The 72,089-nt window shown below is 38.8% G+C and overlaps 1 protein-coding gene and 1 long non-coding RNA gene across 2 annotated transcripts; both read right to left on the reverse strand.

Moving 5' to 3' along the window:
* Positions 1–27,549: 27,549 nt before the first annotated feature.
* LOC138872654 (uncharacterized) lies at positions 27,550–35,145 on the reverse strand. The gene is made up of 3 exons (XR_011401130.1): positions 34,665–35,145; positions 28,714–28,783; positions 27,550–27,829 (listed from the first exon to the last, which is right to left on the reverse strand). It is a non-coding gene; the product is annotated as an uncharacterized lncRNA (long non-coding RNA).
* Positions 35,146–56,833: 21,688 nt separating this feature from the next.
* On the reverse strand, positions 56,834–57,553 carry LOC138872877 (uncharacterized). Its single transcript, XM_070151295.1, has one exon. The coding sequence runs from the start codon at positions 57,551–57,553 to the stop codon at positions 56,834–56,836; it is 720 nt and encodes a 239-aa protein (XP_070007396.1).
* Between the last annotated feature and the right edge of the window lie 14,536 nt (positions 57,554–72,089).

A 72,089-nucleotide genomic window follows, 5' to 3' on the forward strand; every position in this document is an offset into this window, starting at 1 on the left:
AAGCATAAGGATCTAAATTTGAGGTAGAGGAGGTGGTTAGAGTTGTTGAAAGACTATGATATCACCATATTGTATCATCCTGGGAAGGCCAATGTGGTGGCCGATGCTTTGAGCAGGAAGTCAGTCAGTATAGGCATCCTTGCATATATTCTAGTCAGTGAGAGACCGCTTACTTTAGATGTTCAGGATTTATCCAATCAGTTCGTGAGGTTGGATATTTCTGAGCCCAACCGTGTTCTAGCTTGCACAGTCGCTCGTTCTTCATTATTTGAGTGTATCAGATATCGGCAGTGTGATGATCCTTATTTGCTTGTCCTTAAAGACACAGTGCAGCACGGAGGTGCCAAGCAGGTTACAGCTGGAGATGATGGAGTTTTGAGGATGCAAGGTCGAGTTTGTATGCCTAATGTGGATGGACTTCGTGAGTTGATTCTAGAGGAGGCCCATAGTTTTTTATATTCTATTCATTCGGGTGTCGCTAAGATGTATCAGGATTTGCGGCAGCATTAATGGTAGATGAGGATGAAGAAGTATATTGCTGCGTATGTAGCTCGGTGTTTGAATTGTCAGTAGGTAAAGTACGAGCATCAGAGACCTGGTGGTTTGCTTCAGAAGATTGAAATTCCCAAGTGGAAGTGAGAGCGTATCGCTATGGACTTTGTTGTTAGACTCTCACGGACTTAGAGGAAGTTCGATGTAGTTTGGGTTATTATGGATAGGCTGACTAAGTCATTTTCATTCCTGTGGCGGTTTCCTATTCTTCTGAGCAGTTGGCAGAGATTTATATCTGTGAGATCGTTTGTCTTTATGATGTGCCTGTGTCTATCATTTCTGATCGAGGGACATAGTTTACCTCGCATTTCTAGAGGGTAGTGCAGTGTGAGTCGGGTACGTGGGTCGAGTTGAGCACAACTTTTCATCCTCAGACGGACGGACAGTCCGAGCGTACTATTCATATTTTAGAGGATATGCTCCGAGCATGTGTTATTGACTTTGGAGGTACTTGGGATCAGTTCTTGCTTTTAGCAGATTTTTCCTACAACAACAGTTATCAGTCGAGCATTCAGATGGCTCCCTATGAGGCATTACATGGTAGGAAGTGTTGGTCACCGGTTGGGTGTTTTGAGCCAGTAGTGGCTCGATTGTTGGGTACAGATTTAGTTCAGGATGCCTTATAGAAGGTTAAGATCATCCAGGATAGGCTTCGTGAAGATCAGTCTAGGCAGAAGAGTTATGGCGACCGTAAGGTACGTGATGTGGCCTTTATGGTTGGAGTGCGAGTGTTGCTTCGGGTGTTTCCTATGAAGGGCGTGATGAGATTTGGGAAGAAGGGCAAGTTAAGCCCTAGGTTCATCGGGCCTTTTAAGATCCTTGATAGAGTGGGAGAGGTGGCTTACAGACTTGCGCTGCCGCCAGGTTTATCAGTTGTGCATCCATTGTTTCATGTGTCCATGCTTTGGAAGTTCAGGCGATCCATCCCACTTGTTAGATTTTAGCATTGTCTAGCTGGACAAGGACTTGACCTATGAGGAGAACCCGGTAGCTATTCTAGACCGGCAGGTTCGTCAGTTGAGATTGAAGGATTACCCTTTGGTACGTGTTCAGTAGAGTGGTCAGCCTGTCGAGGTAGACACCTAGGAGTCTGAGTCCGATATGCGGAGCCAATATCCCCGACTTTTCACCGATTCAGGTATTTTTCTATGTCCGTTCGAGGACGAATGGTTGTTTTAGAGGTGGAGAATGTGATGAAACAAAAGGTCTTCTCTTGATTTAGAAGTCCAATATGTATTCCAAGGCCTTAAAAAACCTCCTTTTGTCTCACCTCAATTTGTGTGCGCAGTTCGGGCGTATATCCGGAAAACATTCATGTGAAAATTTGATAAAATGATAATTTTGCCTTTAAAATTAAATTAATATGACTTCGGTCAACAATTTGGGTAAACGGACCTGTACCCAAGATTTGACAGTCTCAGAGGGTCTATAAAAAAATATGGGACTTGGGCGTATGTCCTAAATTTAATTCCGATGTCTCTAGCCCGAGAAATGAATTTTTGAAGAAAGTTGTTTAAATGAAAAATATAAGGAGTTTAGAAATTGAATAATACTTGAATATAATGGTATCGGACCCGAATTTTTATTCTGGAACCTAGTACATGTTTAATATGGTATTTAAATTATGTTTGTAAAATTTGGTAAGAAACGGAGTTTATATGACGTTATTCGGATCCTCGGTTGTGAAAATGGAAAATTTAAGAGTTCTTGATATTTTTCCTTGATTTTAATGCTAAATTCGTAGTTCTAGGTGTTATTTTGGCAATTTAATTGCACGAGCAAGTCCGTATGATGTTTTAAGACTTGTGTGCATGTTTGATTTGGAGCCCAGAGGGCTCGGGTGAGTTTCGGATAGGCTATGGGGTGATTTACACTTAGAAAATCTTGTATAAGTTGTTGCTTCTGGTGTGCAGGCATTTTGTGCTTCGCGGGCGCGAAGTATACTCAGGGCTGGGGTTGGATTTGTTCATCGCGAACGCATAGCCATGGCCGCGAATGCGGAGCATTGGGGGACTGCTCTTTGCGAACGTGACCGGTGTGACATGAACACATATAGTAAAATGGAGGGGGGCTAGGAATCAGTCATTTCTTCTACGCGAACGCGTACAATGGTCTGCGAACACAAAGGCCAGGGGGCAAACCCTTCGCGAACGCGTGTAAGAACTCACGATCGCATAAGTTTGAGCAATGTAGCTCTTCTCGAATGCGGCAGACCCTTTGCAAACGCGAAGAAGCCCTGCCCAGTCATTTAAAAATAGAACTAAAAACGGGATTAGACCAAAATTTCATATTTTCTTCCATAGAACTCGACCTTGGGTGATTTTTGAAGAGGGATTTCCTCACCAAATCATAGGTTTGTGTTCTTAAACTCATTTCTTTCATTTTCCATCAACACCCATTAGATTTCTAGGCCTAAATCTTGTTCTTTAAGGGTAGAAATTAGGGATTTTAGAAGAATTGGGGATTTTACAAATTCGGGGATTTAGACCTCGATTTGGGGTCGGATTCCTAAACTATTTGCATATTCGGGCTCGTGGGTGAATGGGTAATCAGCTTTTGGTCCGAACCTCGAATTTTGACCAAGCGAGCTCGGTGTCGATTTTTGACTTTTTTGAGAAAACGATAGAAAACCTATGATTAAGCATTGGAGTTGAATTCTTTAACACTTATTGATATTGTTATGTTAATTATGGCTAGATACAAGTGAATTGGAGGCGAAATCTAAAGGGAAAGCGGTATTTGAGGCTTCAGTTTGGCCATGGAATCCGAGGTAAGTATTGGCCTAACCTTAGATTGAGGGAATAGGTGTTGTATCTTATTTTCTACGTGTTAGTGTTGTGTACGACGTATAGGTGTGATGACGAGTATCTATACGTTGATGTCGAGCATGCCTGTGAATTTTATACTGTGACTGTTGTGACTCTTATTATGTATTGTCCATGCTTAAATTAATGATTATTCATATTGAACAAGACTTATGGTAATTTCAAGGTAATTGACCATTATTGACTATTGGCTCAAGTTGAGATTTATTTTGTGAAGTTAACTGTTGGAACGAGATTGGTTATAGATGATTTCCTTGACGGGATGTATTTGTTTCTATTACTGATTCCCTTGTTGGGATATTATTGTTTCTGTTGTTTGGGTGAGAAAGAGTGATAAAGCATGAAGAGTGATGTCATGCACATTTCTATTATTGATTACATGGTGAGGATTGAGAGTAAAAGCACGAAGGGTGATGTCGTGCATTTTCTGTTTGTTGTGTTCGTTTGCTATTATCAGTTCAAGTGTTTTAACTGTTTAAATTCCTTTACTACTGTAATTCTTTATGTTGAAACCCCATAGCATGTTGCCCCTCCCCGTACATTTCTGTTTAGTTTTTATTATGGTTACTCTGTTATTATACTGATTAATTGCACATGTTTATGATGTTTGTTGTGTCCTAGCCTCATCACTACTTCGCCGAGGTTAGGCTCGGCACTTACCAGTATATATGGTTGGTTGTATTGATACTTCACTCTACATTTTTTATACAGATCCCGGTACTGAAAAATACGGTCGTAGTTCGAGGTTGCTCCCTTCTGTGCAGTGGAGACCCGAGGTAGTCCTGCATGTGTTCGAAGGCCTTGGCGTCCCCTTCTATCATATTTATTTTTTGTTTATCTACTTTCGAACATATGTATATTTCCTTATTTAGACCGCTTTTTGTAGTATTCGTAGACCATTCATGAGATTGTGACACCAGTTCTGGGTAGAGTTTTATTACGGATTCGTATTTGTATTAAGATAATTTTTTAAATTTTGTTCTTCCGCATTTATTCTGCTGATTTTCTTATGTTAACTTGTTAATTGTTAAAAGATAAAGGAAAAGGGTAAAAAAATTGTAACGTTGGCTTACCTAGCGGGTATATTGTTAGGTGCCATCACGGTCCCGATGGTGAGAGATTCATGTCGTGACAAGTTGGTATCAGAGCTCTAGGTTGCTTAGTCTCACAATTCATGAACAAGCTTAGTAGAGTTTGAGAGATTGGTACAGAGATGTCTGTGCTTATCCACAGAGGCTACAGAGTTAGGAACAGTTTCACTTCTATTCTTCTCTGTTGTGCGGATTGATTTCTCAATGCAAATTGAACTTCTACTCTATTCTTTCATAGATGGAGAGAACACGTACCGCTTCCTCAGCTGATCAACAGCCCCAGCCCCAGCCCCCAGCGACAGCTCCTACGAGGGGCAGAAGACAAGGCCAAGGTTGTGCTAGAGGCAGAGGCAGGGGCAGAGCTCAGCCTAGAGCAGCAGCACCAGCGGCGGAGCCTCAGGTAGAGTTTGATGATGAGGTCCAGCCCAGACAGTCACAGCGGGCCCAGCTTAGGTCCCAGAGGGGTTCATCGCATCCCTGGTACTCCAGGATGCTCTAGTCTGTCTAGTGGGCCTTATGGAGAGTGTCACTCAGGTAGGTATACTTCTTGTAGCACCAACCATCTCTCAGGCTGGTGAAGGAGCAAAGACTCCCTCTTTTCGCACTCCAGAGCAGATGGCTCCCCATATTTAGACTCCACCAGCTTAGCCAGTTGGGGCAGTCCCACCGAGTGTTGCAGCTCAGACCGGTGATGGATCAGCTATGTCTTCAGACGCTTTATAGATATTGGATAGGTTCACTATGCTTTTCACTACTTGGACAGCTGTCATGAGGTTCTACGAAACAAGGGGATAATGGAGACCAATGAGGTCGACTTTGCTGCTTTTCATTTGTCAGGTTCCGCCTAAAAGTGGTGGACAAATTATTGTTTGGCAAGACCAGCTGGGTCACCAGCTCTCACTTGGGACTAATTCTCACTACTATTTCTCGAGAAGTTCCTTCTCGTCACTCAGAGAGAGGAGTATCGCAGGCGGTTCGAGCGTCTTCAGCAGGGTTCTATGACTGTCACCTAGTACGAGACAAAGTTTATTAATTTGGCTCGTCATGCTCTTCTAATACTCCACACTGAGAGAGAGGGTAAAGAGGTTTATTAAGGGACTCGCTCAGTGCCAATGTGTCCAAGCGGGTTGAGATGGTTCTAACTCAGGGGAGCAGTCAGGGGTCTGACAAGAGGCCTCGTCATTCTAGGAGATCCAGTGGAGCCTCATATGGAGGCAGGGATTCTTTCTGTAGAGGCCATCCTCCCATGCCATTTCACTCAGCACTTTAGGCTTCTTACGGTGCTCTAGGTGGTCGTGGTTCTCATATGCAATATTCTGATCAGCTACCTTACAGTACACCACCAGCTCCTATTAGTGTACCTCCACTCCAGAGTTTTTAGGGTGGCTACTCAGGCCGTCAGGGTCAGTTTCAGGGTCAGCAGTCTCAGCAGCCGAAGTCTTGTTATACTTGTGGCGATATGAGGCACATTGATAGATTTTGCCCTCAAGCCTCGAGCAGCTCTTAGCATCAGGGTTCTCGTGCCTTAGTTCCGGCACCGGGTGTTCCACCACCCGCTCAGCCCGCTAGAGGTAGGGGTCGAGATGTTAGAGGTGTAGGTCAGGCCGTTAGAGGTGGAGGTCAGGCCGCTAGAGGTGGAGGCCAGCTAGTAGGAGGACGTCCTAGGGATGTAGTTCAAGGTGATGGGGCCCAACCCCAATGTTATGTTTTTCCAGCTAGGCCTGAGGCTAAGTCCTCTGATGTAGTTATTACAGGTACTGTTTTGATTTGTAGTAGAGATGCTTCAGTTCTGTTTGATCCAGCGTCTACATACTCGTATGTGTCTTCTTATTTTGTTTCATATTTGGTTGTGCCTCGTGATTCTTTGATTGCGTCTACATCCAGCGTATCTATCATTTATGCATAGTTGTTATTAGGGGTCTTGAGACCCATATAGATCTGTTACTTCTCGATATCGTAGATTTCGATGTCATTTTGGGGATGGATTAGTAGTCACCTTATCATTCTATATTGGATTGTCATGCCAAGATTGTGACCTTAGCATTGTCGGGGTTGCCTCATTTGGAGTAGAGAGGGACTCCTGGTCATTCTAACAGCAGAGTTATCTAATATATGAAGGCTCGGTCTATGGTCGATAAGGGGTGTCTGGCCTATTTGGAGTATGTTCGTGATTCTAGTATTGAGGTTCCTTCTATGGATTATGTGCCAGTAGTTCATGAGTTTCCAAAAGTATTTGCTACAGACCTACTAGGGATGCCACCCGACAAGGATATTGACTTTTGCATTGATTTAGCTCTGGGTACTCACCCTATTTCTATTCTGCCATATCGTATGGACCCACCAGAGTTGAAAGAATTGGAAGAACAGTTGCAAGACCTGCTTTATAAGGGCTTTATTAGACCTAGAGCCTCGTCTTGGGGTGTGCCGGTGTTGTTTGTTAAAAAGAAGGATGGATCGATGAGGATGTGCATAGATTATCGGCAATTGAACAAAGTCACTATCAAGAATAAGTATCCATTATCGAGGATTGATGATTTATTTGATCAGCTTCAGGGTGCCAAGGTATTTTTGAAGGTTAATTTGAGATCTGGCTACCATCAGTTGAGGATTGGGGCATCCGATATCCCTAAGATAGCTTTTCGCACTCGGTACAGGCATTATGACTTCTTAGCGATGTTATTTTTATGTTGACAAATGCCCCAGAAGCATTCCTAGATTTGATGAATCGAGTGTTCAAGCCTTATTTGGATTCCTTCATGATTGTATTCATTGATGATATTTTGCTCTACTCCCGCAGCCGAGAAGGGCACGAGCAACATCTTCAAGTCGTTCTTCAGACTCTGAGAGACAGTCAGATGTATACAATGTTTTTGAAATGTGAGTTTTGGTTGAGTTTAGTTGCATTCTTGGGTCACGTTATATCAGCAGAGGGTATTCAGGTGGATCCTAAGAAGATTGAAGCCGTCAAGGACTAGCCTAGACCCACATCAGCTATTGAGATCCGGTGTTTCTTGAGTTTGATGGGCTATTACTATTATTTATGGAGGGGGTTTTATTTATTGCAGCCCCGATCACTAGGTTGACCCAGAAGGGTGCCCAGTTCAGGTGGTCAGACGAGTGTAAGGCGAGCTTTCAGAAGCTCACGTCAGCTTTGACTATGGCACCGGTGTTGTACTGCCCACAAATTTAGGGCCATATACAGTATATTATGATGCATCTTGTATTGGACTTGGTGTAATGTTGATGCAGAATGGAAAGTTATTGCATATGCTTCACGGCAGTTGAAGATTCTCGAGAAGAATTATCCAGTTTACGATTTGGAGCTAGTAGCCATTGTTCACGCGCTAAAGATTTGGAGACATTATTTATATGGCGTGTCATGTGAGTTGTTCACGGATCATAAGAGTTTGCAATACTTAGTCAAGCAGAAGGAGCTAAATTTGAGGTAAAGGAGGTGGTTATAGCTATTGAAAGACTATGATATCACCATATTGTATCATCCTGGGAAGGCCAATGTGGTGGCCGATGCTTTAAGCAGGAAGTCAGCCAGTATAGGCATCCTTGCATATATTCTAGTCAGTGAGAGACCGCTTTCTTTGGATGTTCAGGCTTTAGCCAATCAGTTCGTGAGGTTGGATATTTCTGAGCCCAGTCGTGTTCTAACTTGCACAGTCGCTCGTTCTTCCTTATTTGAGTGTATCAGATATCGGCAGTGCGATGATTCTTGTTTGCTTGTCCTTAAAGACATAGTGTGGCACGGAGGTGCCAAGAAGGTTACAGTTGGAGATGATGGAGTTTTGAAGATGCAAGGTCGAGTTTGTATGCCTAATGTGGATGGACTTCGTGAGTTGATTCTAGAGGAGGACCATAGTTTTTGATATTCTATTCATTCGGGTGCCGCTAAAATGTATCAGGATTTGCGGCAACATTAATGGTAGAGAAGGATGAAGAAGGATATTGTTGCGTATGTAGCTCGGTGTTTGAATTGTCAGGAGGTAAAGTACGAGCATCAGAGACCTGGTGGTTTGCTTCAGAAGATTGAAATTCCCAAGTGGAAGTGAGAGCGTATCGCTATGAACTTTGTTGTTGGACTCTCACAGACTTAGAGGAAGTTCGATGCAGTTTGGGTTATTATGGATAGGCTAACTAAGTTATTTTCATTCCTGTGGCAGTTTCCTATTCTTATGAGCAGTTGGCAGAGATTTATATCTGTGAGATCGTTCATATTTATGGTGTGCCTGTGTCTATTATTTCTGATTGAGGGACGCAGTTTACCTCGCATTTTTGGAGGGCAGTGCAGTGTAAGTCGGGTACGCGGGTCGAGTTGAGCACAGCTCTTCATCCTCAGACATACAGACAGTCCGAGCGTACTATTCAGATTTTGGAGGATATGCTCTGAGCATGTGTTATTGACTTTGGAGGTACTTGGGATTAGTTCTTGCCTTTAGCAGATTTTGCCTACAACAACAGTTATCAGTCGAGCATTCAGATGGCTCCCTATGATGCATTATATGGTAGGCAGTGTCGGTCACCAGTTGGGTGGTTTGAGCCGGGAGTGGCTCGGTTGTTTGGTACAGATTTAGTTCAGGATGCCTTAGAGAAGGTTAAGATTTTCTAGGATAGGCTTCGTGAAGATCAGTCTAGGCAGAAGAGTTATGGAGACCGTAAGGTACGTGATGTGGCATTCATGGTCGGAGTGCGAGTGTTGCTTCTGGTGTTGCCTATGAAGGGCTTGATAAGATTTGGGAAGAAGGACAAGTTAAGCCCTAGGTTCATCGGGCCTTTTGAGATCCTTGATAGAGTAGGGGAGGTGGCTTACAGACTTGTGTTGCCGCCAGGTTTATCATTTGTGCATCCATTGTTTCATGTGTCCATGCTTCGGAAGTTCAGGGCGATCCATCCCACATGTTAGATTTCAGCACTGTCTAGTTGGACAAGGACTTGACCTATGAGGAGAACCCGATAGCTATTCTATACCGGCAGGTTCGTCAGTTGAGATCGAAGGATTACCCTTCGGTTCGTGTTCAGTAGAGTGGTCAGCCTATCGAGGTAGCTACCTAGGAGTCCGAGTCTGATATGCGGAGCTGATATCCCCGACTTTTCACCGACTCGGGTATTTTTTTATGTCCGTTCAAGGATGAACGGTTGTTTTAGAGGTGGAGAATGTGATGACACAAAAGGTCATCTCTTTCTTTAGAAGTCAAATCTGTATTCCAAGGCCTTAAAAACCTCCTCTTGTCTCACCTCAATTTGTGTGCGCAGTTCGGGCGTATATCCGGAAAACCTTCATGTAAAAATTTGATAAAAATGATAATTTTGCCTTTAAAATTGAATTAATATGACTTCGGTCAACAGTTTGGGTAAACGGACCCGGACCCAAGATTTGACAGTCTCAGAGGGTCCATAGAAAAATATGGGACTTGGGCGTATGCCCTAAATTTAATTTCGATGTCTCTAGCCCGAGAAATGAATTTTTGATGAAAATTGTTTAAATGAAAAATATAAGGAGATTAGAAATTGAATATTACTTGAATATAATGGTATCAGACCCGTATTTTTATTCTGGAGCCTGGTACAGGTTTAATATGGTATTTAAATTATGTCTGTAAAATTTGGTAAGAAACGGAGTTTATATGACGTCATTCGGACCCTCGGTTGTGAAAATGGAAAATTTAAGAGTTCTTGAGATTTTTCCTTGATTTTAATGCTAAATTTGTAGTTCTAGGTGTTATTTTGGCGATTTAATAGCACGATCAAGTCTGTATGATGTTTTAAGACTTGTGTGCATGTTTGGTTTGGAGCCCAGAGGGCTCGGGTGAGTTTCGGATAGGCTACGGGGTGATTTACACTTAGAAAATCTTGTATAAGTTGTTGCTTATGGTGTGCAGGCATTTTGTGCTTCGCGGGCGTGAAGTATACTCAGGGCTGGGGTTGGATTTGTTCATCGCGAACACATAGCCATGGCCGCGAACGCGGAGCATTGGGGGCCTGCTCTTTGCGAACATGACCGGTGTCACACGAACACATATAGTAAAATGGAGGTGGGCTGGGAATCAGTCATTTCTTCTACGCGAACACGTACAATGGTCTGCGAACACAAAGGCCAGGGGGCAAACCCTTCGCAAACGCGTGGAAGAACTCGCGATCGCATATGTTTGACCAATGTAGCTCTTCGCAAATGCGGCAGACCCTTTGCGAACGCGAAGAAGGCATGCCCAGTCATTTAAAAATAGAACTAAAAACGGGATTAGACCAAAATTTCATATTTTCTTCCATAGAAATCGACCTTGGGCAATTTTTGAAGAGGGATTTCATCACCAAATCATAGGTTTGTGTTCTTAAACTCATTTCTTTCATTTTCCATCAACACCCATTAGATTTCTAGGCCTAAATCCTGTTCTTTAAGGGTAGAAATTAGGGATTTTAGAAGAATTGCGGATTTTACAAATTCGGGGATTTAGACATCGAATTGGGGTCGGGTTCCTAAACTAATTGCATATTCGGGCTCGTGGGTGAATGGGTAATCAGCTTTTGGTCCGAACCTCGAGTTTTGACCAAGCGGGCTCGGGGTAGATTTTTGACTTTTTGCAGAAAATGAGAAAATCTATGATTAAGCATTGGAGTTGAATTCTTTAGCACTTATTGATATTGTTATGTTAATTATGGCTAGATACAAGTGAATTGGAGGCAAAATCTAAAGGGAAAGCGGTATTTGAGGCTTCAGTTTGGCCATGGAATCCGAGGTAAGTATTGGCCTAACCTTATATTGAGGGAATAGGTGTTGTATCTTATTTTCTACGTGTTAGTGTTGTATACGACGTATAGGTGTGGTGACGAGTATCTATACGTTGATGTCGAGCATGCCCGTGACTCTTATATTGTGACTGTTGGGACTCTTATTATGTATTGTCCATGCTTAAATTAATGATTATTCATGTTGAATAAGACTTATGGTAATTTCAAGGTAATTGACCATTATTGAGTATTGGCTCAAGTTGAGATTTATTTTGTGAAGTTAACTGTTGGAACGAGATTGGTTATAGATGATTTCCTTGTCGGGATGTATTTTTTTCTATTACTGATTCCCTTGTTGGGATGTTATTGTTTCTGTTGTTTGGGTGAGGAAAGAGTGATAAAGCACAAAAAGTTATGCCGTGCACATTCATAATTATGCATATGGTGAGGAAGAGTGATAAAGCACGAAGGGTGATGTCGTGCACATTTACATTTATATTGATACATATGGTGAGGAAGAGAGATAAAGCACGAAGGGTGATGCCGTGCACATTTATACTATTCATATGGTGAGAAAGAGTGATAAAGCACGAAGAGTGATGCCATGCACATTTCTATTATTGATTACATGGTGAGGATTAAGAGTAAAAGCATGAATGGTGATGTCGTGCATTTTCTGTTTGTTGTGTTCATTTGCTATTATCAGTTCAAGTGTTTTAACTGTTTAAATTCCTTTACCACTGTAATTCTTTATGATGAAACCCCATAGCATGCTGCCCCTCTCCGTACATTTCTGTTTAGTTTTTATTACTTGTTACTCTGTTATTATACTGATTAATTGCACATGTTTATGATGTTTGTTGTGTCCTAGCATCATCACTACTTCGCCGAGGTTAGGCTCGGCACTTACCAGTACATATGGTTGGTTGTATTGATACTTCACTTTGCATTTTTTGTACAGATCCTGGTACTGGACAATACGGCCGAAGTTCGAGGTTGATGCCTTCTGTGCAGTGGAGACCCGAGGTAGTCCTGCAAGTGTTCGCAGGCCTTGGCGTCCCCTTCTATCATATTTTTTTTGTTTATCTACTTTTGAACATATGTATATTTCCTTATTTAGACTGCTATTTGTAGTATTTGTAGACCATTCATGAGATTGTCACACCAGTTCTGGGTAGAGTTTTATTACGGATTCGTATTTGTATTAAGATAATCTTTTAAATTTTGTTCTTCCCCATTTATTCTGCTGATTTTCTTATGTTAACTTGTTAATTGTTAAAAGATAAAGAAAAGGGGTAAAAAATTTGTAATGTTGGCTTGCCTAGCGGGTACAATGTTAGGTGCCATCACAGTCCGGACGGTGGGAGATTCATGTCGTGACAAGTTGGTATCAGAGCTCTAGGTTTCTTGGGTCTCACAATTCATGAACAAGCTTAGTAGAGTTTGAGAGATCGGTATGGAGATGTATGTGCTTATCCACAGAGGCTACAGAGTTTGGAACAGTTTCACTTATATTCTTCTCTGTCGTGCGGATTGATTTCTCAATGCAAATTGAACTTCTACTCTATTCTTTCACAGATGGCGAGAACACATATCGCTTCGTCAGCTGATCAACAGCCCCAGCCCCCAACGGCAGCTCCTACGAGGGGCAGAAGACAAGGCCAATGTTGTGCTAGAGGCAGAGGCAAGGGCAGAGCTCAGCCTAGAGCAGCAGCACCATCGGCGGAACCTCAAGTAGAGTTTGATGATGAGGTCCAGCCCATACAGTCCCAACGGGCCCAGCTTAGGTCCCAGAGGAGTTCATCGCATCTCCGGTACTCCAGGATGTTCTGGTCTGTCTAGTGGGCCTTATGGAGAGTGTCACTCAGGTAGGTATACTTCCTGTAGCACCAACCGTCTCTCAGGCTGGTGGAGGAGTACAGACTCCCACTTTTCGCACTCCAGAGCAGATGGCTCCCCATATTTAGACTTCACCATCTCAGCCAGTTGGGGCAGTCCCACCAAGTGTTGCAGCTCAGATCGATGATGGATCAGCTATGTCTTCATATGCTTTTTGTATATTGGATAGGTTCACCAAGCTTTTCACTACTTGGACAGTTGTCATGAGATTCTACGGAACATGGGGATAGTGGAGACCAATGGGGTCGACTTTGCTACTTTTTGTTTGTCAGGTTCCGCCAAGAAATGGTGGAGAAATTATTGTTTGGCCAGACTAGCTGGGTCACCAGCTCTCACTTTGGACCAGTTCTCACTACTATTTCTCGAGAAGTTCCTTCCCGTCACTCAGAGAGAGGAGTATCGCAGGCGGTTCGAGCGTCCTCAACAGGGTTCTATGACTGTCACCTAGTACGAGACGAAGTTTATTAATTTGGCTCGTCATGCTCTTCTAATACTCCCCACCGAGAGAGAGGGTAAGGAGGTTTATTGAAGGACTCGCTCAGTGCCAATGTGGCCAAGCGAGTTGAGATGGTTCTAACTCAGGGGAGCAGTCAGGGGTCTGACAAGAGGACTCGTCATTCTAGAAGATCCAGTGGAGCCTAATATAGAGGCAGGGATTCTTTTGGTAGAGGTCATCCTCCCATGCCATTTCATTCAGCACTTTAGGCTTCTCACTGTGCTCAAGGTGGTCGTGGTTCTCATATGCAATATTCTGATCAGCAACCTTACAGTGCACCACCAGCTCCTATTAGTCATGTCCACTCTAGAGTTTTCAGGGTGGCTACTCAGGCCGTCAGGGTCAGTTTCAGGGTCAAAGTCTTGTTATACTTGTGGCAATACGAGGTACATTGCTAGATTTTTCCCTTGAGCAGCTCTTAGCATCAGGGTTCTCGTGCCTTAGTTCCGGCACCGAGTGTTCCACCACCCGCTCAGCCATCTAGAGGTAGAGGTCGAGATGTTAGAGGTGTAGGTCAGGCCGTTAGAGGTGGAGGTCAGGCCACTAGAGGTGGAAGCCAGCCAGTAGGAGGTCATCCTAGGGATGTAGTTCAAGGTGATGGGGCCCAACCCCGATGTTATGTTTTTCCAGCTAAGCCTGAGGCTAAGTCCTCTGATGTAGTTATTACAGGTATTGTTTTCATTTGTAGTAGAGATGCTTCAGTTCTGTTTGATCCAGCGTCTACATACTCTTATGTGTCTTCTTATTTTGTTTCATATTTGGTTATGCCTCGTGATCCTTTGATTGTGTCTACATCCAGCGTATCTATCATTCATGCGTGGTTGTTATTGGGGGTCTTGAGACCCGTGTAGATCTCCTACTTCTCGATATCGTAGACTTCGATGTCATTTTGGGGATGGATTAGTAGTCACCTTATCATTCTATATTTGATTGTCATGCCAAGATTATGACCTTAGCATTGTCGGGGTTGCCTCGTTTAGAGTAGAGAGGGACTCCTGGTCATTTTACCAACAGGGTTATCTCATATATGAAGGCTCAGTGTATGGTCGATAAGGGGTGTCTGGCCTATTTGGAGTATGTTCATGATTCTAGTGTTGAGGTTCCTTCTATGGATTATGTGCCAGTAGTTCATGAGTTTCCAAAAGTATTTCCTGCAGACCTACTAGGGATATCGTATAGACCCTCCACAGTCTTGGAGGGTCTGTAGAAAAAAATAGGACTTGGGCGTATGCCCGGAATTTAAGACTTGTGTGCATGTTTGGTTTGGAGCCCAGAGGGCTCGGGTGAGTTTCGGATAGGCTACGGGGTGATTTACACTTAGAAAATCTTGTATAACTTGTTGTTTCTGGTGTGCAGGCATTTTGTGCTTCGCGGGCGCGAAGTATACTCAGGGCTGGGGTTGGATTTGTTCATCGCAAACGCATAGCCATGGTCGAGAAGCGGAGCACTGGGGGGCTGCTCTTCGCGAACGCGACCAGTGTCACGCGAACACGTATAGTAAAATGGAGGTGGGCTGGGAATCAGTCATTTCTTATATGCAAACACGTACAATGGTCCGCGAACGCGAAGGTCGGGGGGCATACCCATTGCGAATGCGTGGAAGAACTCACGATCGCATAAGCTTGAGCAAGACAGCTCTTCACAAACGCGGCAGGCCCTTCGCGAACGCAAAAAAGGCCTGCCCAGTCTTTTAATAACAAAACTCAAAACGGGATTAAACCAAAATTTCATATTTTTTTCCATAGAACTCGACCTTGGGCGATTTTTGAAGAGGGATTTCATCACCAAATCATAGGTTTGTGTTCTTAAACTCATTTCTTACATTTTCCATAACACCCATTAGATTTCTAGGCCTAAATCTTGTTCTTTAAGGGTAGAAATTAGGGATTTCAGGAGAATTGGGGATTTTACAAATTCAGGGATTTAGACCTCTATTTGGGGTCAGATTCCGAAACTAATTGCATATTTGGGCTCGTGGGTGAATGAGTAATTGGATTTTGGTTCGAATCTCGAGTTTTGACCAAGCGGGCCCGTGGTCAATTTTTGACTTTTTGGAGAAAATGATAAAAAACCTATAATTAAGCAATGGAGTTGAATTCTTTAGAACTTATTGATTTTGTTAAGTTAATTATAGCTAGATACAAGAGAATTGGAGGCGAAATCTAAAGGGAAAGCGGTATTTGAGGCTTGAGTTTGGTCGTGGAATCTGAGGTAAGTGTTTGGCCTAACCTTAGCTTGAGAGAATAGGTGTTATATCCTATTTTCTACGTGTTAGTGTTGTGTACGACGTATAAGTGTGGCGATGAGTATCTATATGTTGGTGTTGAGCATGCCCGTGAGTCTTATACTGTGATTGTTATGACTCTTATTATGTACTGTCAATGCTTAAATTGATGATTACCCATGTTGAAAAAGAGTTATGATAATTTCTTGGTAATTGACCATTGTTGAGTATTGGCTCGAGTTGAGATTTATTTTGTGAAGTTAACTGTTGGAATGAGATTGGTTATAGTTGATTCCCTTGTCGGGATGTATTTGTTTCTATTGTTGATTCCCTTTCCAAGATTTTATTGTTTCTTCTGTTTGGGTGAGGAAAGAGTGATAAAGCATGAAGGGTGATATCGTGCACATTCATACTTATGCATATGGTGAGGAAGAATGATAAAGCACGAAGGATGATGCCGTGCACGTTTACATTTATATTGATACATATGGTGAGGAAGAGAGATAAAGCATGAAGGGTGATGTCGTGCCCGTTTATACAATTTATATGGTGAGAAAGGGTGATAAAGCACAAAGGGTGAAGCCGTGCATATTTCTATTTTTGATTTCATGGTGAGGATTGAGAGTAAAAGCACAAAGGGTGATGTCGTGCATTTTCTATTTGTTGTGTTCGTTTTCTTTTATCGGTTCAAGTGTTTTAACTGTTTAAATTCCTTTATTGTTGTAATTCTTTATGTTGAAACCCTATAGCATGTTGCCCCTTCCCGTACATTTCTGCTTAGTTCTTATTACTTATTAATCTGTTATTATACTAATTAACTGCATAGGTTTATGATATTTGTCGTGTCCTAGCCTCGTCACTAATTTGCCAAGGTTAGGTTCGACACTTACCAGTACATGGGGTCGGTTGTATTGATACTGCACTCTGCATTTTTTGTGCAAATCCCGGTACTGGACCATACGGACCGTAGTTCAAGGTTGCTGCCTTCAGTCCATTGGAGAACCGAGGTAGTCCTGCAGGCGTCCGCGGAACTTGGCGTCCCCTTCTATAATATTTATTTTTTGTTTATCTATTTTCGAACAGATGTATATTTCCTTGTTTAGACCACTGTTTGTAGTGTTCGTAGACCGTCCATGAGATTGTGACACCAGTTCTGGGTGGAGTTTTATTACGGATACGTATTTGTATTAAGATAATCTTTTAAATTCTGTTCTTCCGCATTTATTCTGTTGATTTTCTTATGTTAACTTGTAAATTGTTAAAAGATAAAGGAAAAAGGTAAAAAAACATTTGTAATGTTGGCTTGCCTAGCGGGTACAATGTTAGGCGCCATCATAGTCCCGACGGTGGGAGATTTGGGTCGTGACGGGATAAAACAAGGAATGATAGCCAAGGAAACAAAGCAACCCAAACAAAAGTGATGTAATAGAAAAGTATCAACAAGAATCACTACTGAGGTACCGCCTCGTAGTCTCATATCACAAAACAATTCACAATATTTCCTTATATCACACGGAAGCCTTGCATTTAGTTTTGAAAATCATTTTTCTCGATATAGCTTTCCGCGGTTTAGCCCACCTTATCGCACCTCGTTGCTTCAAGTAGTTCCCCTACTAACAATACGCGTATCAAGCCCACCTTATTTCACCGCATGCGTTTCAACCTCAATTCTTATACTACCGTATTCATATCAATATCACAACGTATCACAAACTGCACCTCAGTATCCACAATCACAACTTGCCAAAGAAGTCAAATAATAATAGTGTTTGTACAATAAATAGCCCAAGTCTCAATACCACAATATACACAAGAGTCTCAACAATAGCAACCGAAAGTGAATAACTCAACAAGAATGGTATTTCACAACTTTAAAACTTTGCCTCAATGTGAATCAAGACCTTTATAACTCAATACCAATTTCAACAACAAGATATTCCAAGAAATAACAAATTCTAGTAAGGAACTAAACGGTTAAATAATGAATAAGGAGCAGAGAAAACAATAACTTCATCTAAACATGTAAAAATAGTTAACAAGTAAGAGGTAAGACAAGTATTAATGATGACAAGTAAGGCAAATAAAGTAAGACTAATGATGATGAATAATATATTATGGTAACTCAAGAAAAGGCATGAAAGGAATCCAAATAGCTAGCATTGGTTGATTACTACATTTATCTCGTGCACACACTCCTCACCTTGCGTGCACGGCTTCCACATATCACAATTAACACAAACAACACCAATCCTAAGGGTATAGTTAGGCAAAACACTTACCTCAAAACATGCTAATTCAATCCACTAGTAAGCCTTACCCTCGATTATCCAACTTCCAACAGCTCGAATCTAGCAAAACAACTTCATACCATAAATATAAATTATAGGAAGTTGTTCCAAACAATAAAATTGCAATCTTTAAAGAGAAACAAAAAGTCAACTCAAAAAGTCAACCTGAACCCGCGTCTCGAAACTCGACCAAAATTATAAAATTTGAACATCCGTTCGATACTGAGTCCAACCATATAAGAATTGCTCAAATTGCCTTTCAAATACCCAAAATTTAGTCTAAGAAGTTTTCACAATTTTTTACAAAATTTTCAACTCAAATCACTAAATAAATGATGAAAATAATAATTGATTCACGTAATCTAGTCAAATCCAGGTTAGAATCACTTACCCCGATGATTTCCGTGAAAATACCTCAAAAAATCACCACAAACCGAGCTCTCCAGGTCCAAAAGATTAAAATGAAAATAAACCCTCGAAGATCCCTTTTTCTGCCCAGCGATTCCGCATTTGCGGGCATAGGGTCGCACCTACAATAACACACCTGTGGAAAAATCCCTCGCAGGTGCGGTTCCAACTAAAGCTTTGAACACTCGCATCGGCGGACCCCTAAGATCATCTGAAGAAGGCCAGTCACTACTACGCATCCGCTTTTGCGCGCCACTGACCGTAGTTGCAATCCCAGCTGGCCATTCTCACCTTCGTTTCTATGGCTCGAGGGCCTCTTTTGCGGTGCCGCACATGCGGCCCAAAGTGCGCAGGTGTTATTGCACAAGATACAGCAGGTTCAGCATTCCCTTAAGTCCCAAAATCATTCTGATTTCAATTCGATTCACACCCGGGGCCCCCGAGAGCCGTTCTGAATATACCAACAAGTTCCAAAATACATAACGGACCTACTCAAGGTGGAAAATCACATCAAATAACATCTATTCAACGAATCGTAACCCAATTCAAGCCTATTGAACTATGAACATCTCACTTCAAAAACTAATGTCGAATCATACCAAAACAACTCCAATTGACCTTACAATTTTACACACAATTCATAAATGACATGGCGGACCTATTCCAACTTCCGGAATTGAAATTTGACCCTAATATCAATAAAGTTAACTCCCGGTCAAACTTCTCAACCTTCCAAAACTTCAACTTTCTAACTGTCACACCTCTTTTTTACCCGATAGGGATATAAGGAGTTTCTCCAATTAAAGTGACATAATAGAAATGGGATTATTTATTTATTCAGAGTCCCAAATCGAGGAAGTTTAATTCTGTTCAAAAGTTTGCGAAACCAGAAAATCGGGTAAGGAATTTTGTTAACCCGGAAGAAGGTGTTAGGCATTCCCGGGTTCCGTGAATTTAGCACGATTGCTTTAATCATATCTGGCTTAATGTCACAACCCCAGTTCACCCTCCGTGAACTATCATGATGGCATCTAGTCTCTATGACTAGGTAAGCCTAACAGATGCGGAAAAAGAAACAATTGCGGAAAGAAAATAATTAATAACCGAAATAACAAAATAAAACAGTGTTTAAGATGCCACCTGACATATAACAGTACAAGAATCTCAACCTAACACTCCCAAAATCCGGAACCCCATGAATCACAATCTAAGAGATACATAAAAAGCTCTAACTCCAGGAATGTCTATCAAAAGGAAAATATAGAAGGGCTATACTAGTACAGAAAATAGAAAGGGACTCCTCAGTCTGTGGACGCGGCAGATATACCTCGAAGTCTCTACAAAGCGCCTCGCCTCAAGGATGATAAGACTAAGTGGAAGTACCTGGATCTGTACATGAAAAACATGCGCAGAAAGGGAATGAGTACACCACAACGGTACTCAGTAAGGGCCAAGCCTAACCTCCGTCGGGTAGTGACGAAAAACGTCAGGGCCGTACTGAGATTAAATGAAATATAAGGTATAATAGTATATAATAAGACAGTAATAATTAAGAGCAACAGTAAGAAATAACACATAATAGAAAGAACAACAGCAACGATAACAAAGATAAAATAATCACGGAAAGGAGTACAACTCAACACGAAGATAACAACCGGGGATCTCCTAGAATATCGTCCTGAAGTCCCCAAATATAAATATCCAGTGGATCTCTCGGGTGCAGTCCCGTAGTCCAACTCATAATGCGCGGGGATCTACCGAAAGTCCAATCCGTAGTCCCAAATGTAAATATCCAGTACATGGGGAATCTACCGGGTGCAGTTCCATAGTTCCAATGTAAATATGCAGGGGGATCTACCGGAATACAAATTCGTAGTCCCAAAGTAAAAATGCATGGGGATCTACCGGGATACCGTCCTGTAGTCCCAAAGTAAACACATAACAACAACACGAAGAATACACAATTCAATTCAAATCCATACTAAGGTAAAATAGGTACTTCTAGCCTACCATGCTGCACATGATCCAGATAAGGTAGTTTGAGCAAGTAAAGAATTAAGTCAATTAGGCATGCTTCCCTAAGCTAACAACAGGCATAAATTGCAAGTAGTATAAACAGGAAAGAGAAACACAATTATAACTACTTAATGAAAATCGGATTTTCAATAATTAGCACAAGTACGCACTCGTCACCTCACGTACAAGTCATTTCAAATATCAATAATACCAAATCCTAAGGGGAGTTTCCCCCACATAAGGTTAGGCAAGCCACTTACCTCGAACCGACTCAAAATCAACTCGAGCCCACGTTCTTGCCACGAGTACTCGACTCCAAATGGCCCAAATCTATTCAATTCAATTGCATAATATAAATATAACTTCAAGTAACTGATTCCACAAATAAATTCTAAGCTAATACACGAAATTAGGTAAAATGACCAAAATTCCCCCGGGGCCCACATCTCATAAACGGGTAAAAGTTACGTATTTTGAACCCTCATTCACTCACAAGTCCAACCATACCAAAATTATCCAAATCTAATGTCATATCCCTAATCAAAACTCAAAAATTGGGTCTATGAACTTTTCCAAATCTTTCCCCAATTTCTCACCCCAAATCCAAAATTAAATGATGAATTCATTTTTAAATTAATGGGTTATAAGCAAAAAGGAGTTAAGAATCATTACTCGCAAACTCACTCCAAAAATCTCTCCAAAATTCGTCTCCTACCGAGCTCCCAATTCAATTTTGTGATATGAACTCAAAACCCTCGATTTTGAAATTTAAGTTCTGCCCAGACGCATTCTTTTTCGTGAACGCGAGACCATTGTCGCGAACGCAATGCACAAAATACCACTGGCCAGCCTTCCTCTTTTGCAAACGTGATGTCCAAGTCGCGAACGCGATGACCATCTTCCCTCTTCCTATGCGAACGCGGGACCATTTCGCGAATGCGTAGGTATAAGACCCACAGCTTCGCGAACGCAAAAATACCTTCACAAACGCGAAGCATTAAACCTCCACCAACCCTAACTCCTCTTCGCGAATGCGAGATCCACTCGCGAACGCGAAGAAGGAAAGCAGAACTGACTGCTGCAATTTTTTTCTGCAATTCTCTAAGTTCCAAAAATGACTTGTTGAGCATCCGAAACATACCCAAGGCCCCCGGGACCTCAACCAAACATGCCAACCAATCCTAAAACATCATTCAAACTTGTTTCAATCCTCGGAACGCTCAAAACAATATCAAAACACCAATTTAACATCGGATTCAAGCCTAAGAACTCCAAAAACTCTCAAATTATGCTTTCGATCAAAAAGTCTATCAAATTTCGCCCGAATGACCTGAAATTTTGCAAGCACGTCACATTCAACACTACGGAGCTACTCCAACTTTCGGAATTCCATTTCGACCACGATATCAAAATCCCACTATTGAACCGAAAACATCGAAAATTTAACTTTTGGCATTTCAAGCCTAAATAAGCTACGAACCTCCAAAACACAATCCGAACACGCCCCTAAATCCAAAATCACCCAACGGATCTAACGAAACTAACATAATTCTATTCTGAGGCTGTCTTCACACTGCTCAGACTACGGTTTAAATTCTAAAGCTTATGCTCTTATTTAGGGACTAAGTGTCCCAAAACACTCCGAAACTCAAAACCAAACATCCCGACGAATCAAAATAGCATAAACAAATACGGGGTAAGCAGTTAATAGGGGATCGGGGCATTAATTCTTAAAATGACTGGCTGGGTCGTTACATCCTCCTACACTTAAACATTCGTTCGTCCTCGAACGAGCATAGAGACATACCTGAAGTAGTGAAAAGATGAGGGTAACGGTTGTGCATATCCTGCTCGGTCTCCCAGGTCGCCTCCTCGACCGGATAACCCCGCCACTGAACCTTTACTGATGCAATGTTCTTTGACCTCAGCTTTCGAACCTATATGTCCAATATTTCCACTGGCTTCTCAACATAAGATAGATCCTTGTCCAACTGAACCGAACAGAAATCCAACACGTGCGACGAATCACCATAATACCTCCGGAGCATTGAAACATAAAATACCGGATGAACTTCTGCCAAGCTGGGAGGTAGGCAAGCTCATAATCAACCCCCCCCCCCAACATGCCGCAATATCTCAAAAGGACCAATAAACCTCGGACTCAACTTCCCTTTCTTCCCGAATCTCATAACGCCCTTCATAGGCGAAACCCAAAGCAAAACCCGCTCTCCAACCATATAGGAAACATCACGAACCTTCCGTTTCGTGTAACACTTCTGTCTAGACTGGGCTATACGGAGTCTATCCTAAATCACCTTAACCTTCTCCAAAGCATCCTGAACCAAGTATGTGCCCAATAATCTAGCCTTACCCAGCTTAAACCAACCCATCGGGGATCTACACCGCCTACCATATAAAGCCTCATATGGTGCCATCTGAATGCTGGACTTATAGTTGTTGTTGTAGGAAAACTCTGCCAATGGAAAAAACTGATCCCAAGAACCTCCAAACTCAATCACACACACACAGAGCATATCCTCAAGAATCTAAATAGTGCACTCACATTGTCCGTCCGTCTGAGGGTGAAATGTTGTACTCAACTCCACCCGAGTACCCAACTCATGTTGTACAGCCCTCCAGAACCGTGATGTGAACTGAGTACCTCTATCTAAAATGATGGAAAATGGAATACCATGCAGACGAACAATCTCCCAATATAAATCTACGCCAAACTCTTCGAAGAATATGTAGTACATACAGGAATAAAATGCGCGGACTTGGTTAGCCGATCCACAATCACCCAAATGGCATCGAACTTCCTCAAAGTACATGGGAGCCCAACTATAAAGTCTATGGTGATCCGCTCCCACTACCACTCCGGAATCTCTATCTGCTGAAGCAACCACCTCGTCTCTAGTGCTCATACTTCACCTGCTGACAATTGAGGCACCGAGCTACAAACTCAACTATATATTTCTTCATCCGCATCCACCAATAGTGCTACCTCAAATCCTGGTACATCTTCACGGCACCCGGATGAATGGAATACCGCGAACTGTGGGCCTCCTCTAAAATCAACTCCTGAAACCCATCAATATTGGGTACACATATCCGATCCAGCATCCTCAATACTCCGTCATTACCAATAGTCACATCTCTGGCATCACCGTGCTGAACCTTGTCCTTAAGGATGAGCAAATGAGGGTCATCAAACTGATGCTCCTTGATACGATCAAATAAGGAAGACCGAGAAACCACGAAAGCTAGAACCCGACTGAGCTCCAAAAGATCCAATCTCACAAACTGGTTGGCTAAGGCCTGAACATCCAGCCCCATGGGCCTCTTCTCTGCTGGTAAATAAGTCAAACTCCCCAAACTCTCTACCCGGCGACTCAAAGCATCGGCCACCATATTGAACTTGCCTGGGTGATACAAAATTGTGATATCATAGTCCTTCAGCAGCTCTAACCACCTCCTCTAGCGCAAATTAAGATCCTTTTGCTTGAACAGATGTTGCAAACTCCCGTGATCAGTATAAATCTCACAAGGCACACCGTACAAATAATGACGCCAGATCTTCAAGGCGTGAACAATAGCAGCTAACTCGAGATCATAGATAGGATAATTCTTCTCATGTACCTTCAAATATCTGGACGCGTAGGAAATCACCCTACCGTCCTGCATCAATATCGCTCCAAGGTCAATCCTCGAGGCATCACAATAGATAGTATAAGACCCCAAACCTATAGGCAATATCAAAACTGGGGTTGTAGTCAAAGCTCTCTTGAACTTCTAAAAGCTCGCCTAACACTCTTCCGTCCACTGGAATGGAGTACCCTTCTGGGTCAGCCTAGTCATAGGGGCTACAATCGATAAAAAACCCTCAACAAAACGACGGTAGTAACCCGTCAAGCCAAGAAAATTGCGGATCTCTGTAGCTGAGAATGGTCTAGGCCAACTTTGCACTGGCTCCACTTTATTCAGATCCACCTAAATACCTTCACTCGATACCACGTGGCCTAATAATGCCACAGAATCCAACCAAAATTCACATTTTGAGAACTTTGCATATAACTTCTTTTCCCTCAAAGTCTGAAGCACAGTCCTTAGGTGTTGCTCATGATCTTCTCGACTCCGGGAATACACCAGAATATCATCAATAAAAATAATGATGAATGAGTCAAGATATGGCCAAAACACATTGTGCATTAAATGCATAAAGGCTGTTGGGGCATTGGTCAGCCCAAATAACATAACAAGGAACTCGTAATGACCATATCGAGTCCTGAAAGTAGTCTTCGGGATATCTTGCTCCCGAATCTTCAACTGATGGTAACCTGAATGCAAGTCGATCTTAGAAAACACTCGTGCACCCTGAAGCTGGTCAAACAAATCATCAATACGAGGCAAAGGATATCGGTTCTTCATTGTAACTTTGTTCAACTGGCGATAATCAATGCACATACACATAGAACCATCCTTTTTCTTCACAAACAAGACCGGAGCACACCAAGGTGATACACTGGGCCAAATGAAACCCTTATTAAGCAATTCCTGCAATTGATCCTTCAACTTCTTCAACTTAGAATAGGCCATATTATACGGAGGAAAAGAAATGGGCTGAGTGCCCGGCAACAAATAAATGAAAAAATCAATATCTCTATCGGGCTGCATGCCTAGAAGATCAGCTGGAAACACATCAGGAAAATCCTGTACTACTAGGATTGAATCAACTGTAGGGGTATCAATACTGACATCTCTCATATAAGCTAGATACATGTCACACCTCTTCTCAACCATACGCTGAGCCTTAAGGAATGAAAGAACTCTACTAGAAGTATGATCTAAGGTAACCCTCCACTCTACTCACGGTATACCTGGCATAGCCAGCATCACGTTTTGGCATGACAATCAAGAATAGCATAATGGGGCGACAACCAGTCCATGCCTAATATAACATCAAAATCTACCATATTGAGCAATAATAAATTGGCTCTGGTCTCAAAACCACTAAGAACAACCACACACGACCGATAAATGCGGTCCACAACAAGAGAATCTCCCACTGGAGTAGAAACATAAACAGGGGAACTCAAAGAATCCCGAGATACACCCAAATATGGAGCAAAATAAGAAGACACATAAGAGTAAGTAGAGCCTGGATCGAATAGAACCGATGCATCTCTATGACAAACCAATATAATACATATAATGACAGAATCAGAGGCAATAGCCTCGGTATGGGTAGGAAGGGCATCGTATCTGGCTTGGCCTCCCCCTCGAGGGCGACCTCTACCTCCCCGACCTCTACCTCTAGCTAGCTGGGCCAGTAAGGTAGCAACTAGAGCTGTAACCATAGCCTGAGAACTCTGCGGGGCACGTTGTGGCTGAGAAGTCTGTGGAGGTGCACCCATCCTAAGTCTAGTGCAATCCCTCACCATATGGCATATGTCACCACACTCAAAACAAGCTTTGGGAGGACGTGACAGCTATGACTGCTCGGGCCAAGTCTGCTGGACTGACCACTAAAAGCACCCCGCACAGGAGGTACACTAGATACTGGAGGTGCATAATAAGGCTCCTAAGGCCTAGGAGGAGCTGAAATACCACTGGCTGCTGGAAGAGCTGAATGAACAGGGCGACTCATATAACCCCTACCATGATGACATGTAGCTAGGGCACGGGCACCAGAATAATGGCCTGACTCTCGAGACCTCTTGGCCTCCCTCTCCTCTATATCTCTAGCATGCATACACTCAATCCTCCTAGCAATGCTCACCACCTGCTAATAAGAAATATCCATCTCCAACTCACAAGCCATGCTAGACCTGATGATGGGAATAAGGCCCCCAATAAATCAGCAAACCCTCTCATGAACAGTAGAAACCAAGGTTGGGGCATGTCTAGCCAAGCTAGTGTAACGGACAGCATACTCCGAGACAGTCATAGTACCTTGGCGCAAATGCTCAAACTCTATGCGCCATGTGTCCCTGTGGCTCTAAGGAACATACTCTCTCAGGAACATATTTGAAAACATAGTCCAAGTCAGGGAAGCAGCCTCATCTGGACTGTCTAACTCATTGGTGCACCACCACTCATAGGCGGATCCTCGAAGCTGGAAGGTAGTAAAGGAAACCCCGCTCGACCTGATATACCCATGGTACGGAGAATACGGTAGCACTCATCTAGAAATCCCAGAGCATCATCTGATGCTAGACCACAGAATACAGGAGGCTTGTACGTTTTGAACCTCTCAAGCCTCAGTTGCTCATCCTTGGAAACCGCTGCCCTGTCCTCGGGCTGATTTGGGACTGAAGGTTGTACAGGTATAATCTCTGGGACCTGATCAACATGCACTTGCTGATCAGAAGAGCAAGAAGCAGGAGTCTGTGCTTCTCCCCCAGCCTGAGATGTGGCTGCAACAAGGGGAAGCAACCCTACCTGAGCCAGATTGGTGTACATGCTCATGAACTGCACAAGAGTCTCCTAGAGCGCGGGAGTAGTAGTAGCAGTAGGCGTATCAGGTGCCTAGATTCCGGCTGGAACTGCTCGTAGAACCTTGGTGGGAGCTCGCGCATGTGCTCTGACTGCACCGCGTACGCGTCCTCGGCCTTTACCCCTGCCCTAGCCTCTGACGGCTCTAGTAGGGGGCCGGGTGCCTGATCGTCTCTGGTAGCACATGTCCTCACCATTTGTGAGAGAATAGAAGACAGAAGTTTAGAATTGTGATATCAAAAATCTCGCACGACAAGGAAATCAAATAAAGTGGAATTTTCCTAACAGTTACATAGCCTCTCGTAGATAAGTACTAACGTCTTCATACCAATCCGTGAGACTCTAATAAACCGGCTTGTGATTCATGACTCCTATGAACCTAGAGCTCTAATACTAACTTGTCACGACCCCAGTTCGCCCTCCGTGAACTATAGTGACGGCACCTAGTCTCTATGACTAGGTAAGTCTAACAGATGCGGAAAAAGAACAATTGCGGAAAGAAAATAAGTAAAAATCGAGATAACAAAATGAAATAGTGTTTAAGATGCTGCCTGGCATATAACAGTACAAGAATATCAACCTAACACTCCCAAAATCCGGAACCCCATGAATCACAAGCTAAGAGATACATAAAAAGCTCTAACTCCAGGAATGTCTATCAAAAGGAAAATACAGAAGAGCTATACTAGTACAAAAAATAGAAAGGGACTCCTCGGTCTGCGGACATGGCAGATATACCTCGAAGTCTCTACAAAGCACCTCGCCTCAAGGATGATAAGACTGAGTAGAAGTACCTGGATCTGCACATGAAAAACATGCACAGAAAGGGCATAAGTACACCACAGCAGTACTCAATAAGTGCCAAGCCTAACCTCGGTCGGGTAGTGATGAGAAAAGTCAAAGCCCTACTGATATTAAATGAAATATAAGGTATAACAATATAGAATAAGATAGTAATAATTAAGTGAGACAATAAGAAATAACACAGAATAGAAAGAGCAACAGTAACTATAACAGAGACAAAATAATCACGGAAATGAGTACAGCTCAACACAGAAATAACAACCGAGGATTTCCAGGATACCATCTTGTTGTCCCCAAATATAAATATCCAGTGGATCTCCTGGGTGTAGTCCCTTAGTACAACTCATAATGCGCGGGGATCTACCTAAAATCCGATTCGTAGTCCCAAACGTAAATATCCAGTATAGGGGGAATCTACTGGGTGCAGTCCTGTAGTTCCAATGTAAATGTGCAGGGGATCTACCAGAATACAAATCTGTAGTCCCAAAGTAAACATGCAAGGGGATCTACCGGGATACCGTCCAGTAGTCCCAAAGTAAACACACAACAACAACACAGAATACACAATTCAATTCAAATTCCATACTAAGGTAAAACAGGTACTTCTAGCCTAGCATGCGGCACATAATCTAGATAAGGTTGTTTGAGCAAGTAAAGAATTAAGTCAATTAGGCATGCTTCTCTAAGCTAACAACAAGCTTAAATTGTAAGTAGTATAAACAAGAAAGAGAAACACAATTATAATTACTTAATGAAAACTAGATTTTCAACAATTAGCACAAGTACGTACTCGTCACCTCACGTACAAGGCATTTCAAATATCAATAATACCAGATCTTAAGGGGCGTTTCCCCCACACAAGGTTAGACAAGCCACTTACCTCGAACCGGCTCAAAATCAACCTGAGACCACATTCTTGCCACGAGTACTCGACTCCAAATGACCCAAATCTATTCAATTCAATTGCATAATGTAAATATAACTTCAAGTAACTAATATCACAAATATATTCTAAGCTAATACGCGCAATTAGATAAAATAACCAAAATGCCCCCTGGTCCCACATCTCGGAATTGGGTAAAAGTTACGGATTATGAACCCTCATTAACTCACAAGTCCAACCATACAAAAATTATCCAAATCCAATATCAAATCCTCAATCAAAACTCGAAAATAAGATTAATGAAATTTTCTAAATTTTTCCCCAACTTCTCACCCCAAATCCAAAATTAGATGATAAATTCATATTTAGATTAATGGGTTATCAGCAAAAAGGAGTTAAAAATCATTACCCACAAACTACCTACGAAAAACTCTCCAAAATTCGTCTCCTACCGAGCTCCCAATTCTATTTTGTGATATGAACTCAAAACCCTCGATTTAGAAATTTAAGTTCTGCCCAGACGCGTTCTTCTTCGCAAACGCGAGACCACTGTCGCGAACGCGATGCACAAAATTCCACTGGCCAGCCTTCCTCTTTCGCGAACGCGATGTCCAAGTCGCGAACGCGATGGCCATCTTCCCTCCTCTTACGCGAACGCGAGACCATCTTCGCGAGCATCTGAAGACGAGATCAACGGTCCACACATACCCTTTCCTTTTTAATTCCTAAACGACCGCCTAACCCTACTCATTTCCAAACCCCCGCCGTCTTCAGATGCTCTCGTCTCTCTTCTCTCTCAACCTAACCCTAATTATTCTTCAACCACCGCCTCCTTCTCCGGTCATCTCCGGCGACTACCTTTCAACCCCAAGCCTCCAATGGTCACTCCACCACCTTGCTCATCATCTCTAAGGCCTTCAAGGGTCCTGGGCCATGACGATTTGGATCTAGGGTTTTTGTTTCTGTTACTCATGGCTTCTCCGGTGTGATTTTGGGCAAAATCACACCTTATATATTACGATCGGTAAAGTTTACAACAGGTTCTTTCGATTTCTATTTGGGTTTCCTTTGAAACCCTAACTCTCGTCTGAATCTCTCAAATCTGTGCTATTTTTATGCTTTAGGTCTGTTTCTTCCTATGATTTGCACTATTCTCGAACTTCTTCTGAAACATCCTCAACTTTAAATCGTTTCTACTTTCTTTAAAAAATTAGGGCTTCTCGGAGTTCTTTCTACACTTGTTTTAACCAATTTTGTTTATGATTAAGCCTATTTCCTTGTGTATTGTGACTGATCTTATGTTCCTACTGCTTTTTAACTCGACTCTACTAAAAAGCCCTAATTTTCAAGATCTTCTTTGCTTCAGTTCTGTGTGTTAGCATGATTACCTGATTCTGTTAAGTTTCTGTTGGTTACCATGCTTCGAATGGGTTTTCTACTGAGTCTTTAGCCTACTTATGTCACTTCTACATGACTGTGTTCATTTTGTTTGTTCCCCTCTTGCTTCTTTCTGTCGATATGGCTGACTTTGCTTGTTTTCTACGTTTGTTCATTCTTCTCTATTTATGTGTTGCAATATAGAATCATGATCCTCTCTTGATTTGATTCTAATTTTCTTAATTGATGGTTTGATTGCAAGATTTTCTTTCAAAACCCTAAATTTTTACTCATTTATTTAAATTGACTGATTCTATTTCCTTATTTGTTGTGGTACTTCATTCTTACTGAATCCTTTTCTTAATTGGTATATTCTGTATTTAGACTCAATCATATGCTCAATACTTTTACTACCCCTTATATGGTAAAAATCAATCTTTCTCAACTAATTTTCTTTCCTTAATTATCCATGTTGGTATCCATTTAAGCTGTGATTCCTTGATTAAAGGGGAGTACTTGTATTAATTGGATTCTAATTATGATTACTTCCATAATTGTGCCAAACCTTTACTTGTTACCTTATTTTCTACCTATTTTCAAATCTATAAATACCCTAAGTCTTTCATTAATAGACATGAACATTTTTGGTTTTCAAAACTACCTCTCTTACTAAAAATCTCTGCTCTCCCCTCTCTCTTGTGCTATTTGTTGTTATTAGCTGGCTGCAAGCCAAGGCTAATCATTTGTGCTCTCTTGTTCTTTCATTCTGCTTACTTCTCTCTTCACTAGTATGTCCTAGTTTTAATTTAAAGCCTCAACAATAACATGCTTCTCTTACTGCTTTAGTTTCTCTTATTTCTAGGTTGTTTCTACTTGTGGTTCTGTTGTGAAACTTGTAGTTAAGTTACATTATCAGTATGTTGTTATGTCTCCCCTTCCCTTTAGATTAATGTATTCCCTTATGTGTGTTTCAAAGCATGCCTTGTCAATTGTCTTTTACTTATTACGTACTTACCATCTTATGAATCCCCAAATCCCTATACCTCTCTATGTGTTTGTGTTCTTCCTAACTGATTTGTGATTATGCCAGTGTCAACTATTTCTAAGCATGTCCAAACCAGTCCTAAGACCCTTGCTGGGTTATGTGTTTGCAGTCCAATGTTTGTGTATCCCAAACCCCTTGACTCATGTGTAACTACTGAATTCATTTGGATTCTGTAAACTAGCTGTGTGTGATCCTATCTTAATGTGTTTAAGCTTTGTTTACTACTCCTACCTCTTTTTCAAACGATATCTATTGCTTTAACTAATTGCTTTCAAAGCAGACTTTCTAATCCAGTCTTTAATAAACCTCTTTCAACTTGTGTCCTGCACTTTCACTTCACTCTTAGTCAATAAGTTCTGCCCCCTCTAGTATGTGTATTGCCTTGGGATCCTCTTGAGAGCCCTCTGAACTCTGGTATACTGAGGTTGTCCTTTCCACACTGCATTGGTTCAATGCTTGTTTGCTAGGTCTAGGTGTAAGCATCGCCCGGGGTCCTTGAGATCCTTAGGGAACTTTGATGCACCTAGACTCTGATTTTTCTGTGGAATTGAGGCTTGTGAGACCATTGGAGGCTTTGGGAAACTTGGGCCTAATTATAGGCTCCCTATAGAATATCTTCTTGATTTTCTATTTCTACTTATGTAATTCATTCATTGGCATGTAATAATTTGTAAGCAGATATTTGGGGTATTTAGTAAAGGGTGGGTAGATGCATACTTTAAAGGGTAATACGGGTAGAAGTCCTGCACTTAGGACCTTATTTTTGAAGTCTAACCGCTTGCATAAGTAGAAAGCATGATCATAGGTTTGCTCTTTTGAATCTGATTGCTTTGCCTAATAGAAATCATGCCTACAGGATTTCACTTCTAATTTCGTTTGCATCAAGTAAAAATCATGTTCATAAGGTTCTGCATTTTATCATGTTAGAAACCATGTTTATAGGTTCCAAACCATTATGTCTTAAATCAGTTGATGTCATGCCTATAAGACTCAACTCCGATTTAGTTCTAATAAGTCTTTCTGTATGTTGCTGCAAATCGACTAAAATTAGTAATACGTTTAGATATCAAACCTATAGGGATCTCTACTCACAATTCTGTCTAATAATTTAATTAACCTAATAAAAAACTTCATTACTCCTAGTTCATTTTCAAAACTAGTCTTATTAAGTGTCAAACAATTCCTGAAACAAGTTCTTTCAAAATTGCTTTAATCTCATTAGATATCATGCTTATAGGTATTAAATGAGTTTATTCCGAAAAAACTATTTGTTTCTGCATTAACATAGACGCCATTATACTGCATATAGGCAAGCCTTAAGGCGTCTTCAAAACTGCATTTTCCTGAAGTTGTCTCTGTCGCTTAGCATTTCTGATTCTAACAGGCTTTTAAAAGGGAGTCCCTACGCAACTACTAGGTTAGAACTTCCAAATATAAAAGTTTGGTTTGTTCTGCATAGTCACTTAGAGATCCTGTTTTAGGACTTTGATTAATAAAGACCTTAATTGTGTTTGAGTCGTGTTGCTTGTATGTTTACTTGAGGAGGAAACTGTGAGCCTCTTATTTGCTCCCATTATGTGTAAAGTCCTAAATGTTTTGACTGTCGCCTTAGAGTTTTTGCCTTTCTAAACCTTAGGGGTACGTCTAGAACTGCCTATAGGTAGGGGTCCTAACTCCCTTCAGGACCATTAAGAAGGGATGGCTAGCAGTACGCAATAGGAATCATTGACCAAACACTCGCTTTGTATGACCAATAAGGGGATGGGAAGGGTAGACATGGGATATGATGACTACGCGTTAATGTCACGTGTAGCCCCTCATCGAGGAGTGTTTACCGGACATTGCGTGGGGTGATCCTATAGGATAAACAACCTACGACCCCTCTTTACCAAATCCTTTCTTTATTTAAAACTTTCGTTTTTTACAACTTGTTCAAACCTTTATCTTACTACTTGAACTATCCAAGGTGCCTTACTAGCAACTTATTTGATTCAACTATTTATGTGGACTAATTTGTGAATATAAGTTCGGTCGGGACCCACAGTTGTGGACCAAGAGAGGTGCCTAACACCTTCCCCTCGAGGTTACTTTGAGCCCTTACAATAATCTCTAGTAATACAAACCAACTCAAGAGTTAATCACTCTAGGTGCTCTAACGCACCATGATCCGTTAGGTGGCGACTCTTCAAATATCCAATTCCCAAAAGGAAATGAGTCATTACACCCAGTGAATGTCGAACCCCGGACTCTACGGAGGAAAAAGGGGGCACGACATAGGGGATCATGGCGTTAATTCTTAAAACGACCGGTCAGGTTGTTACACTTAATTAATTGTTTTAATTACTTATTTTTTCAAACCTATGTGCATTTACCCATTTAACCGCTTTTAATTGCTAGATTATTCATAATTTTAGAATTATCTTAAAACGAGTCACGCGTACATATACTCATTTCGTTCGGCGCATTAGGAATCATGTTACGCGTATGTGTACACAATCAATTACGCTTTGTTAATATTAAGAAAGTTTGGCTGAAGTTGCGAGAACGCATGCCTCAATTTATTTTGAAAATCGTAAATATGTCACGCGAACGTGTAGACAATCACGATGATAGATTAAGTCGTGCCTAAAGCATACTAGCGATTATTCAAAACGAACCAATAAAAACTATCAAATTTCTTTCTGTTTTGATCAAAAGGAACAGTAAGAAAGTGTCAAAATCATTTCAATTTATACCCAATTTAGCTATTGAACCAATAAAGCACTATCAAATTTCTTTCTATTTATTCCTTAAAATAATACTACAAGAACTCTCCTCATTATCCAAAGTTTCCCTACATTACAAATATGTCAATATGGAACATGAAATTCATTAGAGAATAGAAGTCAAAGGAATCTGTAATTCTCCACCTACGCAGGAACAAAGCTAGTAAATTTAATCCTACTCTCGCCAGCTCGTATTGAAAAGATAATTACCAGAAAAAAAAGGACAACCCAATTTGGCTAAGTTATGCTAAAAATAGTCAACAATTCATTATGATCTGAATCCAAACTCAAGGTAACAATGGTAGCAATTTTATCTATAACAGAGTTTCTGTCAAACACAACAACCAACCCATCACTCAGCATGCTCTAAAAAGTTTTCTGTCAAGGAATAGAAATGGTTTTGCTTGTAATCTTGTATGAAACATACTGGCAGCAAATTATAATATTAAAAGAAATAAACCAATGAATACAAAGGACCTTTGATGGAACATATTGTCCATATACGGTTTATCAGTTCATTTGTTACGATCGACCAAATAATCAGATGTAAAAATTATTTTAGAGCAACATTAGCTAGTTAATTAGCCTTTTTCTTCAATTTGTGTACACTCTATATGCATACGCATCACATATACACATCACTTAGTAGAGAACACATCAGTACACGGCACCAATATTTAACCTTAATATAGAAAGAGATGAAAATTGACTTCAAATATTTCCTCTACAAGTCCATAAGACAAATACGTAAAGCCACTAACCGGAATTCGACACAGCGGTTTGTGTGAATCTCGTTGGCGACAAACTCGAGAACAGAGCTTCACGATATTAATGGAGGAGATTGGAGCTATTTCCTCGGCAAAAATGGCAGCGGCTTGAGGTGTTGTTTTCACATTTTTTGAGATGGTTTTACAGCTTTCTCGGGGCTGTGTTGTTGCATTTTTTAGCTGGAAATTCTAGCTAGTTTTTGGTGATGTTTGGGCGATTTGAAGGAAGGTTTAGAGGTGGTTCCAAAAAGAGCAGATGGTGGTTGTTTGGGCTGGTTCTCAGTTGGGATTTTTTGCAATTTTTGGGGGAAGTTAGGGTGGCAGCTCGCAGAAGATGATGGGTGTGGCTGAAGCTTTTGGAATTGAGTCTGTGAGAGTTGCTGGTTCTCTTTTTAGTTGAAAAAATGTGGAAACGGCTAGTATTGTGTAGCCGTCCCTTTTTTGCTTTTTGGTGTGTGTATCCTTTAATTGTGTGTGAGGGAATATATATATATAGGTGTAGGGCATAGGGATTAATTGGTGGCCAAGAAAAAAGAGTGTGTATGTTCATGTGAGTTTTGAGAGAGAGCATGTGAGTTGTTACAAAAGATAAGGAAGAATCTTGCCACATAGAAATGACTCATTGGCTCTTGCTTTAATTAATATTTTTTTTCTTTTTCTTTTAAGAGAATAAAACAAAAATACTAGCTAAATATTTTAAAATCAAGAACATATATATTTTTAAAATTTTTAATTTTCTTTAAAAAAACCTACTAAAAATGAAATAAAGTTTAAAATATGTAGATTAAACTTAAAATTATTTACATACTAAAAAGTGTTGAAAATCCCATGTATGGTCAAAAATTAGGTGCTCGCAGCTGCCCCTCTTTGCTTGGAAATATAAACAGTTTTCGAGCAAAGATAAAGTGAGTCATGTGACTAATTTTTGACCATATCGTTATTCAAAAGAGGAAGAAAATAAAAGAAAAAGGCGCAACCGAGTCTTGATTTTGGACAGCCTACATATCCCGAGTTATAAGGGAATCAGGTCGCGTGTAGTTTAAGAAGCTTTGGTAGAATGATGAGTTCGAGAGTCTAGTGAGGTTCCGTTGAGGATCCGGTCTATGGTCCTGTTATTACGTCAAAATTTAAAATTAAAAGACTAACTAAGCCTATCAGCTACGAGTTACAAGATTCCTATCTATGAGTTTTCTGAAACTTGATCTTGAGTCTTGGATGGTTCTTCATGGGAACTCTGATCTGAATCCTGATGCTTGTTAGCTGCAGGTGCTAGTTCATTCCTTTTTTAACTTCTCGAATCAAGGTGGGACATGCAAAGCTTGTGACTTCAATCACATCTTGAGCAGTCCACATCTTTTCTCCGCTTCTGCACTTTGAGTTCACTTTTTTCTTTTTCTTTTTTTCCTTTTATTCTAGATTGAGACTCCTTCTTTTGGTTATCTCGAACCCTTGCCGACCCGCATTGTTGAGGCGAGTTTCTGCTACTTCTAACTTGAATTGACAACAGGACTAGAGTTTGCCCCTATTCTTCAGTAGGGATCCTGCTGTCTCTGACTAGAACTTGAAATGAATTCCCTTATTCTCCAGGTGGGCGACTGCTACTGACTTGAAACTTCAAATGACTCTGAAATGAGTTCTGAAATGAGTTCTCTCGTTCTCTAGGTGGGCGCCTTCTACTACAACAAAACAGAAAAAACAAAAGAAACTTCTGCCCCAATTTACACTAGGAAGATTTGTGAGTTGTTAGCAAAACTATAAATCACTTATGATATTGATGAGAGTAAAGTTGAAGACTCGACTAGGATGTGCGTCTCCTGTGAGTGAAACCAAGAAAATTTCGGCTAGCAAATACGTCTACTAAAAAAACCTAAATGACCCAGACTAGGAAGTGTGTCTCCTAGATTTAAGATTGAGCTTGCGAAAAACTATAAACTATGCTTGACTAAAGTAAAAACATACCCTATTCTCCAGGAGGGACCCCTAATTTCAAGAAAACTAAAGATTAATAACTTAAGAAAACTAAAAATTGACCCTTTTTCAAATCCAGACTTCCCTTTTTTTTAAAAACTTATTATCCTACGAGAAAATTCATCATACTAGGTTTTAATCTTAGGAGAAAAATTCATCAGACTAAGATTTTGATCCTATTAGAAAGTTCATCAGACCACATCTCTTTTCTTTTTTTTGGTATCTTAGGAGAAAGATTCATCAGACTAGGTCTTCTATCCTAGGAGAAAGTTTCATCAGACTAAGACATTTATCTTAGGAGAAAGATTCATCAGACTAGGTTTTTATTTGTTATCTTAGGAGAAAGATTCATCAGACTAAGATTTCTATCCTAGGAGAAAGTTCATCAGACTAGGTTTTCTATCCTAGGAGAAAGATTCATCAAACTAAGATTTCGATCCTAGGAGAAAGTTCATCAGACTAGGTCTCTTTTCTTCTTCTTTTTTTGGTATCTTAGGAGAAAGATTCATTAGACTAAGATTTCTATCCTATGAGAAATTTCATCAGACTAGGTCTTCTATCTTAGGAGAAAAATTCATCAAACTAAGACATTTATCCAAGGAGAAATATTCATCAGATTAGGGTTTTATTTGTTATCTTAGGAGAAAGATTTATCAGACTAAGATTTCTATCCTAGGAGAAAGTTCATGGGACTAGGTTTTCTATTTAGGATAAAGATTCATCAGACTAAGATTTCGATCCAAGGAAAAAGTTCATCAGACTAGGTCCTTTTTTGGTTATCTTAGGAGAAAGATTCATCACACTAAGATGTCTATCCTAGGAGAAAATTCATCAGACTAGGGTTTTATTTGTTATCTTAGGAGAAAGATTCATCAGAATAAGATTTCTATCCTAGGAGAAAGTTCATCAGACTAAGTTTTCTATCTTAGGAGAAAGATTCATCAGACTAGGTCTTTTTTTTTATCTTAGGAGAATGATTCATCAAACTAAGATTTCTATCCTATGAGAAAATTCATCAGACTAGGATTTTATTTGTTATCTTAGGAGAAAGATTCATTAGACTAAGATTTTTATCTTAGGAGAAAGTTCATCAGACTAGGTTTTCTATCTTAGGAGAAAGATTTATCAGACAAAGATTATTATTGGGAGAAAATCCATCAGACTAGGGCTTTTTATCTTGGGGGGGGGGAAATGTGAGTGCAATGGCAACATTTCATGCACATTAGGAAGACAAATAAAGGAAAAGATTTGAGAAACTTCCCTTTGTCGACTCTTTTCTTCTCTTCTTTTTCTCTTTTTTTCTCTTTTTTTTGAAACCACTTTCCTTGCACTACTTTGTTCTTGTTCAAACAAAGAAACTTTTGTCAGTTTTAAAAGTGGTAGTCGGTTTGTGGCCTTGAGTCTTGAGCAGCTTGGGTTTTACTCGATCAGCTTGAGTCAGTCTCAGGAGACTTTTGTTCTGCACCAACTCTGACTGTTTCACACCCAATACCATTTGTATTTGCGGCTCAATCAGCCTTATCCCAACTGGAGATCCTTGTTTAGGTGACCTTTTCTGATTGAATGACTTCCTACTTTTGAGCAATTTGTCTGTCAGAGAGAACCACAAGTTATCTTTGTTTGCGCTAAGTTGGCTGACGAGTCTTTTGGGGGAGCCTTTGCATGAATCCTCAAGGCATGTTGAAAGTAACAACTGAGTGTGCTGGAAAAATTTACTTTGTGCAACTGAAAAGCTGGTAGCAGATTTTGAAATCCTTTCTTGCTCGTTTTGACAAGGACGGACTCAGAGTGAAGGGATACAATAATGCAAAGAAACAGCATTAACAAGAAATGCCCCTGTCGGGAAGGACAAAAGGGAGAGATTTTTTTTTCTTTTTGCAGTAACTAGCCTTAATGATTATGACATGCATCTTGGACCTAACTTCCTGATCTATCAAACTGATCAAATTTTTCCTTTTACCATTCTTATGACTTTAAGTCGGGCTTGTTCGTGCCAATCCTTTGCGTCAGCTTCATGGCTCACTTTCGACTAGTGGTGCCTCGAGGAGTTTTCACCAATAAGTTTCTCTCATTTATTTATCTCTACTTATGTCGCCTTACAGTTCCCGTGAGGGTTTTCACTAGTAAGACTCTCTCATTTTTTTATTCTTCATTTTCTTTCCTTTTTTTTGGTTTTCTTTTGTGAGCAACTTGACACTGTTCTATGTCGTGTGATGGTCGTTGCTCAATGTATGCTTCTCTTGGAGTTCTTGAAGGCATATCGGGAGGTCTTTATTTGGAAGGTTCTTGGATAGGGTTGGAAATAAGGGTCGGCATGAAGGCTCAAAGTAAACTCAAAATAATGAGTTGTAGACTTAAAACTCTTGGAATCAACTCTTTCCAAAGTGAAATAAAATCTTTGCCCCAGTTTCAGATACTGGGGATTTTTTTGATACTCATTTTTCACATTCTTATTTGGTTGGACAGAATCGTGTAAGGCTGCCTGCGTATCCCTTTTTAAAGGAATCAGGTCTAATGCAGTTCAAACATCTGACCTAAATATATTTTTTTCATCTTTATTTCTTTTTCTTTTTCTTTTTTTTCTTCTTTTTTTTCAAAACAAGTTTCCCCAACTTCTATTTTTTAAGGGCATGGACCTTCCACTATTCTTTTCTTCTCTCTTTTTTTTCATTTGAACTTTCTAAAAGTTGCCCCAGTTTTTACTCTTGGGGCATGGACTTTCCTTTTCAATTTTTTTTTGAATTTTGACTCTAAACTTGATTGCAAAAGAGGGTGGTCAAAGAAAATAGCACATGCTCAAAAGGGGTAAAAAAGGGTATAAAGTATTTGGGTAGCAGAAAAAAGACCTCCCAGCCTTGAGAACGCCAAACATAGTATCTTTTTGCGATCACAGCATTGACGAACATGTTTGTCTTCTTGGTGTGTCGTGGTCACAAGACACTTTCCATCCCTTAATGTCAAACTTTCCAACAAACTTCAATTGATTCTTCCTCAACCCAATCTTCATAATGATTTTGAAGGTAAAGATTCTTAACCTCCACGGGTATGACTATTCTAGTTCCACTTGAATTTTATTCGGGCTTAATTCCAAGGTATTTACACTCTTTTTCATCCTTAAAAGTGTCTTTTTCTTAGTGTCCAATTCAATCTTAAATCATTTTTCCAAGATCTGGCCAAAAATTCCGCATGCATGTCATATCACTAAAACTAGCGGGAAAAGAACTAAGCATGGAATGACACAAAATGAAAACTTTATTTTATTAAGTAAACAACAAGACAAACAACCTAAAATCCGAGTTACAACCCTAAAATAACCCGGATAATGAAAATAGCAACAAAATAGACAGACAAGACTCACACAAATAGAATAGAGAGATAGAAGGGTTTGACTCAATAAAGCAAATAAAATATGGATGACAGCCCTGAAATAACCTAGATAATAGAAAAAAATATCAAAACAAGCTACCAAGATTCCTTCCTAGTGAGGAGGGAATGACTTTTCAATTGTTAGGCTTAACATTTAGCCACAAATTTGCTCATCAGAATCAGTAGAGCCTTCTCTAATTTCAAAATCATTAACTTCAGTCAGCAAGTTCCCAAGAGTATTCTCATACTCCCTGTCACCACGCATCATCCCCGCAAAGTGTGTATCATGTGCAGGTAAAGGATTCTGCACGATATTCTGGGTGTCAGTGTCTTGGATCACAATCAGTTTTTCCTGGATCATCCTTTCTATTTCTCTTTTCAAATCCCCGACAGTTTCCAACATTGTGCCCTTGCGCATTGGAATGGTATTCACATCTTTTAGAAAGGTCAAAGCTTCTTGCACATGGGTCCACATGATTTGGAGGAATAGGTGCAATCATGTTATAATGCTTTAATTTCTCAAACAAGCTTGCATAGGACTCTCCTATTAGTATAAAATTATCTTTCAACCTTTGTTCCCCTTTATACTCCTGACTTGGATATGGTTTATAGGGCACTTGAAAATTTTATGGAGAATGATGGAGATTTTGTGATGCGCGTGCTCGCCTTCTGGGGTGTTTTGTTGGCTGGACAACATACTGAGGTAGAGCAACAGAGTATTGTGGGTTCTGAGGTGGATAGTAGTGCTCCGGGAGTCATGGGAAACCTGATATGGCTGCTCATACCTTCAAGATGTTCTCCTGGGACCTCTTCTCAACCCTGTTGTCATCATGGTTTCTTTATCCTTCTCATTCGTGTCACTAAAATTAACAGATTCAATTAGGACATCCTAAGTTGCATCTTTGAGAACTGTTTGACTTATAATTATGCATGTCTTAAGGCCATTCTCAATCATTTCCCCAATTTTGATTGCTTCCAAGAAGGATTTGCCCACTACGGACATCATGTTTTGAAAATAATCTGGCTCTTAAGACCGAAGGAAGATAGTGATTAGCTCGTGGTCATCCATAGGTGGCTTAACTCTAGCCACTTGCTCTCTCCATTTAATGGCATATTCCCTGAAACTTTCAGTTGGTTTCTTCTTCAAGTTTGAAAGGGAATTGTGGTCTGGGGCGATATCGATGTTTTATAGGAACTGTTTGACAAAGGCCTAGGCCATGTCATCCCACACATGCCAGTGAGAGGTGTCTTGATCCATATATCATTCAGAGGCTACCCCTGTCAGGCTTTCCCCGAAATAAACCATCAATAATTCCTCATTTCCTCCCACACCTCTTAGTTGATTGCAATATCTTTTCAGGTGGGATATGGGGTCTCCATGTCCATCATACTTTTCAAATTTGGGAGTCTTGAAACCAAGTGGCAAACGAACATCGAGGAACATACATAGATCCTTAAAGGCAATACTCTTCTGACATGCCAACCCTTGCATCTTTTTCAACTATTGTTCTAAGCTTTTCATTCTTTAGGTCATTTCTTCCTATGCCATCTTTCGGGTAGGCTTCTCAATCTTGGCAGGAAGATCAAATAGGTATGAGTGGTACTCAGGAAAGTGGTAATATTCTTGTTGGGTAGCAAACTATGGCTCATGAGTTTTTCTCTGCACCATTGTCGGCTGTGGGATGGTAAAGACAGGCATAACAGTAGTGGTTGTCTAATTGGTTATCAATGGCACACTTTGGGAGCGCACAACAGAAGTTACAGTTGTAGTCATACAACTGGGATAAAAACTAAACCCAAATGGATAAGATTGATCGAACAATGAGACCGGAATAGTAGTGGTCAAGATGGATGTGAACTCGGGGAAACCATGAATAGAAATAGGTGGTCCTTGGCTATTGGCCCATGCTTGACACATTTTAGTCATTTACTATTCAGTATTCCATTTTCCTAAACCACAATAGACTCTTGTTGAACCTTCTAACCTTGAGTCTCTTGAGCACTCGTGACAGCATCGATGTCAGTTATCATTTTTCTCTTAGATCTTGTGTTGTTAGCTTACCACAAACCGACCACCTCAAACTTTCTTCACAATTAAAAACAAGAGACATGTTAAAATGAACTCAGTCAGTCCTTATTATTATCATCATCATTTTTTATTTCTTTTTTTCATTTTTTTTTATTTTTTTAAATGGTCGATTGAACCTAATATGGGTTGCCTACGTATCATATGGGAACATGAATCAGATCTTGCATAGTTCGAGAAGATTAGGAATAAATTAAATAAACTAACACTTTTTTTGAATTTTTGTTAATTTCCGAAAGAAGACTTACGAAGAAAAATGAAAATATTTTTCGATTTCGATTTATTTGTTTTTTTAAGAATTTTTGAAAAGAAAGACTTCCAAAGAAGATAGAAATCTTTTTTTTTTATTTTTGAATCTCGATTTTTTTTTTTTTTGAATTTAAAAAGAAAAACTTCTAAAGAAGAAAGAAAATATTTTTGGATTTTTGGACTTTTATTTTGAATTTATGAAAGAAATACTTCTAAAGAAAAGAAAATATTTTTGAATCTTGAATTTTCTTTTCAATTTTTGAAGGAAGAACGAAAATATTTTTGGATTTTGAGAAGAAATTAAAAGAAAATATTTTTGTATTTTTAAAAATTGTGGTCTAAAAAGAAAGACTTTCTAAAGAAAAAAGTAAAGGAAAATATTTTGTGGAGTTTCTTTTATAGTTATGGTCTCAAAGAAAGACTTTTCTAAAGGAGGAAGTAAGAAAAATATTTTTGGATTTTTTTAAAGAAATTTTGGGCTGAAACCGATGAGGTTTGCCTACGTATCTCACATCCGGTGAAAACCAGACCCGCATAGTTCAGCCAGAAGCAGAGAATAATTTGAAATCTCAGTCTATTTTTAAAAAAAATTGGAGTAAACTCTCTTGTTTTCTCTCCTCTTGTTTTTTTTTTCAATTTTCTTTCCATATTCTAAAAGCCAGTCAACATACAAATCGGATCAAACAAATGTACAAGTAGCACGTAGGATGCATCAAAATAGTCTTTTATTTCGGGTATACCTGTCCTAGATGGACCCAACCCCTGTGTTGAGTCCCCAAAGTCAAATGCATGTGATGCAAACAAATATTCTTACTAGGGATCCGGCATGAGGCTATGTTATTCTAGGTTTAAACCTGGGGATGTGTTCTAGACATGGTTTACCCAAGCGGACAACTTGAGCTGAGGTGGGAGCAACGTACTGGGAGGACGAAAGTCTACCCGGCCTAGTGGCTGATCCATCCTCGTTCTATTTGGTATGACCTCTAACATAAAAGTGGATCACGCGTACGTGTGTACCATATTTTTAGAAGACTTAGAAGGGAGACGTAAGAAGACAGTTTAATACAGTTCAAACAATATCAAAGCGGTAAATGAGCAGCAATTAGCACATTAGACCCACAAACACAGTAATATCAACAAACAATAAAGCCAAGTACGGATTACCTTACAAGCTCAAATTCTTGGAACCCTGAACCAGAGATCCTGGGTTCTGTTCCCCAACAGAGTCGTCAGAGCTGTCACACCTCCTTTTTACCCGAAAGGGATATAAGGGAGTTTTTTCAATTAAAGTGACATAATCAATATAGGATTATTTATTTATTCAGAGCCGCCACTTGGAGATAATTCATGGTGCCCCAAGTCACCGGTTTATTTTAAATCCCAAATTGAGGAAGTTTGACTCTGTTTAAAAGTCTGCGAAACTAGAAAATCGGGTAAGGAATTCGGTTAACCCGGGAGAAGGTATTAGGCATTTTCGGGTCCTGCGGTTTTAGCATGGTCGCTTTAATCATACCTGGCTTAATTAATCGTTTTAATTACTTTTTTTTAAACCTATGTGTATTTACTCCCTTAACCGCTTTTAATTGCTTAATTATTCGTAATTTAGAATTATCTTAAAACGAGTCACGCGTATGTGTACTCATTTTGTTCGACGTGTCAGGAATCATGTCACGTGTACGTGTACACAATCAATCACGCTTTGTTAATATTAAGAAATTTTGGCCGATGTTGCGCGAACGCATACCTCAATTTATTTTGAAAATCATAAATACGTCATGCGAACGTGTACATAATCATGATGATAGATTAAGTCGCGCCTAAAACATACTAGCAATTATTCAAAAGGAACCAATAAAAAACTATCAAATTTCTTTCTGTTTTGATCAAAAGGAACAATAAGAAAGTGTCAAAATCATTTCAATTTATACACAATTTAGATATTTAACCAATAAAGCACTATCAAATTTCTTTCTGTTTATTCTTTAAAATAACACTACAAGAACTCTCCTCATTATCCAAAGTTTCCCTACATTACAAATATTTCAATATGGAACATGAAATTCATTAGAGAATAGAAGTCAAAGGAATCTGTAATTCTCCACCTACACAGGAACAAAGCTAGTAATTTAATCCTACTCTCGCCAGCTCGTATTGAAAAGCTAATTACTAGAAAAAGGACAACCCAATTTGGCTAATTTATGTTAAAAATAGTCAACAATTCATTATGGTCTAAATCCAAACTCAAGGTAATAATGGTAGCAATTTTATCTATAACAGAGTTTCTGTCAAACACAACAACCAAACCATAACTTAGCATGCTCTAAACAGTTTTCTGTCAAGGAATAGAAATGATTTTGCTGGTAACCTTGTAAGAAACATACTAGCAGCAAATTATAATCTTAAAAAAAATAAACCAACGAATACAAAGGACCTTTGATGGAACGTATTGTCCATATACGGTTTATCAGTTCATTTGTTACGATCTACCAAATAATCACATGTAAAAATCATGTTAGAGTAGCATTAGCCTGTTAATTAGCTTGTTTCTCCAATTTGTGTACACTCTATATGCATACGCATCACACATACACATCACATAGTAGAGAACACATCAGTACACAGCACCAATATTTAACCTTAATATAGAAAGAGAAGAAAATTGACCTCAAATATTTCCTCTACAAGTCCATAAGACAAATACGTAAAGCCACTAACCGGAACTCGATACAGCGATTCGTGTGAATCTCGTCGATGACAAACTCGAGCACAGAGCTTCACGGGATTAATGGAGGATTTTGGAGTTGTTTCCTCGATGAAAATGGCAGCAGTTTGTGCTGTTGTTTTTACGTTTTTTGAGATGGTTTTACAGCTTTCTCGAGGCTATGTTGTTGCATTTTTTAGCTGGAAATTCTAGCTAGTTTTTGGTGATGTTTGGGAGATTTGAAGGAAGGTTTAGGGGTGGTTCCGGAAAGAGTAGATGGTGGTTGTTTAGGCTGGTTCTTAGTTGGGATTTTTTGCGATTTGTTGGGGAAGTTAGGGTGGCAGCTCGTAGAAGATGATGGGTGTGGCTGAATCTTTTAAAATGGAGTCCGTGAGAGTTGCTGGTTCTCTTTTTAGTTGAAGAAAGGTGGAAACATATGGTATTGTGTAGCCGTCCCTTTTTTTTGTTTTTTGGTATGTGTATCCTTTAATTGTGTGTGAGGGAAAGATATATATATATATATATATAGGTGCAGGGCATAGGGATTAATTGTGGCCAAGAAAAAAGAGTGTGTATGTGCATGTAAGTTTTGAGGGGGAGCATGTGAATTTGTTACAAAAGATAACGAAGTATCTTGCCATATAGAAATGACTCATTGGCTTTTGTTTTTAATATTTTTTTTCTCTTTCTTTTAAGAGTGTAAAATTAAAATACTAGCTAAATATTTTAAAATCAAGAACATATATTTTCTTTTGATTTTTAATTTTCTTAAATAAAACCTACTAAAAATGAAATAAAGTTTAAAATATGTAGATTAAACTTAAAATTATTTACATACTAAAAAGTGTTGAAAAATCCCAAGTATGGTCAAAAATTAGGTGTTCACACTAACTTTCGCCTATTCAGGCCGAAACGACCTATGGACCTCCAAATCAACATCTGCACACGCTCCTAAGTCCAAAATCACCATAAGGAGCTATAGGAACCGTCAAAACTCCATTCTGGGATAGTCTACACAAAAGTCAAACTACGATCAACTCTTTCAACTTAAACCTCCAACTTAGGGACTATGTGTCCTATTTTACTCGAAACTCACCCGAACCAAAACCAAACACCACTGGCAAGTCACATAATCATAATACAATATAGAGGATGCAATAAAAAGGGGAACGGGATTAAAATACTCAAAACGACCGATCGGATCGTTACAATTTAATTCTTTAGTGCCTCTGAAATTTTTACGACAACTGACAACAATTTCTGATGGAATAAACAAAAGAGGAGACAGAAATGAAACAAATAAACATTGAAGAAGAACTTAGACTTGTATTTTTTTTTTCTCATTACATATCTTTACGATAAATTAGGACAATAGATATGACAAAGAATGAGTTACTTTTAAGTGACAAATATATATTGTATGAACTATACCAAATAAGAGATCGAGCATATTTTTTATGCCGTTAAATTTAATACCATATATAATTTCATGCAGCTATATTTTGTATTCCTTAGATTTTTTATTGAGAAATTGGTATCTATGTACAACTCAAATGAATAATTCTGTAATTGACAATCATTCGGCCGACAATTTCTATTGGTAAAAATTGCATGGGGCGCCCTATTTGGTCGCCCCCATTTAACCTATACTCATTTTTTAAAAAAATTTTAACTTGTACTCATTTCTTAAATAACTTCAGCTTCCTTTCTCCTCCTTCTTCTCCTCTTCGTTTTCCTTTGTGCTCCTACTCCTCTCAATTCTCAAAGACTAGAATAATTTTTATCAAGCTAAATTCTGATTCCTCCAGGTTCCAAAACTCTGCTTCTTTTTTGGGAGTGAAGTATTTATCTGTTCCTTCTGCTGTATCATCATTCTATTGTACTTGGTTAACATTAATAAAATCTGCTTATGCATTAGCAAGCAGGAGTAATGTATTTCCATCTTAGTTGTGAAAAAGAGAAAGAAAAAAGATCCTTTGAAGGATTTCCCGAGTGTTTCAGTGTCTTGAGTTGGAGAGGGAACAACATCTGGTATTAGGAGACTGCCCATTTCGGAAATCACAAATGAACAAAAATGAACAAGTTATAAGAGAGAATTTCACAAACAAGATGGAATTGAGTTTCCAAAGAGCTGAAGTTTCCCAGTTACAACATAAAAACTTCAGCTCTAGAGCTGAAGTTTCCCAGTTACAACACAAAAACTTCAGCTCTAGTATGTAATATTAATAGGTGGTAAAAAAAACTTCAGCTCTAGTATGTAATATTAATAGGTGGTAAAAAACTTCAGCTCTAGTATGTAATATTAATAGGTGGTAAAAAAACTTCAGCTCTAGAGCTGAAGTTTCCCATTTATAACACAAAAATTTCAGCTCTAGAGCTGAATTTCAGGCCCGGCTACTAGAATGCTGAAGTTTTGCGTGATTGTCTTTGCTACTTCAGCCCCGTATGCTGAAGTTATGCGAAAAGGCGGGTACACTTGCAATTTTTTTGCAAAGCGGGCACAAGTTAAAATGTGACACAAAAAGCGGGTATAGATACAAATGCCCCTTTTTATTGGCATATATAGCCCAAAAAATTAGCAACAAGTATCTCCTATAATTTTGTCTGTTTCTCAACACTATCTCAGATACTTTCTCCAACAACCTCCAAAATTCTCATAAAATTTTCAACGTACTCTATCACCGGAAAAAAAATGGCAAGTCACCTAAAATTTCTATTTCTGATAATATATATAATTGTATATTGTGTGTATCATTCTATATCACGCACAGATTTCTGCCACACATTTTCTGCTATTGTATATAGTTTATATTATTGTATATCATACATTCGACAATGTATATCGCAATAATATGATATACACACAAGTATGCATGATGATATATAGTGATATAAACCACCTTAAACACGTATTTTCACATATCATATGGCATATCACCATCACAAAAATATTATAACGACCAATCATTCAATCCTAGCAACACATAATATCATTTCAATCCGAGTAAAGAGAAGAAGAGGGAAGAAATTTAAATATGTCGCTTCATATTCAAATTAATAGCAAATCAAACTCTTCGCATTCTCATAGTCCAATTAATGGTTAACCAATTCATCCAAGCCATCTATTCATATTTTCCATCCAATGGAATAGTTACCAAATTCATAGTGCATACTACTATTCCTTGATTTAAGATTTAGAGTAAAAATTTCGGAGATGTCAACTTATATTGAAACATGGATAAACAATATAATAAACATGAAAAAATATATTAGAATTGGAATGCAGAACAAGCCTCAATACATTATGATTATTTGAAAACAAATATTTACTTGCAATGTGTGTAATAATAGATCCATTCTTTCTTTTGCAAGTGAAATATGTTTTATATTATATAATGACATTTAGTTGGATGACCACTATTGAAATTAACCCATATTATATAGTATGTGGTTTTTGGAACAAAAGTATTCACCGACATTTATAACAATTAGCTCAGTTCATATAATTAAAGCATATTCTCTTCACCGACATTTATAAAACAAACTAAAATAGTACTGTTAAATTATTTTAGACTTGTTCATAAGATAGTACCTCATGATAAATTTTATGCATAACTGAGTTTGTGCTTCTTTTTTTTTTAAATTTGGTAATATTGTAATTTGAAGATTCTGATATTTGATGTTTTTGTGTGTGTGTAAGACTGTAAGCGAGTGAATATGTGTTTATTTGCTTGTTATCTAGTTAACTGTGTGCATTCCTATTCGATATTTACCGTGGTTTATCTAAGCAGCTTTTCCCTCTCCTCTACGGAAGTAATCTTTTAATCTATTTCAGTTTCTGTGTCTGCCACTATCGTCCTATTCTCTCTCAATTGTCTATCCTTTCTAGATGAGTGGGACCCTTAACAGTAGCCAACAAGTCTCCATGTAAGTAGATGGGTCATCCAATAGCTCTCCTGCGATAGTTCGACCATTATCCCCTGTCTAACTCAACTATTCAACTGTACAGCTATTGTGATTGCGAGAGAAAGGAGGGATGGCGCGTTCATTTACCATCTTCCACTCATTGAAAATATCTACAAAAGAAGGTCAACGGGGATACTCAAATAGCTCTCACTGTCACCAGGGAAGATGAGGTCGTCTTTCTTTCCAGCTGCCATACGGAGCCTTAAAGCCTTAAGGATCATGAGAGGAGCAATTATCTATGTAATTACGTTGTTGGTATATATATTGTTGAGGAAGCGTGTCAAGATAATAGAAGAAAAAGGATATTTAGGAGAGAAACAATAAATTGCAAAAGACAAGACAAGATTTACGTGGTTCGGTAATTTTTGCCTACTCCACGGCCACACAAAGAATAGCTCTTTATTAATTGAAGAGAGAAAGAAGAAGTTTTGGGATGTTCTACAAATGAAAATGTAGACCCCTATTTAAAGGCATTTGAATGCCCTGCCGAGGTAAGCGCTTACATCATAAGAATGCTGATGTAAGCGCTTACATCATAAGAATGCTGAGGTAAGCGCTTACATCACAAGAATGTCAATGTAAGCGCTTACATCATATTTTCATCTCTTTTTGATTTTTCTTTCTTTTGTTTTGTCTACTTTCACATACAACAATAGGTTTGGTCCTATCAATCTCCCCCTCAAACCTATGTTACATCAAGAAAGAAAATAAAGAAAGATTTGCTATTCTCTGGTGGCGCCTTCACTCTATCAGTCTTGAAGGCTAACTGAGGCAGTGCACAGCCTCAGTTTGTCAACACCGACAACTTTGGTCAACATGTTTGACGGGTTCTTTGATCCTAGTATATTCTGTACGGAAAGAGTTCCTTCATTTATCAACTCTCGGATATGATGATACCTCAACTGGATATGCTTCGATCTTGCATGAAACACTGGATTCTTGGCAAGATGAATTGCACTCTGGCTATCGCTGAAAAGCTCACAATTGTCCTGCTCTTTACCTAGCTCTTTAAGAAAATTCTTAAGCCAAATCATCTCTTTTCCAGCTTCTGAGATTGCCATGTACTCTGCTTCAGTGGTAGATAGAGCAATACTTTTCTGAAAACTAACAACAGTACCACCCAAGGTGAACACATAACCCGTGGTACTTTTTCGACTATCCAGATCGCCGCTTAAATTTGCATCAGCAAAACCTTGTAAGATAATATTGCTCTTTTTAAAACAAAGTGTCATACCTGAGGTGCCTTTGAGATATCGCAATATCCATTTTACACCTTCCCAATGCTCCTTTCCTGGATCTGACATGTATCTACTGACAACTCCAACTGCATGGGCTATGTTAGGTCTAGTGCAAATCATAGCATACATCAAACTTCATACTACTGAAGCATACGGAACTTTGGACATGTACTTCCTTTCTTCATCTGTCTTAGGTGATTGGTCCTTTGACAGATTTAGATGGCTTCCAAATGGAGTGCTTCTGGTTTTTGCATCATGAAGACTGAACCTGCTTAGTACCTTCTGTATGTACTTTTCTTGATACAACTTTAAGGTTCCTTCCGACCTGTTTCTGCTAATCCTCATCCCAAGCATTTGCTTAGTTGGTCCTAAGTCTTTCATTTCAAACTCCTCCGCCAGTTGTTGCTTAACCAAGTTGATCTCATTTATGCTAGATCCTGCAATTAGCATATAATCAACGTACAACAATAAAATGATATAGGATTCATCATGTGAAACCATTTTTATGCATGAAGCCATCAAATTTCTTGTACCATTGTCGGGGAGCTTGTTTCAAACCATACAAACTCTTCTTCAACTTACACACAAGGTTTTCTTTACCAGAAACTTGAAAACCTTCAGGTTGCTTCATGTAGATGTCTTCTTCAAGGTCACCATGCAAGAAAGCAGTTTTAACATCTAGCTGCTCCAAATACAAATTTTTCTGCAGCTACGATACTTAGCACCAACCTGATAGTAGTTAATTTGACTACATGAGAGAAGATCTCGGTGTAGTCAATTCCTTCCTTCTGCTGAAAGACTTTTACTACTAATCGTGCTTTGTATCTCTTCTTACCATCATGCTCTTCCTTGACTTTATACACCCACTTGTTCTGCAATGCCTTCTTTGCTTTTGGTAACTCCGTAAGTATCCATGTTTTATTCTTTTGAAGAGAATTCATTTCTTCTTTCATGGCTAGCTTCCACTTATCAGAGGCTATCACCTACATTGCTTCAACAAAATGCTCTGGTTCTCCAGCATCAGTAAGAAGTAAATAGTGAAGAGAGAGAGTTAACCTATCTGGAGCATTCGTGACTCTTTTAGATCTCCTCAATGTAGGTTCATGAGTAACAGAATCCGAATTTGATTCAGGTCCTGATTCCAGATTTGGTTCTGCATTTGATTCCATCTCTGGTTCTGGTTCTGGTTCTGGTTCTGATTCAGGTTCGGCTTCTAGTTCTTCTTCAAATTCGGCTTCTGGTTCTTCATCTTAAATTTCAGAATCAGTTGTAATCCTTCTAGCCACTTTTTTTCTGAGATTTCTTCTAACTCAACTGTTTCAGACATTATCTGTTTGCTGGTGTTGGTTGGTTCTACTTCGAGCTTGTCCTTGCACATCACATTTTCATTAAATGTGACATTCATGTGTCTTAGGATCTTTCTATTCTGATCATCCCAAAACCGATAACCAAAATTATCATCACCATAGCCAATAAAGAAATATTTCTTTGCTTTAGGATCAAGCTTATCTCTATCATTAGAGTTTACATGCATATAAGCAACACAACCAAAAAATTTCAGATGTGAGAGAGTTACCTCCTTTCCTGTCCATACCTCCTCAGGAAATTCAAAATTCAGCGGTACAGAGGGTCCCCTATTTATGAGGTAAGCTTCCGTGTTAACAGCCTTAGCCCAAAAATACTTCGGCAATCCAGAATGTATTCTCATACTTCTGGCTCGTTCATTCAGGGTTCTGTTCATCCTCTCAGCAACACCATTTTGTTTCGGTGTTCCAAGAACTGTCTTGATCATTCTGATCCCATTCTCCGAGCAAAATGCTTTGAACTCTTGGCTATCATACTCTCCTCCATTATCAGACTTCAAACATTTTAACTTTAGACTTGTCTGATTTTCAACTTCAGTTTTCCATCTTTTAAAGGTAACAAACACATCAGATTTATTTTTCAGAAAATAAACCCATACCTTTCTTGTGAAATCATCAATGAAGGTGACATAATAGCGTGAGCCTTCTAGAGAAGTTACAGGAGCTGGTCCCCACACATCTGTATGCACTAGTTCCAGCTTCTCTTTCTTTGGCGTCCTTCCCACCTTTGAGAAACTAACTCCCTAATTTGTTTTCCGTAAATGCAACCTTCGCACAAACCTAATTCAACATGTTTTAGGTTTGACAACTTTTTTTTGGATGCCAAAAGCTTCATTCTCTTCTCACTCATATGCTCGAGCCTCCTGTGCCACAATGTTGTATCACGACTATGATCAACTGTTGTTATAGTATCTCTTTCTATTGCAGTTGCATACAGTGTTCCCCTTTTGAAGCCTCGTGCCACAACCAAATTCCCTCTGGTTATCTTCCACGATCCGTTATTGAATGTTGTTGTATATCCTTCATCGTCAATTTGACCCATAGATATCAGATTTTTCTTGAGGCCAGGAACATGTCGTACATTTTGCAATTTACATAGCGTGCCTTGTAAAGTCTTTATATGAACTTCACCTTTTCCGGCAATGTCGAGAGGTTCGCCGTCTGCTAGATAAACTTTCCCAAATTTTCCAGCAATATAATTATGCAATAATTCTTTGCATGATGTAGAGTGAAAGGATGCACCTGAGTCCAGAATCCAAGATTCGACTGGACTGTCTGCACAACAAATTAGTACATCACCAACTTGTTCAGCAACTACATTTGCTGAATTTTCTTCCTTCTTCTTCTTTGGTTCTCTACATTGACTACTGTAGTGACCCTTTTTATCGCAATTCCAACAAGTAATGTCCTTGAGATTTTTGGATTGTCCTCTTCTCCTTGACTTTGATCTGCCACGACCGTAACTCTGTCCTCTTTGGTTGATTCTCCCCCTGCTTTCGGTATTAAAAGCAGATCCTAGGGAATCACTTGATTCTCTTCGGCGAATATCTCGCTTAGAACCAAGTCTCTAATATCACTCAATTTGAGTTTGGTACTTCCTGATGAACTGCTAACTGCAGTTACTGTTGCAGACCAACTCTCCGGTAGAGATGATAGTAGAATCAACGCCCTGATTTCGTCATCAATTGTTATATTAACAGAACTCAACTGAGTTAATATTATATTAAACTCATTGATATGCTCTGTGACTGATCCACCTTCTGTCATCTTTAAGGTGAACAATCGACGCATCAAATAGACTTTATTTGAAGCAGATGGCTTCTCGTACATATTTGATAACGCCTTCATCAGGCCTGCAGTGGTCTTCTCGTTAATGATGTTAAACGCCACATTTCGTGTTAGCATCAAACGAATCACACCAAGAGCTTGGTGATCTAATAGATCCCAATCTGCTTTGACCATAGTCTCCGGTTTCACCTCGGTCAGAGGTAAGTGTAAATTTTTCTGGTACAAATAATCCTCTATTTGCATTTTCCAGAGTCCAAAATCTTTGCCATTGAACTTGTCAATCTTAACCTTCCCTTCTTCCGATGCCATTTTTCACAAAAACAATTTTGTGAATAGTAACGATGATCAATAATGTCGCACTATTCTTGTGAATAGTACCTGCACCAATACTGTACTTTTCTACCAGAATTACACTGTCTGTGCTCTGATAACAGTTGTTGAGGAAGCGTGTCAAGATAATAGAAGGAAAAGGATATTTAAGAGAGAAAAGCAATAAATTGCACAAGACAAGACAAGACAAGATTTACGTGGTTCGGCAATTTTTGCCTACTCCACGGCCACACAAAGAATAGCTCTTTATTAATTGAAGAGAGAAAGAAGAAGTTTTGGGATGTTCTACAAATGAAAATGTAGACCCCTATTTATAGGCATTTGAATGTCCTACCGATGCGAGCGTTTACATCATAAGAATGCTGAGGTAAGCGCTTACATCATAAGAATGCTGAGGTAAGCGCTTACATCACAAGAATGTCGATGTAAGCGCTTACATCATATTTTCATCTCTTTTTGATTTTTCTTTCTTTTGTTTTGTCTACTTTCACGTACAACAATAGGTTTGGTCCTATCATATTTATATATATGTGTGTGTGTGAAGAGATGTCACGTGAAAGATTTATTTCATGACCAATTTCACATACTGGAAGTATTTCCATGGGCACGTATTTTGTCTTAATGCACGCTACTTCACCAGCGCTTTCACAAATTCCGACTCCACGAAAAGCAAAACCCCACTTCTGTTATTATTTTCATTTTTCTCATTCTTCATTTTACCCCCAAAAACACCTCCATGGCTTGACTTTGTTTTCCCCAACTATTTTCTACACCCAAAAAATCTTTGAAAATGATATTCTCAAAGTTGGGCTAGCCGTATAATGCAACAGATGCACGATTTAATTTCACTCATGGCTCTTAGTATTAAAGTATTTAATCTCCATGTCAAATTAAAATGCCACTAGCAAGTGCTGCTTACTGTTATTTTTAAGGAAAGGTTACAACGATATAATACCTTAGGAAGTAAAATAAAATCTTAATCTACTCCTTTAAATCACTATTTGGATAACCTTCCTCCATAATAATAATAGATTCTGCAATCTTGCTTCATAGAGAGCTTTAATTGACTATACAATTTGATCTTCATTGGCCTCGCTACATCTTCTCTGTAAATTTCTTACTGTAAAAAAATTGACTGTTTTAGTTTTGAACAAAGGTCAAATGGTCTATTCAATATCAGTATTTACCTTTAAATTTTTCTTAGTTTTGGTTCGAAGAAAAAAAATAAAATTGCATGTCTTCGCCCTCTTTTTTACTTCACAGTTGAAAGTATACAAACTTTTTATTGTTCAAGAAAAAATTGTATTAGGCTGGAGATTCTTTTGACTCGATATGATTGTCATGTACTAAACTTTAGGTTAGTTTTACATGCTGAATGATGATTTATCTTCATTTTCTTGGAATGATTCCTCGCATATTGCTGCAAAGTATGGTCACCAGGGCGATAAAACTAGGATTTACAATATCACAAATTAATGAGTTGCTGGTGTTGTTACTACTCTGTGTTACTGGTTGTATTTATATCTGAGTGCTATTCTTTTTTCTTTTTTTAAGTGCTGTATTTATATCTGAGTGCTATCCTTTTTTCTAGTGCTATCTGCATACCGTTAATTGATGTTTTCGCATAAATTGTCCAAGCATATTTCCAGTTCAAAAAATTGTTCAAATATATGATCAGGCACTTAAGTGAGAAGAAATAGTTCAATGAAGACTAAGAAGAAACATTTTTCAACTACAGTTGCAAAAGTTAATTTTTAACCATATTAGATCTGTTTGCATTAAGGTCCTTGAAAATTGTTTGTTTGATAACTTGCTTACTAACCAACTGACTATCTGATAATTGAATGAGTGACTCCTCTGCAATTGTTTTTCCCTCATGGAATATCACCAATCTTATTTCTCAATTATACTGGAACCATTCCTATAACTACTGCTTTTGCGTTCTTTATTCATTCATCGGGTCGTGTAGGAAGAAGGGACACCACTACTTAACAAGTTGAACGGTTTGACAAAGCTAAATGATTGAATCTTAGTAAAATACCTGCAGCCCTTTTTTAAAGAGATATATGGTTTGCACCTATTATAACCATATATATTACCTCATGTACCTTATTTTGGTTTTACACTAGTGTGTGTATATATATGACAACACACAGCTAGTTTGGGATCATTTTTTCTATAAAAATAAGAGCATATGATGTTAATAATGTCAAGGAGATTTTTTTAACAAGTTTATTTGGAAGAAACCTTTCTTTATAGTATAGAATCTTATCCTAAAAGACTTAATCAAGAATAGATAGAATTTGAAGTTTCTCTATTGAAGTCTTTACTGCAAGCTAAAGCAAAGACTACTTAAATAGTAGATGAATGATTATTTGCCACATTTCGAAGTTATCGCTGAAGCAAAAAGTATTTGAACTTATTAAATTCCGGCAATGGAACAGTAGCTTCTTCCTTAGTTGAGCTAAGAATGCAGCAGCAACGATGGTGGAAGCTCAATGCTGTGAACTTGAAGTCGTTCGATGAGAAGAGAAGAACATTCGGGAAGAGAGTTTTTGATATTATTCATTCAAAGACTATGTAAAACTAATGGTACTCCTCTCACTATATGCAAGTATGTAAAGAGAGAGAGCTAAGCTAACCAACTAACTGACAGCTAATTATGATGAATAGTATTTTATGGTAACTCAAGTAAAGGCATGAAAGGAATCTAAATAGCTAAAATTGGTCGATTACTACATTTAGCTCGTGTACACACTCGTCACCTTGCGTACACGGCTTCCACATAGTTATAGTTTTGTCTTGAACCTGGTACCTTGTTTACACCTGAGTTATTCTCATAGTTATAGCTTTGTCTTGGATTTTGATTGAAACTAGAAGCTTGATTGTGACTTAGATTTGGATTCTGATTTTGATTGGAGCCTTGAGGATAGCCATGAAGTTTATAACACTTCTCTCTCATGTGGCCTGGCTTCTTACAGTAATCACAGAAGGGTCTGTTTCTATAGCTCTGAGAGTTGTTAGGTGAATAATTTGTCTTGAATGATGTTGTCCTGTGTGTGTTGACATTTAGGGTTGATGACTCAAGAGCTAAGTGGTTATGAGGCTTAATTTCTCTTTGTGTTTCCTCTTGAATTAATAATGAGAAGGCCTGTGCAATTGTGGGAAGAGGATTCATCATGAGGATACTTCCTCGAACAACAGTGTAGGTCTCTTAGCCCCATAAGGAACCGTATTAATCTTCTATCCTGCTTTGCTTTGTGCATACTTTCCCTTGCTCCACATGTGCAATTGCAGGTGCAATGAGATTTAGTAATCAGAGTAGTAAGTTCCTCCCACAACTTCTTCATTTTTGTATAGTAGCCAGTAATGTCAAGCGCTCCTTGAGACAAGTTGTTAATCTCCTTTTGAATTTGGTAGAGGTTTGTTCCATTTGTCTGATCATATCGATCTTCAAGATCTTTCCACAACTCGATTGCATCTGTCACATATTCAACACTGTCTGCAATCTCTTTTGCCAAGGAATTCAAAATCCATAAAGTCATCATATCATCACATCTCTCCCACAATCGATAGTTTGAGGAGTCTGGATCTGGCTTTTTGCAGTCATCATTGATGAAGCCTAGTTTACTTTTCATCAATAGGGCTCTCATTACATCTCTTCTCCATGAGCGATAACCAAATCCAACAAATGGAATAGGAACTAGGGCTATTCCCGGACTATCAGAGGGATGCATGTAAAAAGGACTACTAGTGTCAACAATTGGCTGATTAGGAGATTCAACCACAGTTGGTGCAGGTTGTTCAACATCTCCATTAGTAGCCATCTCTTATGAGGCGTAAAGATCAACTAATCAACCAAGACAGGATTCTAACTACAAAACTAGTACTCTGATAAAGGATTTTAAGAGAAATGTGTTGAAACCGATGAGATCAAAGTCTGCATGCACATGATCAAACAAAATCGAGGATGATGAAATTAGATTCAACAGATCTGGAAAAGCGAATCGGAGCTTCTGACCTTGCTCTGATACCATATTAAATTCCGGCAATGGAACAGTAGCTTCTTCCTTAGCTGAGCTAAGAATGCAGTAGCAACAATGGCGGAAGCTCAGTGCTGTGAACACGAAGTCGTGCGATGAGAAGAGAAGAACATTCTGGAAGAGAGTTTTTGATATTATTCATTCAAAGACTATGTAAAACTAATGGGACTCCTTTTCCCACTATATACAAGTATGTAAAGAGAGAGAGATAAGCAAACCAACTAACTGACAGCTAATTGACAGCTGTCCAAACTCGACCACTAACTGACTCTCTAACCAAGCTAACACTGATGCACTAACTATATAAACAAGTGGAAGATATAATTAATCTTAACAGGGAAGCTGACTGAAGGCAAACCATATTTGACCTGCAATCAACCCGCGGTTTACCCAATTTTATATGGTTTAAAAATGGGTTGAACCTATATTTTACCCATTTTTAGTATCACTCAGCCAACCAGCTTAAATATGGGCGGGTTGGACAGATTATTAAAAAATGGATCAATTTTGCCATCACTATTCACACATAAAAATGAGATCAAAACTGTAAACTAATCTGATCCGTATTCTTTTTTAGATGGAATATTGTTGGGTAGGAAAAGGGTGTTTGCTCGATGTTGTTAACCAAGGAACGTGTGGTAAGTTAGATTTTTTACTGTTATTATTATTGTTGTTGTTATTGATATTGTCATTGTTGTTAGAGATTTTAATACTCTAGGGCAATTAGAAGTCCCATGACCAAAGTAAATTGTCTGTAATATTTAACTTCCACTGCTCCTTTTCTTTTAGGGTTTAGAGCAATAAAGGTTGAGTTCAATTAGAAACTGCTACTAATATAAAAGTGTCTCTCGTTGTTCTTGATGTTATTGCATTTAGTTTGTTGTTGGGCTTTTGCCGAAACGGAGGCCCTATCAGCATTAGATCAGATTAAGCGGAAGAAAACAGAGGTTACCCCCCATTCCAAACAGCAGCTCATTGACTGCTTCTTCAAAAAGTATTTCATGTCTGAATACTTCAAAGATTTGGGGGAAAATGAGTATGAGAAATAAAGTAAAGTTGATTTTTTGGAAAAACATAAATTTCTCTAGAATGTCCTAGTGTAGTATTCTTGATATTTATGTAGGAGACACATCTGGATGGTCTAGAATAGTGTGGGAAGATAAGTTATCTATTAGACACGTCTAGATATTCTAGAGTATTGCGGGAAGATAAGGTGAACTAGAACTTTCTTGTACATGTTCTAGAATATTATCTAGGACCATCCTTAGAGAAATATAAATAGGGGTGGCCTAGGCATTTTTGACTAAGCCAAAAAATCAAGAAAGTCTTTCTTTCCTAAACAAGTTCTTCTATCTAAAAACTCTATTCTCTCTTCTCTTTTCAAGCTTTCTCTTCTTTAGTTGAATCCTCCAATCTTAACTAACGATCTTGGGCTAGCACAAGGCCTCCAATAATACTTTTCTTCTGCTATTCTTTACAATGAGTGTTTTCCTGGCTCGTCTATAATGGCTTAAACTTATGCAAAGGATTTCGAAATTGTTGAAGAAAGGTCATATAAATACACAATGGAAAGGGGTCATTGTCAAGTGAATTTTGTAAGAATAATTGATTAATATCTGTTTTTTGTTCTTGTTGGTTTCTTGTTTTTTCTCTCTAACTTTTGTAGATTTTATGATGCAGAAGAAGGATAAATATGTCAAGATATCTGACTATATGGAGGTGTCAAATTGGATGAAAAGGCCATTGAAGAACTTATCAGGAAACAGTATATCACATATGCTATAACTCATTATCCTAGCTTTCAAAGACACACAAGAGAGGTGAATAGTTACATTTTTATTTGTACATTTAGCCAATTACAGGTTCTGCTTTGTCTAATTGGTTTACTTAAAAATAAATTTCAGGAGGTCTATACGGGTGCCACTGAGTAAGAAATAGTGGAGAGGGAGGCTAGATCCGAACATGCCCTCCTGATTGTAGGATTTGGTACAGATGAAAAGGGAGAGAAGTTTTTCTCGGTGAAGAACTCCAACGGGAAGAGGCAGGAATTCCAAGGCTTCGGCAAAATCAAGTGTAGCATTGCAAGAAGGTTAGCATCTTATTGAGCGTCGTTGCAAGTAGTTTGGAAGAAGGTTGTTGTTTGTTTTTGTGAGGAGATGTTTTTGTGAGGTATACCAACTATTTTGAGAAGACAGGACAATAGATTTATGAGGAATTTTCAGAAACCATTATTGTTTAGTGGTTATTAACTTCCTATAACTACCATATACATAATTACTTCCTAAAACTATTATTTAGTTGTTATGCGATTGTTTTCGTTATATTCATGCTACTATATTCATGAATAGAGTAGCGAAATTCGCCTAAAATAGGGGAATCCAGATGTGCGACTGTATTTGTTGTATTCGCGCTACTGTACTCATGAATACAGTAGCAAAATTCGCCCAAAAACAGGAGAATCCAGTTGTTTAATAACGAAAAGAGGATCAATTAGCGTGTATCACTCATAATTTAACTCAAAAAAATCAATTCTACATAATTTCGCTACTACTGTGTTGTATTTCATGTATTCTCGCAACTGTATTTATAAATACAATGAGGTAATCAAGAAATAGGGTGTATACCGTTCTATGCAATTCGATTGTATACATTGTATTCAATTCATGTATATTCATTATTCACTATTATACATTGTATTCAATTCAACTGTATTCAAACAACAAAAAATCACAAAATACAGTGATATTCGACTGTATTCAAAAAATACAGACCTTCAAAATATATAAATACAGGTGAAAAAATAATATATTTATACAAAAATACAATATATTTGAATGTATTTGTACAGAATACAATGTATTTGTATCATTGTATGTGACTAAATAGAAAAGAAGAGAAGAAAGTTTGTCGGAGATGGCTTTTTCCGGCCAAGCAAAATACTATATACATTGTAATAAAACTAAAAATCGAGACGAACAAAAACCCGACCCTCAAATCTTCTTCGGCGTAGCCATGTCCAGATTTGTTCGCCAGCAGTCAGCGAGCTGCCTGGATGCGAATTGATGGAGAATGTTGATCTGAGAACGTAGCACGAAGGTAGCAGCGCTAATATTACTTCTTCTTCTTCAAGTCTAGAAGTTGGGTAAGTTTAACAACAAACCAAATCCGAGATGTCAAAAAGGTCGTGTTATGTTGAGGGAGAAGAGAGAAGATTCAGAATCTTGCTGATAGAGAGAGAGAATGAAGAGAGAGAGAGAAAGAACATAATTGTCGTATTTCATGCCTCAATGGTAGGGTATAAAATAAATACCTATTTTGCTATAAAATAAAAAAGGTAGTTATAAGTAGTAATAAAATTTCCTAGATTATCTCTTGTTCACCATTGGGCTATTGCTTACATTTTCTGGGATCATTATAAGACCCTTATCTTTTAAGGTCCGGGTATATACTCTGTTTCAACACATATGTCCAGATTTATCTTTATTTTTCTCCAATCAAGTTTATGTTTTTTCACTTAGCAATTTCTTTTGTGATTTTTCTTCTCTTTTTTTTTGGTGCCAATGCTGCAAAATTGACCTAGCTAATTTTGAAATTTTTTTCTGAAGAGAGTTTATGTTATGATCATTTGAGGGAGCCCTTTTTCATTTCTATTCTCTCGAAATCTCAAACTTCGATTTTCCTTATCAAGTAGTGGTAAAATATCTGGATATTAGCAGAGCCTAGAATATTCGATTTTTATGCCAGTCATACCGATCTTCCATCAAAGTAAAGTGTATATAACTTCAAAAGAATATTTAAGAAGTATTTACAAATTTTAATCGGTGTTTGTTTTGTTCTGGTCTTTAAAGATTAACAATGTTAAACACAATTATCTACGAACTTTTTCTTCAAAAATATTATCTAAAAATTATTATTAGCTGTTCAAATTTGATAAATCTGCTGTCCTATCCTCTCAATACTATTTAATTACGTCGTCGGGTTACCAACTTTTTCATAATTCTTTTCTTTCTTTATTTATTTGATGAGTTTTCAATGTTTTTGCCTTATGTTTTGATGATCTAACAAACTTACTGTCAAGAACCAGATAGGGAACCTGACACACTTGGTACACATTACAGATGAACGGATTCCAGCCTGGACTCCAGCTAATGTGAACTGCTGCAAGTGTAGAAAAAGAAGAAACAAGTCAAGGACCTGATCTCTTGTGTTTCCCTTACAGCAGTACGAAAGTCAACTGTGCACAGCTGAAAAGTGACTGCCACGGAAATAGTGCACACAGAGTAGCAGCTTTGCAGTCACTTGCTTTTGACATATCGAATGCTTACATCATTCAAGTGATGTCATCAAGGGTGTATTAACAAGATCATATAACAAAACATCACTTAAACACTTGAGTTTTCACTTCAAGCATTCAAGCCTTTTAAAAACAGTGAACTCAATTCTCAAGAGCGTGAAGAACAAAGTTAAACGCTACTACAGACCAGTTCCTAAATCAAGTATTCTGTTGCCGTTAGTTGAGTTGTAACTCTGTGATTGTTCTTATTGTAATTTATAAATTGCTTAGCTAGAAGCATTGCTTAGGAACCTCCGTGTAAAACCATAAACTTTTTGAGTTTGTGTTGTGACTAGAGTTAGCCATAAGTTAAAGTCTTTGTAATTAGTGAGTGACAAAGTGGCTTGTGGTAAGAGTATCACAAGTTAGTTGAGTTGAAGTCTTTGTAATAGAGTCATGACAAAGTGGCTTATATATGGTGTTTACAAGTTAATGAAGTTAAAAGCCTACAAGTGTAGGTCGTTATTTTTGTCCCCTTGTGTGGGATATTTCCACGTAAAAATCCCGTATCTCATTTACTTACTGTTTCATTAGTATTCTCAGTAAAAACTCATAGAGGACCATGTACTCTATAGTTTGGTTGACTCATATAAACTAACAATTAGTATCAGAGCAAGTTCCTCCTATCAGGCTAACACCTAGGAAGGATCATATGGCTGCTCCACCAAATTTTGAAGAAGGTCAATCTACATACAGACCACCCAGGTTCAATGGGCAATACTATGGGTGGTGGAAGACAAGAATGCATGATTTTATCATGGCTGAGGATTCTGAGTTATGGGATGTCATATGTGATGGTCCTTACATCCTAACAAAAGTACTTGAAGAACTTCCATTCTCAATGCCAAAAACCAGAAAAGAATACACTGACGCAAACAGGAAAGCTGTGGAGAAAAATTTGCGTGCCAAAAAGATTATGGTATATGGAATAGGACTTGATGAATACAATAGAATTCCTGCTTGTGAAACTGCAAAGGAGATATAGGAAGCTCTACAAACGGCACATGAGGGAACTACTCAAGTAAAGCAATCTAAGATTGATATACTCACTACCGAGTATGAACTCTTTAGGATGAAGGACGATGTATCTATTCAAGATATGCATGCTAGATTCACCTCCATCATAAATGAGTTATACTTACTTGGTGAAACCATTCTTAGAAACAAGCTAGTGAGGAAAATTCTCAATATCCTGCCCACTTCTTGGGAAAGCAAGGTGAATGCCATTACTGAAGCAAAGAATCTGCAGGAGCTAACCATAGACGAGTTGGTTGGAAATCTGAAGACCTACGAAATGAAGAGGAAGATAGACAGTGAAAGAAGAGAACCAAAGAAAGAAAAGAACTTGGTACTCAAAGCTGATAGCAATTACTTAAGTGAGGAGGACAGTGACATGGTTTACTTAACCAAAAGATTTCATAAGATGGTCAGAAGAAATGGAGGAATGCTGAAAAGGGACAGTTTTAGCAAACCAAAGAACTATGATCTCTACCATAACTGTGGAAAGCCTGGGCACTTCATCAAAGACTTTCCTCTTCTGAAGCAAGATTTCTCCAAGTACAACCCTGAGAAAGCAACTAAGAGGAACCCGACTCCTGAAAAGGATTTCAAAAGGAAGAGATCTATTGACAATGTGGTGAAACAGGCTCTTGCAGCATAGGGAGACTCCTCTAGTGAGTTTGAAGATGAAACTAATGAAGGTGACAGCTCCATGATGGTAGTTGAAAGTGAGGAAAATGAATATGATTCAATTTTTGCTTTGATGGCCCAATTAGATGATGATGAAGAGAATGATAACATTGAGGTAAATTTCAGGGATGTTCAGAGAAATCTGAAATCCCACTCTTCTAAGAAACTCATGTCTTTAGCTAGTGTATTGATTAATGTCTATCATAGTCTTGTGGAGGATAAAGATGCCTTGACCTTAGAACTAGGAGAAGCTGAACAAACTAGAGATGATCTGGTAGTATGTGTTGTTGATCTTAAGGAAACTATTTGTGAGCTGGAGAAAGAAAACTCTGTTTTAATCAAAAAAAATTACAAACATAGAACATGAAAGAGATGATTTAGTGGTTGTAGTTGTTGACCATAAGGAAACTATTGAAAACTTCAGAAAAGAAAGAGAAGCTTTGATGAAAAGAGTGACTGAGATTGAGGAAGAAAGAGATGATCTCTTGGTAGTGATTGCAGACCTAAGGGAAACAATAGAGGGACTAGGGACTGAGTCAAAACCTGGAAATTCTAGAAAAGGAAAGGAGATAGCAAGTGAGAAACACATTAGGCTTGAAAACGAGTTGAAGGCTGTGAGAACTAGTATGTACGTTGAATCTGAGAAAAACAAGCATCTCCATACTGAACTGGAAAGAATAAAAAATGATCTTGAAAAGTCCCTAAAGTGGACCTGGTCCTCAGAAGCTATCATTGCCATGTACGCTAATAATGGTGGAAACAGGCAGGGAATAGGGTTCTAGAGGGAAAAGGGTCCCTACAAACCCCATAGCAAGTATGTTATTATACCAGATAACTGATTGTGCACCTACTATGGGAGCAATGGGTTTCAAGGAAAATTGCCAAGCCAAGGTCCAGTCCTTTCAAAAAAACAAAGTGTTTGCTGAAAATGTAACTACTAAAAAGGACTAGGTTCCACCCACAAAAAGCGTATATTACCTGCATGGACTAAGAGAGTTCTTATTCATCCTCTCGCCTACTACAAGGGACCCAAACTTGCTTGGGTTCCTAAAACTAACTCTTGATCTCCTTGTGTCGGGAATAGTGAAAGGAAGCAATCAACAATGGTTCATGGATAGTGGATGTTCAAAGTACATGACTGGGAAACCATGGACTTTATTTCACTAAAAGCCCCGCAAGGAGGGAGTGTATCCTTTGGCAATGGGAAAAAGGGATACATTCTTGGAGTTGAAAAAGTCAGGAAATCTCTTACTCACTCTATTGAGAATGTGTACTATGTCAATGGTCTAAAGTATAGTCTCTTGAGTGTCTCTCAGATTTGTGATAAAGGAAACAAGGTGGAGTTCTTGTCCAAGATATGTACAGTTACTAATATGGTAACTGGTGAAGTGGTACTTGTGGCCAAAAGATACAAGAACATCTATGTTACTGATTTTGAGTCCATATAAAATGGTGATTGTTGATACCCAATTTTTCTCTATATATTTTTAAATATGTATAAATACCTTCAAAATAGCATATACATGCATATATAAGCATGCGCAGGGTTTTATAATTTCTCCATAATTTTAAGGATTTAAATTGATTTATTTTGTTTTCTTTTTATTCATAAAATCCCCAATAATTATTTCTCAAATTATTGTTATGGTGATTTAGTCATTTAATCTTTATATTTATGCCAAAATATGGTTAATATATTTTTATGCATTTTTATAATTGCATTTGGTATTTTTTTAAGCTAAATTGCATATAATTGCAATATTAGCCCATTTAACGTATAATTACTTTTATGTGTGTAAAATGGGTCCATATATTTTTAAAATGATAAATATATATTTTAAATCATTTTTGTACATAAAATTATTTTTCAGAGATTGTTTATTACTTATTATAAATTAAATAGGAAAAATTGGCTATTTAAATTATAGCCAGATTTGGATTTCAATTGTAGCCTAAATCGAACCTAATACCCAGTCCAATTTCGTACCCAATTACCCGACCCAAACCCTGAACCCGCCTACACGACCCAGCATCAATTAAATCCTGGCCGTTGATCTCCCAGATCAACTGCCCGTATCAATCTTTTCCTTTTTTAATTCCTAATACCCCTAACCCTAATCATTCTCTACACACCGCTGCCTTCAGATTCTCTCATCTCCTCTCTTCTCTCAACTTAACCTTAACCTTTTTCAACCGCCTCCCTTATCCGGTCTTCTCCGATGACCACCCTTCAACCCCAAGCCTCCAATGGCTCCTCCATTGCCTTGCTCATCTTTTCTGATGCCTTCAAGGGCCCTGGGCCACGCCAACTTATATCTAGGGTTTGCTGTTTTGGCTGTTCATGGCTACTCCGGTGTGATTTTGAGCAAAATCACATTGTATTTGTTACAATCTTTGAAGTTCTAAGCACGTTCTTCCATCTTTATTTGGGTTTCTTTTGAAACCCTAATTTTCGTTTGCATCTGTTAGATATGTGTTATTTTTAAATGATTCAAGTCCGTTCCTTTTATGTTTTACACTGTTCCTGAACATTTTTTGCAAAAATCATCAATTTCAGTTGGTTTTAATTTCTTTTGAAGTTAGGGTTTTTCGAAACTTCTTCTACACTTTGTTTAAACCGATTTTTATGTTCAAGCTTCTATCATTTTCATATCTCGACGGATTCTATGCTTTTACTACTTTTTCAACTCGCCTATTCCAAAATCCCTAATTTTTCTAGATCTTCTTTGTTTGGTTCTGTGTGGTAGCATGACTACTCGATTCTTGTTAAGTTCTGTGGTTACCTTGCTTTGAATATGTTTTACTGAGTTCTTAGCCTAACTTATACCACCTCTATGTGATTATATTCATCTTGGTTGTTCAAGACTTGCCTCTTTCTGTCGATATTATTGACCTTGCCTATTTGCTACATCTGTTGTCCTTACTCTATTTATATGTTGAGTATAGAAGCATAACTTCCTCTTGATTGATTCTGATTTCCTTATTTTATGGTTTGATTGAAGGATTTTCTTTTAAACCCTAAATTTCTACCTCATCTGTTTAAATTGACTGATTCTCCTACCTTATTTGCTCTGGTACTTTATTCTTACTGAACCATTTCTTTAATTGGAGTTTTCTGAACTTAGTCCTAATTGTCTACCCTATGCTTACTGAACTTTGATTTTTCCCTTATTAGTCATATACTGATTTTCTTGCCTTATATGCTACTGGTTCTTACCGTTCGAATTAATTCCTTTGACTTAAGGGAGTGCATACCTTGATTTCCTGACTGATTGATTCTGAGTTCCTTAATTACTAATAGATAATTTCTAGCTTATTTACTACCTGCTTTCAGACTATAAATACTCTAGTCTTTCATTAGCACAACACACGAACTCTTGGTTCAAAAACTATCTCTCACTCTCAAACTTTCTGCTCTCTCTTTTGTGCTACTTGCTACTGCTTTAAGTTAGTCAGATGCAAGCCAAGGCTAACCATTGTGTTATCTTGTCCTTTCATTCTGCTCATTATCCTCTTTACTGGTATGTTCTAGTTTCAATTCAGAGTTCCAACAACAATATGATTCTCTTATTGTTTCAGTTCATCTTGTTTCTTGTTTGCTTCTATCTGTGGTTTCATTTTGAAACTTGTAGTTGATATTTACAATATTAGCATGTTATACCTCCCTTCTTTAATATCAGTATATTACCCATGTACTTGTCTCTGAGCATGTTTATACCAATTATCTCTTACTTGTTGTGTGATTACCATCATGTGCTCCATGAGTCCCCATATCCCTGCCACCCCTGTAATGATCTTGTTCTTTGTGTCTGGTTTGGTAACTATGCCTGGTCAGCTATTTCTGAGCATGTTTATACTAATTCCTAGACCTTTGCTTGATTATGTGTTTATAGTCAAGTGTTCTATGTATCCCAAACCCCTTGACCCCTGTTTATGACTACTGAATTTACTCTGGTTCTGTGACTACTGGCTATGTATAAACCTATCCTAAGGTGTTGTGTTTGGACTTTTCTTCAATCTCTTTCCAAATGGTCTTTGTTATTTTACTACATTACTTTCAAACAAACTTCCTTTTAATACATTTTTTTTACTAAAACCTCTCAACTTGTGTCAATCACTCCCACTCTACTCTTAATCAATAAGTTCTGCCCCCTCTAGCATGTGTACTACCTTGGGATCCTCTTGAGAACCTTCTGAACTCTGGCATACTGAGGTTGGTCTTTCCATACTGCACTTGTTCACTTTTTGGTTACCAAGTCTAGGTGTAAGCACTGCCCGGGATCCTTGAGCTCCTTAGGGAACTTTGATGTACCTAGACTATGTCATTGTCTATGGAATTGAGGCTATTGGAGGCTTTGGACATCTGGGCCTAATCGAAGGCTCCTTATATAATAACTTCTTACTTTTCTTATTTACTTATGTAATTCATTCATTGGTCTGTAATAAATTGTAAACAAATATTGGGGTATTTAGTGAAAAGGGTGGGTAGATACATATTTTATAGGGTAATACGGGTAGAAATCATGCTCCTAGGACCTTATGTTTAAATATGATTATTTTCCAGTAGAAATCATGCTCCTAGGACCTTATGTTTAAATTTGATTGTTTTTTAGTAGAAATCATGCTCCTTGGACTTTATGCTTAAATTTGATTGCCTTACCAAGTAGAAATCATGTTTATAATGCTTTACATTTTGTCATGTTTAGAAATCATGCTTATAGGTTCCAAATAATCATGTTTTCAATGTCTTAAAATCAGATTAACTAATAGATACCATGCCTATAGGACTTAATTCAGATTCTATTACAACAAGTGTTGTGTATGTTTCCATACCTGCAAACCGTTAAAAATCAGTATTACATTTAGATATCATGCCTATAGGGAACCATACTTGAAATATTGCTTGTCAATCTAAACTAGTCTGAATAATTTAACTTAGTCCACGCTTAGCTCACTTCTGAATTGGTTTAAGTAAGTATTCTTTATTTCCTGAAACAAGTTTTTTAAACTGCCTCAATATACCACTAGACTGCATGTTATAGGTATTAAAGAAGTCTGTTTCAAACCTTCTTTTTTTCTGTATTAATATAGTCATCAGTACTCTATGTATAGGCAAGCCTTTAGGGCATTTTCAAAACTGCATTTTCTGAAAACTGTTTCTATTGCTTAATATTTCTTATCCTAACGGGCTTTAGAAAATCAATAGGCAACTGCTAGGGTCACTACTCCTGAGTTTCTGAAAAATAATATGTTGTTTATTTCTGCATATTCACCTAGATATCCTGCCTTAGGACACTGTCTGATAAAAGCCCTTAATTATATTTGAGTCGTGTTGTTTATGTGCTTGTTTGAGGAGAAAACTTTGAGCCTCTAATTGCTCCTCTTTATGTGCTGAAAGTCTTGAGTGTTTTGATTGTCGCCTTAGAATTTTCACTTTTTAAAACCCTTAGGGGGTCTATCTAGAACCACCTATAAGTAGAGGTTCTAAATCCCTCCAGGACCATTAAGAAGGGACAGGCAACAGCACGCAATAGAGATCGCTGACCAAACACTCATTTTGCATGACCACTAAGGGGATGGGAAGGGTAGATATGGGATATGATGACTATGCGCTAATGTCACGTGTAGCCCCTCATCGATGAGTGTTTACTGGACATTGTGTGGGGTGATCCTATAGGATAAACAACCTAGGACCCCTCCTTTACCAAAGTCCCCCTTTTATTTAAACTTTCCATTACAATTTGTCCAAATTTTTATCTTATTACTTGGTTTATCCAACGTGCTTTACCTGCAACCTATTTGATTCAATTGTTTACTTGTAATATACTAATTTGTGAATATAATTTCGGTCGAGACCCACAGTTGTGGACCAAGAGGGGTTCCTAACACCTTTCCCTCGAGGTTATTTCGAGCCCTTACCCTAATCTATGATAATGTAGACCAACCCAAGAGTTAATCACTCTAAGTGCCCTAACGCACCGTAATCCGTTAGGTGGGGACTCTTCTAATACTCAATTCCCAAAAGGAAATGAGTCATTTTATCCCGTGAATGTCGAAATCTGGACTTCCCCGTCAAAGGGGAAAAAGGGGGCGCGACAGTGATCTAAGTTGTCTGAAAACTGTTGATGATGATGATGAACTCTGGCACAGAATACTGGGGCATGCAAGCTTCTCACTTCTGAACAAATTAATTCAGAAGGACCTGGTCCATGGTTTACACATGTCAATGTTCAAAACACAGAAAGTATGTGATGCATGTGCTAGAGGAAAGCATATGAAGTCCTCTTTTAAGTCTAAAAAGGATGTAAGCACATCAAAGCCACTCGATCTTCTGCATATGGATTTGTGTGGCCCTATGAGAGTACAAAGCAGGGGAGGAAGAAGATAAATATTTGTGATAGTGGATGACTACTCGAGATTCACATGGACTCTATTTCTTAGAACTAAAGATGAAACCTTTGAGGTGTTTGTGGCTTTTGTGAAGAAAATTCAGGTGAAGATGGAGTCCAGAGTCGCATGTATTAGATCAGATCATGGAACAGAATCTGACAATGCCAAATTTGATGAGTTCTACAATGAAAATGGCATTACTCACAACTTCTCAGCTCCAAGAACCCCCCAGCAAAATGGAGTAGTGGAAAGGAAGAATAGAACTCTTGAAGAAATGGCAAGAATAATGTTGATCGACAGTGGAATTGCAAAGAACTTCTGGGCTAAAGTTGTCAACACTGACTGCTACTTGGTGAACAGGTGCATGATCAGATCTCTCCTGAACAAAACCCCCTATGAGTTGCTAAATGGAAGGAAACCCAAGGTGACTCACCTAAGAACATTTGGGTACAATGCTATGTTCTCAACAATGGAAAGGATCAGCTTGGTAAATTTGATGCCAAGAGTGATGAAGGAATATTTCTGGGATATTCTTCTCAAAGCAAAGCTTAAAAGATATACAACAAGCGGATTCAATGTGTTGAGAAAAGTGCTCATGTTATCTTTGATGAGTCCTATTTTTCCTGTGAGAAAAGTGCTAAAGATGATCAAGATGGAGAGCCCTTACTGATTCCTGGTGAAGTCATTGACATGACAAATGGAAAGGTAGATATGATGAGCCGAGTGAAGACAATGTTGTCTCTTCTTCAATGGAACCAGGTACCTCAATTACAACCACTGAAGCTGAAGAAAAAGTGGTTGATGTAGTCCAGGGTACTCCACTAGTACCAGAGAGAAGAACACAAGAGAACTAGTTAAATATACCCACCTCCTCAACTAATGAAACTCAAATGTCTAACTGGAAACACAAAAGTTCTCATCCTCTTGATAATATAATTACCCCCTAAGATTCTGGAGTACAAACCAGGTCAAAAACCAGAAATTCACTTGCCTTCTAAGCCTTTATCTCCCAAATAGAACCCAAAAATATCAATAAAACCCTGAATGATGCAGAATGGATTACATCCATGCAAAATAAGTTGCATCAGTTTGAAAGGAACAATGTCTGGCACCTGGTACGACCCTCAAATCGAACCACTATAGGAACCAGGTGGGTATTCAGGAACAAGCTTGATGAACATGGAAACACCACAAGGAACAAGGCCAGGCTAGTGGTTCAAGGCTATAATCAGGAGGAAGGGATTGATTATGATGAAACTTTAGCTCCGGTTGCTCGCATGGAAGCTATTAGAATCCTAATCGCTTTTGCATCTCATATGGAATTCACCTTGTTCCAAATGGATGTTAAAAGTGCATTTCTGAATGGACTTCTTAAGAAAGAAGTATATGCGAAGCAACCTCCAAGGTTTGAATGTCATGAACACCCTGAATATGTGTTTAAACTAGACAAAGCACTGTATGAGTTGAAGCAGGCTCCTCGAGCTTGGTATGAAAGGTTGTCGAAGTTCCTCTTAGAAAATGGCTTTAAAAGAGGGAAAATTGACAACACCTTGTTCCTAAAGAAACAGGGAAGGAACCTACTCATTGTTCAGGTCTATGTTGATGATATCATTTTTGGGGCAATAACTGATTCTCTGTGTGAAGAATTTGCAAAACTCATGGGGAATGAGTTCGAAATGAGCATGATGGGGGAGCTGAATTTCTTCTTGGGTCTTCAAGTGAAGCAGTCCACACAGGGTACATTCATTTGTCAGCAGAAATACATCAAGGAGCTTTTGAAGAGGTTTGATATGAAAGCGTCAGAAGTGATAGACACTCTCATTGCCACTCCATTGCCACTGCTACTCGACTGGACATGGATGAAACTGGATCTCCTGTAAATCAAACTATGTATAGAGGGATTATTGG

This window comes from Nicotiana sylvestris, chromosome 7 (assembly GCF_000393655.2).
Source record: "Nicotiana sylvestris chromosome 7, ASM39365v2, whole genome shotgun sequence".
Classification (NCBI taxonomy): domain Eukaryota; kingdom Viridiplantae; phylum Streptophyta; class Magnoliopsida; order Solanales; family Solanaceae; genus Nicotiana; species Nicotiana sylvestris.

Bases quoted from the DNA above. Each gene is read 5' to 3' on its own strand.
- LOC138872877 (XM_070151295.1), bottom strand. From the start codon at position 57,553: ATGGCTACTAATGGAGATGTTGAACAACCTGCACCAACTGTGGTTGAA.